Here is a 71,471-nt window from a genome sequence, read left to right as displayed (position 1 = left end):
AGTCCCTACTGTTTGTATAACGTAAGGAAGGGAGGAAGTGTGTGAATCTGGTTTCAGGGACTTCCAGAGAGTTCTCTGTTGTTTAATTCCTAGTCTCTTCACTCACCACCCATCTCGACCCCCAAGACAAGGTTTCTCTGGGTAGCCCTGGCTGTTCTGGGACTCACTCTGAAGACCAGGCTGGCTCAAACTCAAGAGATCTGCCTGCCTCTACCTCTTCAGTGCTGGGGATTAAAGGCATGCACCACCACACCGGCTACTTCCTGGTCTTAAGAGCCTCCCTTCAGAACAGTGGTTCTCAGCCTTCCTAATGCTACAACCTTTTAATACAGTTCCCCATGTTGTGGTGACTCTCAACCATAAAATTATTTTCATTGCTACTTCATAACTGTGATTTTGCTACTGTTTGAATCTTAATATAAATACCTGATATGCAATCCCTGCGAAAGGGTCATCTGATCCCCAAAGGGGTCGTAAGAACCATTGCTTTAGAACTCTCTGAGTCTTAATGAGCTTCCCTCCAGGATGCAATGTTTCATTCAGTTCAGAAGGACACAGCAACTCCTCTCGTACAAATCGAGCTTCCCACGTCGCCGCTGTCTCTGCGCAGATAAGCAAGCCTGTGTGTCCTTGTGGTCTCCCTCCTACTTGTGCTTGCGAGCCAAGGTCACCACCTCCCATACCCAGGCCCAAGACAACCTTGAATTATAACTTTACTTTTTATCTAGTGCCTTCCTGCTTTGTGACTCCTTGTGACCCCTCCAGCCCCAGAAACTGGTCAGAAGAAGAAATGCCTTTTGTTCTCAGGACCTGAAGGCTCTTTCCCTTCAGAACCCCAATATAGCTCTTCTTTTTTTTTTTTTTTTTTTTTTTTTTTTTTTTTTTTTTTTTTTTTTGGTTTTTCGAGACAGGGTTTCTCTGTGTAGCTTTGCGCCTTTGCTGGAATTCACTTTGGAGACCAGGCTGGCCTCGAACTCACAGAGATCCACCTGGCTCTGCCTCCCGAGTGCTGGGATTAAAGGCGTGCGCCACCACCGCCCGGCCCAACACAGCTCTTCTTTGGAATTGAAGAGAGATACAGGCTCTGTCTCTCCCTTGGGGAGGGGGGCCCTCATGGCGGTCACTCTTCTAATAAGGCTCACCTTAAAAGTCCTTATCTCAGCTTCGTTCCTACAACTCTGCTGTCCTTTACTTCCCACCCTTCTCAGGCAAGGATGGCAGGTGGCTTTCTGCGCCAATGGACACCCCATACCAATTTCAAAGTCCTACTTCTTCCCAACCGACGCTTTATTAGAATAAAAGGGACTCTCTGAAGTTGTAAGTTCACGTTGTCTTATAATTCAATCATCCACAGAATTGGCTCCTGGGTTTGTTTTTCAGAAACCTGAGCCTAGTCACTGTATGAAGTGGGGCTTTCTTAATAAAGGATGGTCAGAGGCAAGGTATAATTATGAATGTCCCTAAAATACTCTGGCTTGGGGGTAAAGTCACCCAAACATTGAGAGGTGTGTGTGGTGATAGGGCGTTGGCTGATGGCCAAAGCCTTGCATAAGCTAAGCAAGCACTGTGCCTCTGAGCTGTATCCCAGCCCTTGCTCTGGGGACAGGGTCTTTCTCTATAGCCCAGACTGGCCTTGAACTCTCGATTTTTGTGCCTCCTCAGCCTCCTGGGTGCTGGCCTTCAGGCCTAACTTTCTTCAAATTAGAGAGCTCTCAGCACCAGTGTAAAGTCCTGTGTAAAGAGAACAAGTGGCAGATGGCCAAAGGTGCTGCCACCTCAGACTGCAGTGACAGCCTGGCCCCAGGCCACCCCGTCCCCACAGGAGCCTTTCTGGAAAGTTGTCCCTTTGGAGTCCTGTTCATGCTTGTGGATGTTGTCACATAGTGTCACACATCAGATGAAGCCACTGTGTGTGGCATTCCCCTCCTTTGCTCTGGGGTCCTCTCGGCTCAGGGCCACTTCTGAGATTCCATTTGGCACTGCAGCAGTTCTGAGCTGCCCCTGAGGAGGGACGCTGTTCACACAAGGTCACTGATTCTGCCACTCGGGAGCATGGCTGCTCCACCTAGATCCCCAGTCTGGCCCTCGGGCTGCTTCTCATGTTTGTGCCGTTCTGTATGGCCCTTCTACGGGGGCAGAGATGGCACAGTGGTGTCCCCTCCCCCAACACTGACTGCTCCCGCTGGTCCTCTTTTTTGCCCAGCTGTCAGCCTGGGCTGGCACTTCTGCTGAGGTCACACTATCCTCTGCGCCCAGTCGGTCCCCTTCGCTGTTGCCACCCTCTGGCCCCCTTTCTTTTCTAAAATGGGCGGTATACATTGTCTTCTTCCTATCCTCCTATGGGGATAGGGGTGGCCTGGGGCCAGGGTGTCACTACAGTCTGAGGTGGCAGCACCGTTGGCCATCTGCCACTTGTTCTTTTTACACAGGTCCAGGATGGCCATTCGGGTGGCCTCAGAGGCTCTGGGGGTGGGGGAGGTTGGTTCTAAGGCATCACACTGCATCTCAAACTCTTCCAGAAATCTCATTACTAAATTGATTTGCCTGGCAGTTTTCGGCCGTTGAGATCATGTTGGGCTTCTCCCAGGAGCTGCGGCGTCCACTCATCCTTTACGCAGGCTTCGCTGGGCTACATTCCTGTCATGGACAGAGCTTGTCTTAGATGTCTTAACTGTGGCTCAGTCCCCGAGTACAGAGACGCAGCTGTCGGTGCAGGCCTGACTCCACTCTGGACCTTTGCTCCACTGCAGGGTCCTTAAAAATTGCATTGGATATTCTCAGTAGGAAATGACTGTGGTGTTTGTGTGTGTATACATCCACATACATACGTGTTAGCATGCACACATGCACACATACATAACACCAACAGCTAGGGGGCAGAAACAAAACCAAGCAGGCACTCTAGTTTACACGTAAAGGGCAGAATGAACATGGAGAAGAAGACTATGACTAAGGACATGAAATGCCATTGACTGGGAAAGATGAGGACTGGGAACTGACCACTGGCATGATCGACAGGGAACTCACTCTGACAGGGACAGTGTGGTGGGATGGAGTAGACAAAACTCTGTTGGTGTAGGGTTGGAGCAGAGAGAGGAAAAATGGAGATCACTTATAGATGGTTATTAGGAAGTTTTAGCTGTAAAGGAACTGGGCGGCAAGCAGAGGGGGGAAGCAGGAAAAAACCAGCATTCCGTGTATTAGTTAAGGATGTGCTGAACCAAGGGCCCACCCTGCAGTCCCGCACTTAAGAAGATTACAGTGCTTCAGGGGGCTCAGGAACCCAAAGTGAGTCAGTCTCAGCTACATAGTGAGTTCCAGGCAAACCGACGCTACATGACATCCTGCCTCAGACAATAAAACTAAAGAATGAATGTGATAAAAACAATATCCTTGGACTGGGGATGGACGGAGCTCAAGTGGCAGAGTGCTTGCCTGCCATGCATGGAGTCCTGAGCTTCATCCCCAGCACCACGTGAGCCAGAGTGGGGCGAAGCATATCTGTAATTCCACACTCGGGAAGTGGAGGAAGTGGGGGGGCAGTCCAAGCTTGCTCTCAGCTATACAGGGTCAGAGTCAGCGTGGGCTACATGAGAATCTATCTCGGGAGCCACAGCAACAGTAATGATAATAGCATCATTGCTGGCTGAAAGACCTGGCTTAGCAGAAGGTGAAAGCCTGATCGTGTGAGCCAGGCAGCAGGAACGAATGACGTCCTTTATTGAGAGTGGGGCGGGAGGGTGGGACCCAGGACTCTTCATCTGTGACAGCAAGCCATCTGGGGAGAACTTTGTTTTATTAAGAAACCTGTTGGGGTTGGGGATTTAGCTCAGTGGTACAGCGCTTGTCTAGGAAGCGCAAGGCCCTGGGTTCAGTCCTCAGCTCTGGAAAAAAAAAAAAAAAAGGAAAAAAAAAAAGAAACCTGTCTTTTTAGGCTAAGCATGGTGGCTCATACTTGTAATTCCAACACTTAGGGGGCTGAAGCAGGAGGGTTGCTACATATTCTAGGCCAAACTAAACTAAATAATGAGTTCTGGGCCAACTTGAACAACAGAGTGAGACTATGTCTCCAAATAACAAAGAGACAGAGACAGAGACAGACAGACAGACAAACAGAGAGTAAACAAGCAGAGCCAAGCTGGGGTTTTCAGGATCTCCTGTATTCCGGGGTTGGCCTCCAATTCACTATGTAGCTGAAGAAGACCAGGAACTTCTAACGCCCCTCCCCTGTCTCCCAAGGCTGGGATTACAGGTTTGTGCCACCATGCCCAGTTTATTACGCGGTGCTGGAGCCTGAAACAAGGGCTTCAGGCATTCCAGGCAAGTGCGTGCCATTTTGGCTGGCCTGGCTGCCCATTGAGCCCCTGGGATCTACCCGTGTCTGTCCCCTTCTCCCCAGCACTGGGGCTACAGACAAAGGTAGCCACCCCCCACCCCTTAGCATTTTCGTGGGTGCTGGGAATTGAAATTCAGATCCTCGCACTTGTTCAGCAAGCGCTTTACCAACTGAGTCATCTCCTCAGCCCTGAAATCACATGTTGAAATCTGATTTATAATATCGATCGTGAAAAAGCAAGTGCATTGTCAGAGCCACGGAAAATCAGCTTCAGAGATCCCAGCTGTGCCCCCAGGTCTTCCCGGGGAAGCACGGCTGTCTCAGGAGAGGCAGTGGAGGCACAGGATTAAACAATGCCCCAGGGATACCTCAGGGTAGCCAGAGAAGGGGACTTTCTGAAGGTCACTGGTGGTCCAGATTACATTAGAATGTCAGGTGGGAAGAGAGACGAGAAAGAAGCAATTATGTTTCAGAGTTCACTGAGTTCCGTTTGGAACTGGAAAGGATGGCGAACGAGGCGGCAGAAAACAGTCTTCTATTTTAAGTAAATGGATGGAGCGAAGATGAGCAGGTTAAATTAGCTAAGGAGCAGTGCTGGGAAGGAGGAGAGAAAAGAACCTATTTTAAGAAAGTGGATGAGGTGCTGATGATTTCATTACATTAGCTCAGAAACCAGTCGACGTTCATTATGGCTTTCAGGGCAGAGAGCCAGGGACTCTAAGCAGAGCAGTTGGAGACACGGGCAGCAAGGAGCAGTCAGAAGCAAAGATGGGTAAAGAAACATAAGTCCTTTAGTAGGGGCGCAGATCAGTCAGTGCTCATCTGACGGCCCACAGACATCAAGCAAGCAAGCGCGCGCGCACACACACACACACACACACACACACAAAAGATCTCTCTTTAAAATGTTTTTAATTAATTATGTTTGGGGTGTAACGTACACAGAGTGCAAATGCCTTCAGAGGCCAGAAGAGAGCACTGGATCCCCGGCAGCTGGAGTTAAAGGTGATTGTGAACTAGCCAGAGTGGTGCTGGGGACTGGATCCTCTTCCAGAGCTGTACATGCTCTTCACCACGGAGCCGTCTCTCCAGCTCCAGCGGTTCAAATGCATTCACTAACGTTGGAGGAAGCACCATTCTCCGTTTACTGGTGCAGAGGGGTGGTTGGGTGCCTTGCAGAAACCTCCAGGCAGCCTGGCAGCCTGCCTTCATCACCTGGACTTCTAGACAGCCAAGAACCCGCCGGTTTGTAAATATGGTGAATTGTATCTTTACATGATGAGAGTCCGTCTCCAATTACTGAGATTGTCATCTCAACACAGAGACCTTACAGTAGAAAAATCAAACGACGACATTGCTATTGTTTGGAGGAAGACTCCTGTTGTGCACCCAGGCAGGCCTTGAGCTTGGGATCCTCCTGCCTCAGACTCCCACGTGCTGGGATGACAGGTGTGCATCATCATGCCCACATTACACACTTTCCCTGATGAATGAAAACAATTTCTGTGTGAGCTGAGTTAGAGCTGTAGGATGGCTTGGGAAGTGAGAGTGTCTTCATGTTGACTGTCTCAGGTGGCCGAGACAATCACCACACACGAGTACAGCGAATACTCCTCATCTAGTGTCTTTACACCGTGTATGGATCTGTGTGTGTGAGTCAACAGAAAAAGAGCTTGTCACGTTCCCTTCAGTACCACCATTTAGCAACAGACAGCTACAGATATGAAGTTTATCTAAGGAAGGAAAGGGGTGGGTGAGCAATGGAGAGAGGAAGAGAGATGTGACTGGGGACAGCGGTACACACCTGAGAGGTGGAGGCAGGAGGATTACAAGTCCTGAGCTAGCACGAATTACATAGGAAGATGGTCTCTATAAAAACGAATGAGTAAATAAATTAAGAATGGTTTCATCTCTGTGTTTATTTTTTTATTTTGGCGTGTGTGTGTGTGTGTGTGTGTGTGTGTGTGTGTGTATGTGTGTGTGTGTGTATGTGTGTGTGTGTGTGTGTATGTGTGTGTGTGTGTGTGTGTGTGTGTGTGTGTGTGTGTGTATGACATCGAAGCCAAGAGGAAGACCCTGAGTGTCTTCTGTCACCGTCTGCCTTACTCCTTTCGTTTATTTTACTTTGAGACCAGGTCTCACTATGTGGGCCTGTCTGGCCTAGAATTCACAGAGATCTTCCCACTTCTGCCTCTCAGGTATGGGAAGAAAGAGGTGTGCCACCACACCTGGTTTTTGCCTTATTCTTTTAGGGCAGGCTCTCTTTTTTTTTTTTGGTTTTTCGAGACAGGGTTTCTCTGTGTAGCTTTGCGCCTTTTCCTGGAACTCACTTGGTAGCCCAGGCTGGCCTCGAACTCACAGAGATCCGCCTGGCTCTGCCTCCCTAGTGCTGGGATTAAAGGCGTGCGCCACCACCGCCCGGCTAGGGAAGGCTCTCTTAATGAGCCTGAAGTCCCTGTTTCTGCTAGGCTGGCGGGCCAGTAGGTCTGTGGAACCCCTGACGCTGGGGTCATGGGAACCTGGCTCTTCACTCAAGTCGTCAGGCCTTTACAGCAAGAGCTCCCTACCCACTGGGCCATCTCCTCAGGCCCTCCTCCCTGCCTTTGAGCTGGGGCTATCTATTCTAAGCAAATAAAAGCTACTGTTTCACATCGTAGTATCTGTGAAAATATTTTCTTGTACCAGAGTTGTTATTATACAGCCTTCATTTGGGCTGGTTTCATCCTTTTGCTCTATGAAATAGCTTCACAGTGCATATGCTACCACCAGAACATGTGTACATATTTAAAGCTCATTGGACAGGGCCAGAGAGATGGCTCAGTGGTTAAGGGCACATCCACTTCTTCAGAGGACCTGAGTTTGTTCCCAGTACACGTCAGGTGGCTCACAACTGCCTGTAACTCCAACTCCAGAGGATCCAAGGCCCTCCTTGGGGGTCTGTGGGTACCCCACACATGCGGTACACAGACATACATGCAGGCAAAACACTTGTACACATATAAAAATAAAAATAAAATGTAAAAACACAGCAGCTTCGTGTGTGGTGGGGAGTAGAAGCTTTTATGCTAAGTGGGAAGCACCGCCCTCTGTCTGTAACTGAAATTGTGAATGAAGTGCCATCCTTTGGAGGAGGTGAGTGGCTATTTGGGGCTTGTCCCTCACCCTTTAATTATATGCCTCCATGGTGAAGTCTGTGGGTGGACTCGAACCTCCTATTTGTTCTGTACCTTGCACAGTATCCACGGCTGCACTCTGGGCACAGGCAGGTGCTCTGGATGGACTTGGCTAGGAGGCAGAGCGGATGGAGGAACCTGCAGAGGCTCCAGTGAGTCCCTGAAGACCTTCCTGCCTTGCAGACACAGCCAGTGTGCACAGCGTGCAAACCGTTGTCAAATCGACACAGGCAATAGGGGCAGGAGGAGGTGGAGAAATGACCTCATTTCTCACAGTTCCCGAAAGAAACACCATGTGGCGGATGCCTCATTCCGAGCAAAATTCCAGTAATAGTTGTGCCCCAATTCGCTCCCAGAGCTTAAATTATGCATTTCTGCTGTCCTTCTCTCTCATCCCCCCCCCCCCCCCCCCCCCATCTATCACAGTGCCGGAGTCACACCAGCTGAATGTCCTCACAGTTGGAAATATGTGTGATTTGCCACTTGCTCAGAAATATTTTCTGAGAAGAGGGTCAAAAAATCTTCTGAAGCAGGGTCATTCTTGAGTGGCATGATTAAATGCAAGCACGTGACCAGGGCATTGTGAACTGGCAACTTCCATTTATAGAAGTTCAATACTTCTAAGAAATGCCTGTAGCAAGCATTATTCAGCCAAGCTGATTATAAATTATAGAAGAATTAAATGAGCCCACAAAGATATAGTCAAGCACATTACCACTACTGTGGCAACCCACAACTAGTCCCTCTACAGTGTGGGATCAAAGCCACAGTATCTTGTCTTTGTGACATTACTGCAGCCCAGATTCTGAGTACATCATGAGATCTCACCGAGTTGGGTTTTTCAGGTCACTGGCTCACTGTCATGGGGAAGTAATAAAGAGCAGTTCCTGGCCGGGCGGTGGTGGCGCACGCCTTTAATCCCAGCACTCGGGAGGCAGAGCCAGGAGGATCTCTGTGAGTTCGAGGCCAGCCTGGTCTCCAAAGCGAGTACCAGGAAAGGCGCAAAGCTACACAGAGAAACCCTGTCTCGAAAAAACAAAAAAAAAAAAAAAAAAAAAAAAAAGAGCAGTTCCTGGAAAAAGAGTCAGACATTTTTAGTTTATCCATAAAGGACGCTGAGGTATGTTCCAAATAAGCAATAAAGACAGGCAATAAAGACCAGGGAGCGACCTATGCCAGGACTGTGTTAAATGGTGGTGGTGGTGATGGTGGTGGTTGTGATGACGATGACGATGATGATGATGATGATGATGATGATAGTGGTGATGGTGGTGAAGGTGATTCCTTCAGGGCTGGAGATGGAACTAAGGCCTTGTATATACCAGGAAAGCACTCTACCTCTGAGCTACATTCCCAGCCCCATAGTGATAAATTTTAAGTCTTGGAATACAGCCGGGAGTGGTAGGCCATACTTTTAATCCCAGCACTCAAGAGGTAGAGGGATCCCTGGAACTCACAGTGTAGAATGAGAGAACCGACCCCTGCATATTGTCCTCCGACCTCCCACACATACTGTGCATATGTCCACATACAGACATGTAATCATTCCTTCATTCATTAAGAAAGCCTAGCTGGGCGGTGGTGGCGCACGCCTTTAATCCCAGCACTCGGGAGGCAGAGCCAGGCGGATCTCTGTGAGTTCGAGGCCAGCCTGGGCTACCGAGTGAGTCCCAGGAAAGGCGCAAAGCTACACAGAGAAACCCTGTCTCGGAAAAAAAAAAAAAAAAAGAAAGAAAGCCTAAATTCTCTGGGTGGTGGTGGTGCTCACCTTTAATCCTAGCACTGGGGAGGTTAATCACTAACCTAACACAGAGGCAGGTTAATCACTGTCAGTTTGAGGCCATTGTGGTCTACAGAGTGAATTCCAGGACAGTCAGGGCTATCCAGAGAAACCTTGTCTCAAAAAAAAAAAAAGAAAGCCTAAATTATGTTATATTATCAGACCCCTGGCTGTCCTGAAACTTGCTTTGTAGCCCAGGCTGGCCTCAAACTCACAGAGATCCACCTGCCCTGCCTCCTAAGTGCTGGGATTAAAAGCATGTGCCACCACTGCCTGGTTCTATGCTTTCTTTTCCTTTTCTCTCTCTCTTTCTTTTTATTTTATGTGCACATGTGTCTGTGTGAGGGTGTTGAATCCCATGGAAATAGAGTCACAGACAACTGTGAGCTGTCATGTGGATGCTAGGAGTTGAACCCGGGTCCTCTGGAAGAGCAGCCACTGCTCTTAACCAATGAGCCATCTCTCCAGCCCTAGGTTTTCTTTTTAAATAAGCGTTTGGGAGAGCTGGGGATATGGCTCAGTGGGTACAATGGTTTCCTAGTACATATAAGTGCTTAGTTTTGATCCCCCACGGTGACTCGTGACTATAATCCCAGTACTTGGGAAAGGGTGGCAGGAAGATCAGAAATTCAAGGCCATCCTCTGCTATGTAATAAGCTGGGGCCAGCCTGGGACATATGAGACCCTGTCTTGAAAATACACAAGGGCTGGAGAGATGGCTCAGAGGTTAAGAGCACTGACTGCTCTTCCAGAGGTCCTGAGTTCAATTCCCAGCAACCACATGGTGGCTCACAACCATCTGTAATGAGATCTGGTGCCCTCTTCTGACCTGTAATAAATAAATAAATCTTTAAAAAAAAAGAAAGAAAGAAAAGAAAATATACACAAAAATTCACAATCACAGCTGCACAAGCTCAATAAAATTTCCTAGAACAAACAACTGCTTAACCTTCAGAGGCGTCATATGCCAACGATTCTTCAAAAGGACTGCACAGATGACAGTGATCTGCTAAGATGACTGAGCTGAAAAACCCCTGCTGCCTGCAATAGCACAATTATTACAATGTTACATTACAGCACAATGCATTTTGTGCAACTCTGTTGTCATATAGCTAGTCCCCCAGAATCGCTTTTAAAAATTTTTGCAGGTTTTTTAAAAATTTATTTATTTATTTTTATTTTATGTGCATTGGTATTTAGCCATGGGTCTCGGGTCCCCTGGAACTGGAATTACAGACAGTTGTGAGCTGCCATGTGGGTGCTGAGAATTGAACCCAGGTCCTCTGGAAGAGCAGTCAGTGCTCCAAACCACTGAGTTATCTCTCCAGCCCCTAAACAATTTTTTTTAACATTCCTTTGCTACATGTGTGTGCACAGACATCAGAGAATAACTTGAGGAACTCAGCTCTCTCCTTCCACCATATGGGTTCTAGGACTAGAACTCAGGTCCCAGGTTTCGTGGCAAGTGCCTTTACCTGCTGAGCCATCTTGTCAGCCCCATTTCCTGTGAATTGAGATAGTCCCTACTGGGCTGACGAGAGAGGTTCCAAAGACTCAGGAAGCTAAAGATGAGCCCTTAGGGTGGGCTGTGATCTTCAGAAGGTGGGAGAGATCCCAACAGATCTGAATGGGTTAGACTGATGTATAAAGTGGGTTAAGAAGGTTCTGAAGCATCCAGAGGAGGATGAAATGGGGAAAAGAAGATGGTGGGACCTTGCTGGGTCACTTGAAAGAAAATATGGCAAGGGCTGCATGGAGTCAGAATTTTTAGAGGAAAAAAATGGAAGCTCAATCCAGTACCTGTGAGCCTCTGGGAGGCTTTGAAGTCTGAGCAACAGTTCATCAAAGGGACAAAAGAAGGAGTGGATGACAGCGTGAGACAGGCCAGAAGGAGTTAGCCTGTCCTGGGGCTGGGAAATGAGTCCATCCAGACAGTATACTGTGTTCATTTTCCCCACACGAGAGTTGAGCCGGGCGGTGATGATGCATGCCTTTCATCCCAGCACTCGGGAGGCAGAGGCAGGGGGATCTCTGAGTTCCAGGACAGCCAGGGCTACACAGAGAAACCCTATCTTAAAAAAAAAAAACAAGAAAATGGAGGGAAAAAAGGTATATTGGGGACTGGAGATTGTTTGCTTGGCCTGGGGCCCTTGCAGTAGCCTGGTGCGGTGGACAAAGAGACTATGACTTCGTCTCCATCCCAGAAGCTGCCAGGTTTGGGGACCCAGCGCCAGTGGCAGGCATGGCAGACAAGAGGAGCAGAACCTCGAGTCTGAGCTAGGACAAGCAGTGCAAGCCAGCTCTGCGAAGCCAGTCAGCGATGAAGAGATGTGCAGTCACCCTGCAGCAGCACCCCAGGACGACAACGACGACGACGAAAGTGGGGTGACTCATGGAGAACGAGCGTGGATTAGGAGAGCTGCTAAACAAGGTAGTGTTCCTCTGCAGCCAGCATTTCTCTTGATGAAGTAATTCGAGTAGTGAGCTCCTTTCCTGCTGTATTGGACCTCGCTGAGTCCCGAGACCAATTGGCACTTGGTAGTAAGCCTTTGGAGATCTCTCTCCATTCAATTTTTTTTTCCCATTATACAGTGCTAACCCTAGAGTTAGGTAAAGCATCTAGAGGGACAGTTAAAAAAATAGCACTTAAAGTATTTAAAGGAATACTCATCTGGCAGGGGAGATACTGTGACCAGGCAGGTGGTTTTCCAGGGCAAGGCTCATCCATTACATTTCATATGTGCTGATCCCTGCAATTTCTCCAAATTCAAGAATTTTGGATGCATTGTGGCAGTAAGGACTGTATTCACACTTTCAAAAAAAAAAAAAAAAGGTTAAAGAAGGTATCCTGCATACAGAGAAACAGGCACTCCCAGAAGGCATAGTGTCCTTGGGTGAAAATCCCAGTGCCATAGGTGGGCTACCTCCCTATGCACTGCTGGCCAGGGAGCCTCCTAGGGTCCATGTAAAGCTAGTTTAACATATACTCCATGGGGCTCAGTTGGTAAAATGCTTGCCACACAAGCATGAAGATCTGAATTCAAGACCCTAGTCCCCACATAAAAATGGTGTAGCAGTGTGTATCTAATCAAGTATTGAGGAACAGGGCGATGACACAAATGGATCCCTTAAGCTCATTGACCATTCAGCTAGCCAAATTGATGAATTCCAGCTTTAGTGACACACTGTCTCAAACATATATATGTGTGGTGTGTATATATATATATATATACACATACACACCACACATATATGTAGAAGCCAGGCATAGTGGCACACACATTTAATCCTAGCACTCAGGAGGCAGAGGTAGGAGGATCTCTATGAGTCTGTGGTCAACCTGGTTTACACAGTGAGTTCCAGGACAGCCAGGGCTACACAGTAAGATCCTGACTCATAATAATGATAATAATAACATGGAGAGAAACTGAAGAAAACACTTGACATTGACCTCTGCTTCCATAAACTTGCACATCTGCATACACATATGCACACACAAACACATAGGTTGTACCATGCATATGCACACACACAATCCACTCCACAGGGAATAGTTTGTGTTTGGAACTGTAGGCTGGGGCAGAGACCTGTGGCTGAGGAGGTCATGGGCTCCAACAAAGAGGTCACGGCTGCTGTGGATATGTCAAACTGCCTCCTGAATGTTCATATTTATACCCATAGATTACTAAGTTAGCCTCAGTCGGGAGAGAGACGTTTTTCTGCAGTGGGTGGTGGTTACTGCAGAGACTCAAACAATCAACATACCGTGAATAAAAGGCTATTATTGTGGCATAAAGGCCAGTGCTCAGCCATAAATGGAAGAAAATCACACTGCAGAAGAGGGAGCAGAAAGAATGTAAGAGCCGGTGGAAGGGGTGAAGTGTTATACGTAGCCATTAGTTGCAAGACTTACAAGACACACACACAAACACACACACACACACACACACACACACACACACACACACACACACACACACACACTCCACCACCTAGTTACATAAACAGTAAGCAGTTGCTAGGAGAGACTCTTCAGTGGAACTGCCTGGGAGCTGCAAGGACTCAACTTTTTTGTTGGTTGGTTGGTTTGGTTTAGTTTTTCCAGACAGGGTTTCTCTGTGTAGCCCTGGCTGTCCTGGAACCAGACTGACCTCAAACACAGAGATCCAGGCATGCACCACCGTGCTCGGCAGGACTCAGCTTTTATGAGCTGTCACTCATGCTGGGGTGGGCTTTTGTCAATGCACTGCCTTTGAGTAGCCCTTGCTCTGCGGAGCAGCTCCTCCCCCACACTCCTGCAATGGCCTCAGAGAGCCCCTGACTCTCCCGAGCTAGACTTGGGTGCAACTGCTTCTTTGTTCTGCTGTCCGTGTCTAAGGAGTGGAAGACATCACATCCCTCCAGGAAAAGTCACGTGACAGCAGTGTTTGTGCACTCTATGAAGTGATGTACAGTGCACAGCAGTCACTGATGATGACATGACTGTGTTATTGGCTCATATTGTTACTATGCTGTGCTATTTTATGCTGTGTTATGTCGGAGTGCATCTTCTATTTATTCAAAAACCTGTTTACTGATTGGGGTGATGGCACATGGCTTTAATCCCAGCACTTGGGAGGCAGAGGCAGATGGATCTCCAAGTTCTAGGCCAGCCTGGTCTACAGAGTGAGTTCTAAGACGGCCAGGGCTATACAAAAAAAAAACTTTGGCCGGGCGGTGGTGGCGCACGCCTTTAATCCCAGCACTCGGGAGGCAGAGCCAGGCGGATCTCTGTGAGTTCGAGGCCAGCCTGGTCTGCAGCGCGAGATCCAGGAAAGGCGCAAAACTACACAGAGAAACCCTGTCTCGAAAAACTAAAAAAAAAAAAAAAAAAACTTTGTCAAAACAAAAACAAAAAAACCTCTTTAATGGACAAGGGTTGCGGCTCAATGGTTGAATGTGAATCTAGCACATACAAAGCCCTCTTTTACTCCTGGTATTGCAAAAAATTAACTAAATAAAAAAGTTCATTGTACAACACGCCAGCTCTAGCGTCATACATCTCATGCTTTCCACGTCTCTTGCTCACATTAGGCCATGTAGGGCTAAGCGACACCACCTAGAGTTGTGTAAGTACACACTTCGCTGTTCTCATTCTGATGAAATTGCCTCAGGATGGATTTCCCAGAATACATCCCTGCCACAAAGTGACTCAGGATAGTAGAGGTTATTGCAAACATTCTGATAGTTCATTGCTACTTTTTTCATTTTTAAAAAATGTTATGTGTATGGGCATTTTGCTCACATGTATATCTGTACACTGCTTGTGTATCTGATGCCTACAGAGGCCAAGGACAGCATTTTGGATCCCCTAGAACTAAAATTACAGATGGTTGTGAGTTGCCATGTGTGTGCTAGGAATCAAACCTGGGTCCTCCAGGAAAGTACTCTTAACTACTGAGATGTCTCTCCGGCCCTCCATCAGTTACTTTTTAAACCATTATTTTCCTGTTCTCAAAAGTTAGCCACTGACGACTTCTATAAGTCTATGACTTCTAGATTTAAAATGATTTAATTAACACATAACAAACACCCCAAAATGTAAGTGGTAATATACAACCAATATACATTCCTTTGTTTCATGTTTTGAGACCGGGTCTCATGTAGCACAGGCTGACCTTGGACTCACTATGTAGCTGGGGATGACCTTGAACTCCTGATCCTCCTGCTTCCCCCTCCTATGTGCTGGGATTACAGGCATGTGCTTTTTATGCCCTTCTCTGATGTTTGTGTGTCTGGTGAATCCGCTGCCTCTGCCGTCTTCACCAGGTGACTTTCGTAGAGAGTTCAAGGCTCTCTCCCAGCGATGTGTGCCTTGGCTTCACAGGCCTTTGTTGACTCTGACTCCAGGAAAAAGCTTTAGTGTGTCGTGGGTGTTGCAGTTCTGCTTTAATTGCTTCAAGTACTGCAGGTCTCTGTTGTGGTACTTCACAGCCAGCTGGAACGCTGCCACTTACTGGGAGATGGCTCACTAACAGCTCTGGGTGCGGTGCGCTGACTGCAGGTATTGGGGTGCCTGTAGTTCCTGTGGGCACGTGAGGGTGGGGCTGTCCTGGTGGGCCACAGTGAGCTTGCTTGCTAGTGACACACTGATGCTGTTAGTGTCTTTTCAGAGGCCCTTGGCCCTGGTCTACTAGAGGAAGGCTGTTCCGCTGCTTCCTGGAGCTGAGGGTTGGTGGTTGGTGTTTCTCAGACTTCAGCATCAGGCTGAGGTGAGAACAGGCTGTTCAACTGCTTCTTGAGACTGAAGGCAGATTCGTAATGCGGCCTGCCTGTTTTCCAGGGCCTTGGTGAGCCAAGCCAGTTCCAGAAGGTCACTTGGCTGTTTCCTGGGACTGTGGGTGGGTGAGGGGGCCACCCATCTGCTTTCTAGGACCTCAGTTGCTCAAGCTGCTTAGGGTACACTGCCAGGCTGTTTCCTAGGACAGTGGGTGGGTAGCTGAGGCCACCTGGCTGTTTGGCAGGGCTGGGTTGATCCTTCACAACACCGCTTAGGGGCTCCAAAGTAGCCGCACAAAGCAGGAGCCTACCCGTGGGAAGGCAAACATAGACCACACTCTTTCAGGACAATGCGGAAGCTGGGAATCCGGGAACTCAGAGCTTGTAAGTACTGCAGATCTGAGCAACAAATGCTACCCCTTGGATGGGTGGGAATTGCTGGGTCTCCTGCTTGTCTACCCATCTCTCACACCCCAGGCAGGGTCTCTGGCCCAGGCCAGTCTTGAGCTCCTTGTGTAGCTGAGAATGAATGTGAACTCCTGAGGCTCCTGTTCCCGTTTCTTCTTGCTGGGGTTACAGGTGTGCATGCAACACTATGCCTGTTCCATGAGGTGCTGGGAACCAAACCCAGGGCCTTGTGCATGCTAGGCAAGAATTCTATCAGCTCATCTACAGCCCCAGCCCCTTCTTACCTTTGCTATAGGGAGTGAAATCCCTCTTACTCCAGGTCTGATCTTGAAAGACTGTAGAAAGTGCTGTATGCTTAGCTCCCTTCTCTACAAGTTCAGCGCGCACCTCCACACCGCGCAAAGCACAGCTTCAGCCTCAAGTCTTCTAGCTGAGGGACATAGTCTACACACCGCTAGTAGGCATCGTGCTCTCATCCTCCAGTAGGGGGCGCCATCTGGATTTGTCTCTTTCTTGGGTTGTTTTATAGGCGTCTTGATACCTGGGGGTAGAGTAGGGAAAGAAACAGGGACATGAGATTATGAAAATGTGCACCAAGGACTAGAAACGTCACAAACTACAGTGACACCTGCTCTTTGTCAATGAGTTTATGCTCTTCATAGGTGCTTATCAAACACTGCTCTAAGCCATAATAAACCAATGAGAAACCAGGAAAAGCATGTCTTCCCCGTTAGCTTAAACTCTCACCATTTTTTCAGGCGTTGGTGGCGCACGCCTTTAACCCCAGCACTCTGCGGGCAGAGGCAGGCGGATCTCTTAAAGTTTGAGGCCAGCCTGGTCTACAGAGTGAGTTCCAGGATAGCCAGGGCTACACAGAGAACCCCTGTCTGGAGAAACAAACAACAACAAAAATCCTCACCATTGCCCCTCTGGAAATGCTGAGCGAGGCCTGCCTGACGGGTTATTTCCAGGAGACTAGTGAGTGTCACTGCAATAAGGAGAAAGGTGAGGCTGAGGGCAGCTTTCTAATCAGTTTTTCTCTGACTTCTCTAATGCATGGCCAAATTTCTGCTGGCATTGTTAAATTTTACCCACATTATTTCTAAAAAGCTATAAATAATCTACTTATTTCTTGCAACAGGGTTTCACATAATCTCAGCCCAGCTTTGAACTCTTGAACCTCTGGTCTCCTGGTTTGTGCAGTGCTGGAGAGGGAACTTGGGGCTTCCTGCATGCTAGGCAAACACCTATCAAGTGAGCTGCATCCTCCAGCCCATTGTCCTCAGTTTTTTTTACAGAGCTAGTGCAGTGGGTTTCTAGTAAAATCATTCCAACCAGGGCCGGTGATAGGGCTCAGTGGGTAAAGGTGTTTGCTGCCAAGTCTGCGTTCAATGCTTGGGACCCACATGATGGGAGAACCAACTCCTGAAAGTGGTCCTCCGACCTTCACACCTGCAGTGTGGCATGATTACCACCCCCAAATAATAATTATGTTTAAACATTTAAAATAACTCTAACTAGCATAGCATCTAGTCCAGATTTTTTTTTTTAATGCTGGGGGTAGGACTCAGGCCCTCATGCCATACTAGGCAATATAACCAGAAGACACATCCACGATTTCCTCAGACACATCATTTTCAGTGACATAACCATGACTAGAGTCCAATGTCCTGTTCGCCCTTTCGTGAACATTTTCCCACGTAACTGAAAATAGACAAATATTGGATGAGTGGATGACTGCATGGCGTGTTAATTCGCTTGGCCCTCAGCTCGTACACAGCTCCGCGTCTAATGGACTCAATGCCCTGCAGAGAAACGCTCAGCCGCCTCTTGCAGTCTCAGGCCATGACGGCAAGGGCAGTCTGTGTCGCTTGTGTGTGACCCTGCTGCCTTCAGGAGTCTTCTCTCCTCCCGCCTCTCCCCTGCTAGGCCAGGCCTCAGTGCCAGGACACCGAGTCCCAGCCCTCTTGCCTTGGTGTGACCAGATTCTGAAGGCCATTTCGGCCCCAGGCCCCGCCACATCTTGTCTCCTTCACTTCCCAGAGCTCTCTAATTTAAACTTCCCACGGGCAACCCTGTCTCAGAGCTTTTTTTTTTGCCCCCCCTGGGAACTGAGCCTTTCCACTTTTCTGTTGCAAAAAATAAAAGATTAAAGTAGGAAAAGAGCTACATCAAGCCGTGTGGCTGGAAGCCTAAGATCTCCCAGAGTATGCCTCTATCACGGGCAGGAGTTGATTTTCTCTTAAAGCAGACACAGGCGTGCATGCTGCTAATCTCCAGGGTGGGGAGGTGAAGGCAGGGTGATCAAAAGTTTTAGGTCTGCCTTGGTATACAGTGAGCTTGAGGCTAATCTGAGATATATGAGACCCTGTCTCAAAATTATTTTTACATCCCAATTTATATTCTTAAAAATAGTGCCAGGTCTAGAGTTATTTTATACTGACTTTTATCTTTAACTGTGTGTGTGTGTGCGCTCACACATGTGAGTACAGGTGCCCAGAGGGTGGAGAAGAGGGTGTCATGTCCCCCGGAACCAGTCATTGTCGTTTGGGGAACTGAACTTGGGCTCTGCAATGTGCAAGAGCAGCACGTGGTTTTAATCACTGAGTCGCCTCTCCAGTCCCACTTAAAATTTTGTTTTGTTTGAGACAGGGTTTCTCTCCATAGCCCTGGTTGTCCTGGAACTCACTATGTAGATCACGCTGGCCTTGAACTCACATAGATCCTCCTACCTCTGCCTCCAGAGCGCTGGAAAATAAAAATGTGAACCACCATGTCTAGCCCCACATAACATTTCTTTAAGATAGTAAAGCCAGAGGCTGGAGAGATGGCTCAGCAGTGGAGAACACTGTTGCCTCCTTCAGAGGCTCTGACTTCAGCTCCCGGCATCCAATTCAGTCTCGTTATGATCTCCAGGAGCTCTAACACCTCTGGCCTCCACAGGCACCTACACTCACATGCACATATCCACATGCAAGCATAAACATAGCCACACATAAAAATGAACCTAAAAAAGACAGTAAAGGGCTGGAGAGATGGCTCAGAGGTTAAGAGCACTGACTGTTCTTCCAGAGGTCCCGAGTTCAATTCCCAGCAACCACATGGTGGCTCACAACCATCTGTAATGAGGTCTGGTGCCCTCTTCTGGCCTCTAGTCATACATGCTGTATACATAATAAATAAAAAGACAGTAAAACCACATCATATTGTGTATTTATTGTATCTCACAGATCATGTTCTAATGATTTCATTATTACGGAGGCAGGGTCCCACACATCACAGGCTATCCTCAAACCTGCTATGAAGTTGAGGTTGACCTTGAACTTCTGATCTTCATGCCTCCACCCCCCCCCCCCCCCAAGCGCTGGGAACCACTATACTTGGGTTATGTGGTACTGGGGACAGAACTTGGAGCTTCAGAACACACACTAAGCAAGCATTCTGCTAACTGAATCATACTCCTATGCCCAGAATTAGTTTTTAGATTAGTAGAGCAGTATGGGACTCTCCAGGTATCCTTGGGTTGCCTGACAAGGACAGGCACAAAATCTTGGTAGGAACGTTCTAGCCCATACCTCCACAGACCCCTCATAGAATTGCCAGTGTGCACTCTATTTCATCTGTTCTTTTTCTTGCAGTACTGGAGATTGGATCCAGACCGTGTGCATACTGGACAAGTGCTGTACCACTGAACTACAGCCCCAGCCCTTCACAAGTCCAGCTCAAGATAGACATATGTGGGTCAGTGAGACGGCTCAGTAGAAACAAGGTGCTTGCTGCCAAACCTGAGGACCTGAGCTGTTTCCAGAGAACCAACTCCCAAAGTTATTCTCTAATTTCCACATGTGTGGCATAGCATGTACAAGTATGCAATCGCAGGTGCATACACACACACACACACACACACACACACACACACACACACACACACATTACAGCTTGACTCTGAAACGTCCCCCACAGGTTCGTGTTTTAAGTGTTTTGTCCCTAGCTTGTAGAGCTATTTTGAAGTGTGTGGAACTTTTAGGAGGTGTCACCCGATTGGCACAGTAAGTACTAGAAACAGTCGTTTTAATGCTAGGCTCGCCCACCCACTCCCCGCCTGTCTGCTGCCACGTTCTCCTGAGGCGTCACCCCCACCGTCGACTAAGTCATGAGGCAACACAAGCCCTTCCGTGAGTTGCTCTTCGGCTGCCCTATCACAGCCGTGCAAAAGCAACCGTCACAATAAAACCTGAATCTGTCCTGAGCCAAGAGGAGGATGGATGATCTAGGGATTTGATAACACAGGGCAAAAAGCAAATATGTGTTCCAGACTAGCCAGGGCTACCTAGAGAGACCGTCTCAGAAAACAAAACTAAAACAACCAAAAGCCCTGTGCCTGTCAACACTTGGTATTTGTCAGCCATCCTGATTTGGGCCATCTAATAGAGACATCACAGGGTGTCACTCATTTTAATTCCCAGTGTCTGACAATGCTCAGCAGTTTTCACGCTGTATCTGTCATTTACATATCTTTAAAAATCCTGATTGTAGCCGGGTACAGGTGGCGCACGCCTTTAATCCCAGCACTCGGGAGGCAGAGGCAGGTGGATCTCTGTGAGTTCAAGGCCAGCCTGGTCTACAGAGCAAGATCCAGGGCAGGCACCAAAACTACACAGAGAAATCTTGTCTTGAAAAAAACAAACAAAAAAAAAAGAAGATGATTGTGTGTGCTTTATGTAATGATACAGCATAAGTGTTTAGTTGTCAGAGGCCAACTCGCAGGATTGGGTTGTCTCATTCCACCATGTGGGTTCCAAGAGGAAACTCAGGCTGCCAGGTTCATACAGCAAGTTAACACCACCCACTGCACGATCTTCACAGCTCCTGTGCATCCATTCAAATACTTACTTTTACCATTGGGTTGAGGGGCTGGAGAGATGGCTCAGTGGTTAAGAGCACTGGCTGCTCTTCCAGAGGTCCGAGGCTTAATTCCCAGAACCGACATGACAGCTCACAACCACCTCTAACTCCAGTTCTATGGGATCTGACCTTTTTTGGTCTCTGTGGGCACCAGACACGCAAGTGGTGAACAGACATACATGTAGGTAAAATACCCATACACATAAAATAATTTTTCAGTTGGTTGCTTGCTTCAAGACTCCTTTATTTTTATTATGTATATGTGTGCATCATTTGTTGGTTTGAGTTTGTGCGTGTGAATGCAGCACCCTGGGAGGCCAGTAGAGGGCATTGGATCCCCAGGAGATGGAGTGACAGCTGTGAGCTACCTGACATGGGTGCTGGGAACTGAAGTCAGGTCCTAGGGAAGAGCAGCAAGAGTTCATCTCTGAGCCATCTCAGGCCCTGATTGGTTTCTTTTTTTTTTTTTTTTTTTAAGATTTGATTTAATTTTATTTTGTGTGCATTGGTGTTTTGTCCAAATTCATGTCTGTGGAATCCCCAAGAACTGGAATTAGGCAGTTGTGAGCTGCCATGTGGGTGCTGGGAATTGAACCTGGGTCCTCTGGAAGAGCAGCCAGTGCTCTTAAGCGATGAGCCATCTCTCCAGCCCCTGCTTGGTTTCTTATTCTCAGTTCTTTATATAGTCTGATAAATCTTTTTACAAACCTGCTAACATATATATATATATTTTTTGAGATGGGTTTTTTTGTGTAATCTTGGCTGTCTTGGAACTAGCTCTTTAGATCACGCTAGGCTCAAACTCAGAGATCCTCCTCCTGCTGCCCCTGTTGCCCTAGTGCTGGGATTAAAGGTGTATGCCACCACCACCCTGCTAACATATATTCTTTATGCAATAAGAATTATTAAATTATATGACACATATTATCTCAACTGATTTTTCACTAATTTTTTTGTTCTTTTTTTTTTTTTTTTTTTTTTTGGTTTTTCGAGACAGGGTTTCTCTGTGTAGCTTTGCGCCTTTCCTGGAACTCACTCGGTAGTCCAGGCTGGCCTCGAACTCACAGAGATCCGCCTGGCTCTGCCTCCCGAGTGCTGGGATTAAAGGCGTGCGCCACCACCGCCCGGCTCTGTTTTGTTTTTTGAGACAGAGTTTCTCTGTGTAGTCCTGTCCTGGAACTTGCACTGCAGACCAGGCTGGCCTTGAACTCACAGAGATCCACCTGCCTCTGCCTCCTGAGTGCTGGGATTAAAGGCATGTGCCACCACTGACCAGTGAAAATGTTTTTTAGCTTTGATAAACTCCTGTTATCATCACTATCATGTATCTGGCAACACTCAGGGTCAAATCTTGTAAAGCACTGGGGAGGCAGAGGCAGGTGGGTCTCTGAGTTCAAGGCCAGGGCTGCAGTGAGAGCATATCTCAAAAAAAAGAGAGTGTAGCCATCTACAGCATTCCACAATCATGTCCAATTGTAATCCAAATACAGCTAATTCTACAAAGACCACGTAGTCTGAGAGAGGGCCATCACTTCCTAAAAATGTTGGATGTCTTTATTTTGTAGTGATCCAAAGTGATTTTGATATTTCACCAATCTATCTTCAGAAGACTGCTTAAAATGTCTTTATGGGGGCTGGAGAGATGGCTCAGTGGTTAAGAGCACTTGCTGCTCTTCTAGAGAACTCAAGTTCAATTCCCAGCACCCACGTGGCAGCTCACAACTGTCTACAACTCCAGTCCCAGGGGATCCAATACCCTCTCCTGACCTCTGCAGACACGCATGCTCACGGTGCTTAGACATTTACACAGGCAAGGGGAAAATTGTCTTTATAAGAACACAGAGAAATAAGCCACATAATTATTTGTTATCTGCAGAAATAACCACAGGACTCTGGGAAACAATGGTTACTCTCAGTAGAGCTGGCAGAAAAATGTTAATTTTTTACCAACTTAATATTTTGAGAATTAAACATCAGTTTAATGGGGCATTTTATATTTAGCAGTTGTGTTTCCCGTGGGGTGAAAAGTCACCAACCTGGTAAAATGCTTCATTGGCAAATAGCTTTGGTAAGACCAAAACACCAGCCAAAGGGAAAAAGAAGAGGGCCCCACCTCCCCAGGCACTCAGTGGCCGGGTACGGGCTGCCTGACAGTGAGAAGGGGCAGCATGTCTATGTCCTCAGAACACCGAAGTGCCCTGCAGCCCTCAGCCTGTTGCTCATGTGCGACCCGCTGCTGCTTCAGAGAGAAACATCTGCGTGCCCAGGACTTTTGACAGGTATGTATTTAAAGTCAGAAGGAGCAGAGGCGGGCTGGGTCCTGGAGACTTTACTGCTTCTGAGTTGGTGCATCACAGTACGGCACGTTTTCTGTTAGAAGATCTTTCCTGGGAACAAGTTCTACGAGGAACACAGAGAGACCAGTGGTTAGATGATTAGAACTCCAGTCTGATTATCCTCAAATCAGACCCAAGTGCCAGCACACTCACTTCCCCCACAAGTTCCAACTGTAAACTGTCTCGTTTAGGAACCATACACATAACTCTTCTAGAGATATTTTATTTCAGTTGATGTCTGAGGTGAGAGCTTTGACTCTAAATGGAGGCATTTAATAAGATCCTCATTCATGTTACATAAAAACATACAACCGAGTCCATCATTTTACTAAACATGACTAATTAATCAACTAAACACAACTAAGCTAAAAACACATTATAATTGGCCATCTGTCAATTGCTAATTAAAAATGTCACCTAGAAATGTTTTTTGAGAGAGGGCTTCATATAGCTCAGGCTAGTCTTGAACTCCCTATGTAGCTGAGGCTAACCTTGAACTCCTGATCCTCCAGCCTCCACCTCCCCATGATGGGATTATAGGTGTAGCACACCTTGCCTGGCTACTTGGAAATTTTTAAAGAAAGCAAGACATCACTCTCGTAACTTAGGAAGTCCTCATCTACAGTGAGGAACTGTGGTGACGGACAGTGTCCCCACGAAACACACTGCTCAACAACAAACAACTGTTGACTCCTAGGCAAGACAACTTGATAATGTCAGGATAAATTGTTAAAATAGAAAATTTGGGGGCCTTAGAGATTACTCAGTGGTTAATGTGCTTGCTATGATAATGTGAGGACCAGAGAGTTCAGATTGCCTAGCGAGACTAGCCATATCAGAGAAATCCTGCTTCAACAAATAAAAAGAGCGATGGAGACAATTCCCAACGTTAAGTTCAGGGGTCCACATGCACGTGCAGCCACACATATGTAAAAACACACTTGTGTGTATGTTCAACACACACACACACACACACACACACACACACACACACACACACATACACACGAAAAATGGAAAAAGGAAAAAAGAGAAAACTGCCCAGATATGCTGGTACACGCCTATAATCCCAGTGATCATAGGCAAAGGCAGTAAGATCTGCATTCAAGGCCAGCTGGCAGGCCAAAGCATGACCACGTTGATCTGAGCTACGTGAGACCCTGTCTCAAAGGCCCTGGGTCCAATACTCAGCACTGAGAAACAACAAAACAAAATTGAGGAGATCTATCACTTCCCTTTGAGAAGACAGAACCCAGGTATATTGTCCTTGTACTGCCCTGTGTGGTGGCTCACACTTTCACCTTGCTGGGAGGCTAAGACAGGAGGATCACCATGAGTTCGAGGACAGTTTGAGCTACAGAATGAGTTTCAGACCTGTGTAGCTAAAGTCTAAAATCTGTCTCAACAAAAGCAGAGCTGGGAATGTGGCTTGGTTAGCAGAGTGCCTGCCTATATGCATGAGGCCTTGAGTTGTACCTGGGAGCGGTACACACTTACAATCCTGGCCTCAGGAGGCAGAGGAAGGAGAATCACGGTCATCCTCAGCCATGTAGGAAGTTTGAGGCCAGCCTGGGGCAGATGAGATTCTGTGTCAAACAAAAGAGAGCAAATGCTCCCCTAATAACCACTCTCAGAACTACCCACACTAGATACTGTGTGGAACCTCAGTGGCATTCTGGACCACAGGGGGAAAAGGGTCCCTTCTGCTAGAAAAGGCCTTGATAGGACAAAAGAAAAAAATGTCGGGCTGGAGAGATGGCTTAGAGGTTAAGACCACTGACTGCTTTTCCAGAGGTCCTGAGTTCAATTCCCAGCAACCACATGGTGGCTCACAACTATCTGTAATGAGATCTGGTGCCCTCTTCTGGCCTGCAGTCATACATGCTGTATACATAATAAATAAATAAATCTTTAAAGAAAATGTCAACGAGAGTATTGCATTAATGTCAATACCCTAGTTTTGATGATTAAACTGTGGTTAAGCAATGTCCTTTATATTCAAGAAATGCACATTGAGGGGACTGGGCTCACATCTTTATTCCCAACACTCAGGAGACAGAAGTAGTTGGATCTCTCTGAATTCAAGGCCAGCTTGGTCTACATAGCAAGTTCCTGGACAGCCAGAGATAAACAGTGAGACCTTGTCTCAAGAAATAAAAGAACAACAAAAAGAAATGCATATTGAAGCATTTTTGAAGATTTTTATTTATGTGTATGAACGTGTGTCTATGTGTATGTGTGAATGTGTATGTGTATGTGTGTGTGCCCCAGAAGGCCAGAGGAGTATGTCAGGTTCCCCCAGAGCTAAAGTTACAAGTGACTGAACTACCCAGTGTGGGTGCTAGGAAAAAGAACTTCAGTTCTCTGGAAGATCAGTATGGGCTCTGAACTGCTGAGCCATCTCTCCAGTCACACACTGAAATATTTTGAAGAAATTGTCAGGGTTGGAGAGATGGCTCAGCAGTTAAGAGCACTGGCTGTTCTTCCAGAGGTCCTGAGTTCAATTCCCAGCAACCACATGGTGGCTCACAACCATCTGTAATGAGATCTGCTGCCCTCTCCTGGCGGGAAGGTGTACATGCAGGAAGAGTACTCATACCAAAGAAAAGAAGGAAGAAGTTGTTGGTGTGATGGTACAATCCTATAATCTCAGCACTTGAGAAGTGAGGCAGGGGAATCAGGAGTTGAGTTCAGCCTGCACTACACGAGACCCTGTCCAAAAAATTAAAAAAAAAAAGATAACAACAAAACTCCACCTACAAAACTATCTAGAAGTTATCTGAAATTTGCACTTGAGTTGACAAGATGTCTCAGAGAATAAGGTTACTTGCCACCAAGCCTGACAGTCTGAATTGGATCCCTGACACCCACATTATGGAAGGAAAGCTGTCATCTGATCTCCACGTGCAAACCATGACACAGGCAATAAACACCCACCACACACATAAATTAATGAATAAAATAATGTGTCCATATGATAAATCCGGCTTATGAAGTGAGGAAGCCTCTGCTTATCTCTGACTTGTAATTATTTTTAACCAGTTATTTGGTGCTTTCATCCAACTAAGCCATAGTGTTAGTTTTAAGTTAATGACAGTAGTAATAACTTATTTCACTTACCAAACATACGTGCCTGTTTTATGCTAGGTATTACATCAAAAACTGAGATGAAGGGAACCATGAAAATTTATTTGGCAAGCCAGGCAGTGGTGGCGCACACCTTTAACACCCCAGCACTTGGGAGGCAGAGGCAGGGGGACCTCTATGAGTTTGAGGCCAGCCTGGTCTACAGGCAAATCCAGGACAACCAGGGCTACATAACAGAGAGCTCCTGTCTCAAAAAAAAAAATTTCTTTGGCTTCAAGGGGTTCATAATCCATTGGAAAGGATAAACAACAAATCACACTGTAATATAATGCTTCACAAATGTCTTTTAGAGTGAAAATGCAAGCATTTGAGACTATGGCATTGAAGAATAAATTACTAAACCCATCCATCTTACTTTAGATTATGCTCAGCTTTGAATAACCAGAAGCCACTGTGGTGTAATAAGAGATTTCACTTTCTTCCATCATGACGCGCAGCAGGCTTGAGCTAGGCAAGGCCTTGGTGCTGCTGGGAAGCCAGGGTCCTCCCTGTCCTGTCCGTTCGACCGTTCACAGCCCTTCTGAACAGCAGTCTGCCTTGCTTCTGCTTTCCCCACATCTGCACCGCAGGCAGGCAGGAAGAACAAAGGGCAGGAGGGGAACCCCACCCAGCTCATTCTTGTTCAACAAAACAATGGCTTCCGTGGAAACAACACTCAGTAGATGGACACTTAGAAAAGATGCCAGATAGTCTGGGAAGTCACATTGCATCCTTCCTTTCCACCCTCTCTGGATATGCAACATGGACATAAGCAATTCACAGAACATTCCAGTTTACTACCTGTCCCCAAAGCCTCATCCAGTTCATACTGAAGGCCTCTGGTTAATGTGTTGGTCCCCTCAGCCCACTGGGTCCATCTGTGGCCCACATCATAGACACCTACCCCACTTTAGTTGGAAATAAATGATGGGATGAAAAATAAAAACATGAGATTGGGAATCTATGGTAGTGCCCAGGCCACAGAAAATCCTAAATCCTAGGGATAGCAAAAGACAAACTTCTTAACTTGGTAACACTCAGTCTGCCAATTTGGCAGTACCAAATTCTATTTTCAAGAGACTCAAAGCCCTGCTCTGATGCACTCTACTACACAGATGCCAGATCTGGCCTCTGGGCCACTTCCTGTTTCGGGGAGATGGAGATCCTGGGGAAGATAGCCTCTTTGGGGAGCTTCAAAGGCTTTCACAGTCTACTTCCTGTCAATCTGAGTTCAGGAAACCAGGGACAGCTTTAAGAGCTGAAGTAAACTACACAAGCCTGGGTTTCTTAGCAATACAATCCACTCAAAAACTATAAACTTCAAGTCTGTTTCCAGTTGTTCCCACAAACAAGGAGGCACAGGCAAGTATCTTACCCAGTTTGAAGCAATGCAGACGACAGGCATCCTTCTTTCAATCGGCTGCACTCACTAGCTCAAACTGAGACCACTTCTTAAAGCAAGGGAAAGCAACAGCCAAGAGCTCCCGTGAGTAAGGAGGAAAGAGGCCTGCGGGCAAACTGAAAACTTCAGCAGTCTCTTTACATCTGTCTTGCGTGGGACAGTGGGACCAGTGACTGTCTGCAGTTCAAGGCTCTCCTCAGAATACAGGCGGCAGACCAAGAGAGCCCCTTAGCAAAGTGACACTCCTTCCATCTCTGCTTTGGGAGTGGACCAATCTGCAAACATTCTTTCTCAGCATCTTGCTCAAGGCAGAAAAAGCCCAACAGCACGCACTGACATTTGGGCTGTCTCTTTTATTGCTGTAGCCCCAGGTCCGTATGCACCCCAATCATCACTGACGTTATGATTTACCACTATAAAGGTCACCAGATAAGCTGGGTGGTGGTGGCACACGCCTTTAATCCTAGCATTTGAGAGGCAGAGGCAGGCGGATCTCTGTGAGTTCGAGGCCAGCCTGGTCTACAGAGTGAGTTTACTCAAGAGACTGAAGTAGAAGAGTTACAGCAAGTTTGAGGCCAGCCTGGGCTACAGAGTGAGATCCTGTATCCAAAAAAAATTTTTAATTTAAATTTAAATTATATACACACACACACACACACACACACACACACACACACACACATATATATACACATATATACATACACACACGTGCATAATGGATAACCTAGTTTACAATAGTGTGGCAGAGACATTGGACATTAATAATGTATAGGACATTAAGATTATTTTAAAGTTATAACAATGTTGCTAAATATATCAGGCACATAAACAGCAATAAGCTGAAATGGGGAGCTTACACTTTGGTCATGTTTTTTCTTAGAACCTGTCCTTGCCTGTGTTTGGGCTTGGAGCTCCTCTGACATACAGAAAGTGCTGTGGGGGAACCCTTAACTATCAATCTTTTACAAAGAGCACTCAGTTTCATAAGGATAAGACCAAGATTTGTCCTGCCCATTGTTCCAGAAATCCCAGTGCCTACCACAATGAGGTTTCAATAAATATGGGCTGAGTCACTTTAAACTTAGAAAAAACATCAGATAGCATTTGACAATGACAAATGTACAGTATCAAAAGGCAGAAGTTTAGGTCTGGGGAGATGAGTTGAGTTGATAAAATGCTTCCTGTGCAAGCACAGGACCTGAGTTTGGATCCCCAGCACCCACACAGAAGCACACACCTATGACCTCAGAGCTAGAGAGGTGGTCACAGGTAGAGCTCTGGGTCTGGCAAGCTAGCCAGTTTAGCCAAAGCAGTGAGTTCCAGGCTCAGTGAGAGACCCTGTCTTTAACAATTAGGTGGATAGCAATCTAGGACACCTGACATCAACTTCTGGCCTACATATACACATGTGCACACACACAAATATGCACACAGACACATACACACATACAAAAAGGCAGAAGTTTAAAAAAAAGATCTGAGATCTGAGCTAGGCATAGTGATACACACCTTTAATCCCAGTACTTGGGAGGCAGAGGCAGGCGATCTCTATGGGTTTGAGGCCAGCCTGACCTACATAATTGAGTTCCAGGATAGCCTGAGCTACATACATAGTGAGACTCTGTCTCAAAAAAAGACATTTGAAAAAGTTTTTCTCATTATATTTTCTTAATGTTACCACATATACTTAGAAATACAACCCAATTTTGTCTGTCTTACATATGTGCTAGAGAAGAAGAAACATATTGGGCAGAGAAGGCTCAGCAGTTAAGGGCACTGGCTGTTCTTCCAGAGAACCGGGTTCAATTCCCAGCACACACAGAGTGTCTTCACAACTGTCTGTAATTCTAGTTCCAGGGGATCTGATGCTCTCTTCTGACTTCAGAGTGTACCTTTTGGGGTAAAGGCTGTGTTTTGGCACTGACAGTAGAGTGCTTACCTAGCATACACAGGTCCTGAGTATAATGCGCATATATCAAGCATGGTGTTACATGTTGGTAATCAAAACACTCAGAAGATAGAGGCAGGAAGATCAGAAGTTTAAGGCCATCAGCTACTTAATGAATTAGAGGGTATCCTGGAGACCATGTCTCAAAAAATTATATGAATAAACAAAAAAACCTAGGGGATAGAGAGAGATCTCAGTGGTTAAGAGCACTTGCTGCTCTTCTAGAGAACCTGAGTTCAGTTCCCAGTACTCATATCAGATAACTCTAGTCCCAGAAGATCTGACTTCCTCCAGGTACGGCATGCACGTGGTACACACACACACACACTCAGGTATATACACATACACATAAAATAAACATCTTTTAATTAAACAATAAAATCTTTAAAAAAAAAAATAAGGTGGAGGCTCTACAACCCTGGCCCTCCTGCCTGGGCATCAACCATCAAGATGGCACATGCTGCAGGGCGGTGGTGGCGCACACCTTTAATCCCAGCACTCGGGAGGCAGAGCCAGGCGGATCTCTGTGAGTTCGAGGCCAGCCTGGACTACAGAGTGAGTTCCAGGAAAGGCGCAAAACTACACAGAGAAACCCTGTCTCGAAAAACCAAAAAAAAAAAAAAAAAAAAAAAAAAAAAAAAAAAAAGATGGTACATGCTGAAGCCTCTTCTCACCTACTGAGTTGAAGGTGAACCAAGAGTTCACTCTCCATTCATGTATTTTACTATCAAAGGATGGTAGCTGCAACTGTTCCAGGCAGAAAGCAGCTCAAAAGCAGAGAAACTAACAAAGCAAGTTAGTGTGGAGAATGTGAGGTTTCAGAGCATGAACTGGCACTGTTGGGCAACAGGCCCCAGACCTTAGCACACTGACACCATGATAGACGTACCATTCAGGCCTTGGAACCCAGCTCCTAGTCAGCAACATCTGCCAAAATGAGAACCAAGACCTAATCCATCAAAGCTCATAGTTCTGGAAAAGTCCCTAAATGAGGTGTGTCAACACAGGATGTGATTTTTGTGCTTAAAATCCCACCCTGAGAATGGCTAGGGACTGCACTTGGGTCCTGAACACACAGTGTAGTCACCAGTCAGCTAATAAAGACTTTTTACTGCCTTGAATCTGTGTCTGAGTGGTATTCTCTGGTGGACACCTCACAAGAGCTCCTCACCCAGCGACCCTCTTAATGAACATGTTACTTGGGAGTCACGGCAGGCTTAGATGACACCATTACAGAGCTGACAGACATCTCCCCTATCAGAAAGCACTGGTTTGAGAAGTCCAGACCTCTGCACCCTCCAAAATATATTCCTGTCTCCAAGCCTCGGGGCTATGGGAAAACACTTATCACCATGGCTACAGAAAAAGCAGCAGTCTGTCTGTCCTCTCAATCTTCAGTCTTCAACACTGGTGAGTGGTATGAAGACTCTCCAAAACTGGCTGCTGTTGTTTCTGTCTTGACACAAAGCCAGAGCCTTCTAACATCTTATAAAGACTCCTTTCTACAAAGCTTTCAAGTTCTGACCACGAAGCTACAGCTGTGAGGAAAGCTCAGTTTATGAGTCCCTGGGATTGAACTAGATACTGATCACAGCTGCTAAGTCCCAGTGATGGCCCCCTCACTAGACTAGAATGAGAAGAATGCCTGGAAGATTTCCCTTCAAGCAGGCTGCTCTAAAACAAAGAGACACAATCTCGAATCTCATCTTAAACAATGAAGATGTGGTGAGGTGTGTAGACCTGCTAGTAGTTGCCCTGGAAACTGTTGGGTTTCCAGGAAGTGACCTAAAAAAAAAAAAAAAAAAAAAAATGCTAGGCCTGGCCTGGTGGTACATATCTTTAATCCCAACACTCAGGAAGACAGAGGTAGGCAGATTCTTTGGATTCAAGTCCAGTCTGGTCTACATAGCAAATTCCAGAATAGCCAGGACTACATAGAGAGACCCTGTCTCAAAAATAAATCAAATAAAACTCTAACAACAGAAAAAGAAATGTGAGATGCTACCTCCTCTGTGTGTGTGTGTGTGTGTGTGTGATGCTAATTCTATACCATGAGAAATTCAAGAAGATGAAATAAAAATCTAGCCTGTGCAACAGTGGTTTTGCGCCCCACAACTGCAAGGTGAAGGATTCAGAAAGTTTTAACTCGTGTTTAGAGGAAGAGTAAAGATCCTTTACGTGGTTCAGTGATCTAGTTTGCTGGGGAAGCTTTTCTGTCAGTGGGAGGGGAGTAGACCAAGTGTTCTTAAAACACACAAAGCCATTCAAGGCCAGCCTGGCCTATAGAGTGAGTTCCAGGACAGCCAGAAGTACAGAGAGAAGCCTTGTCTTGAAAAACAACACAATGGCTGGAGAGATGGTTTAGAGGTTGAAGTTAAGAGCATTGGCTGCTCTTCCGGAGGACCTGGGTTCAACTCCCAGCACCTACATAGCAGCTCACAACTGTCTGTAGCTCCAGTTTCAAAGGACCCGAAACTTCCCAGGGCAAAACACTAATGAACATAATTTTTTTTTAAAAATTAGGGAAAAAAACCCAAAAAACAAAAGCTATCTGTATATTATTTCTCCTACAGTTGTACATAAAATGTTTTTACATTAAAAAAAGGACAAATACTATAGAATTGTATTACATGGAATGTATAGAATATACAAATTCATAGAGACAGAAAGATTAAACGTTATCTCAAGATGGAGAAGAAAGGAATATAGAGCAATGATTTCCTAAGTAAAGAATCTCTGTTTTGTGTGATGGAAAAGCCCCACAAATGGACAGTAGTATCAGGACATAATATCATGTATGTAATAAATCAATACAATTAATGTAATTAATGAATATCATAAATACAGTTATTGAATGAAAAAAAAGAGGCTGGAGAGATGGCTCAGTGTTTACGAGCACTTCCTACTCTTAAAGAGGACACCAGTGTTGGGGTCCCAGCACCCACTTTGTGGGGTGGGGGATGTTTCACAATGGTCTGTAACTCCACAAAGGTCTGAAGCCTTTTGAAGGAACAAGGCATGTGCTCACAGAGTTGTATAAAATGAAAATAAATCTACATTGGGCATGGTTGCCTATGCCTTTAATCCAGCCCAGACACAGAGCTCAGTGAGTTCCTGGCAAGCCTGGATGGTAAGAAAGAGAGAAAGCCAGGAGTGGTAACCCATGCCTATAATCCTGTCACTGCAGAGGAAGAGACAGCTGGATCTCTGTGAGTTTCATGCCACTCCAGTCTACAAAGAGAAGTCCATCGTTATCTCAAGATGGAAAAGAAAGCAATGATTTCCTAAGTACAGAGTTTCTGTTTTGTGTGACAGAAAAGCCCCACAAACAGACAGTAGTATCAGGACATAATATCATGAATGTAATAAATCAATACAATTAATGTAATTAATGAATATCATAAATATAGTTATTGAATAAATACTGTGAATGTAATTAATGAATACCACAAATGTAATTAATATCATGAGTGTAATTAATGAATATCATGAGTGTAATTAATATCTTGAATGTAATTCATGCCACTGAATTATGAACTTAAAAATGGTTACATTGGGAGGTGGAAGGAGGGAGGACAGGGGAATCCGTGGCTGATATGTGAAATTAAGTTAATTATAAAATAAAAATACTATTAAAAAAACTATACAGAGGGGAAAAAAATGGTTACAAAAAATTCAAAGTCAACAAAGCACCACACAGGATCTCTGTGTATTTCCCATCTTTATGTGGCTTATTTTTTTATATTACTTTACTCTTTCTTTAAAGACTTTACTTATTTTTAAACTATTTTTTCCTATGACTGTCTATAACCATTTTCTTAAGCACCTATTCACACTGTAACCTGTTTAAAAGTTTTTTTTTTAATTTTTTGAATGATGATGATGGAACAGCAGCTGCTGAAAGACATGAGATTGTAAAAGGAACTGCTGAATTAAACCAGCCTGGATACTTTAGGGATGTCTTACCTATAAAATGGAATTCAGAAAATGTATTGAGTTGAGCGAGAGGTTATGTTTTTGTTTCTACAGAAAATGAAAGGCTGTGGATTCCTTCAGAATTAATAGAGACCAGATTTGATTGGGGAAGACACCTTGAAAATCTTGGCTACAGATAATAAACCTAGAAAAACTACAAGACAGTTGGCGAGGTGAAAAGTGGCAGTGGCTTGTTCCTTAGTCTCTCTGATCTTTCAGCATTTACCTCAATATCTGGCCCCAGGATTTTGTTAAAAGACCAATTTTGATCCTGAAAGGGGGATGTCTTTTGCCTCTCCCCTTGCTAGTATATAAAAAGCCCATTAGGAATAAACTCAAGGCAACTGGGTATTGACCCAGGGCCCTCCCAAAGCTATCCTGCGTCTCTTTTTCTTCATCTGTATCTATATTTTTTCCTATCTAGCATTTCTCAATTCTTCACTACCCGCTCCAAGGATGTTTGATAGGTCAGAGATGGACCCTGACATCAAACCCACATGATGAGAGGTAGCCTCTGACCTCCATTAGCATATATGTGTGTTCATTTGTAAGTGTCCTAGCACACACACACACATACACACACAAATGTTAAAAAAAAAAGCAAGTTGTAATCTGCAGTGAGATTTCACTAACACTCCAGCAGGAGTCCTGAGATGTAACAGATTCTTAAGTACATTTCCATTTCCTATAATCCCAATTTTTCTGGACTGAAATAACTAATTATAGAATAAAAGGTAAAAAAAAATACTTAGTCTAGGTAGATAATAAATGATGCCAGAAAAATTAATATATATGGCTACATAAAAATGGTTGTAGCTGGTGCAGTGGTACACCCCTTTAATCTGAGCACTTGGGGGCAGAAGCAGGCAGATCTCTGTGAGTTCAAAGCCAGCCTGGTCTGCATAATGAGTTCTAGGACAGCCAGGACTACATAGTGAGTCCCTGTCTCAAAAAAGCAAAAAAACAAAAAACAAAAAAAAAACACCAAAAAAAGGATGTGTTAATAACTACAATTTTGCAATATAACCAGGAAGTAAGATTTGTGGGGAGGAGCTCTGGAGAGATGACTCAGCAGTTAAGAGTATTAGCTGCTCTTGTAGTGGACCTGGTTTCAGTTCTCATCATTCCAGAATGGCTAACAACCATCCATAATTTTAACTCTAGGGGATCCAACATCCTCTTGTGACTTCCACTGATACAAGGCATGCATGGGTGCACATGCAAGCAAAACATGCATACACGTTTAAAAAAAACTAAAACTAAACTTAAAAGTGAAAAGAAAAAAGGGAGAAGGGGAGATGGCTCAGTTGAGGACTTGAGTTCAATCCCTGTGTCAGTGTGAAAGAATACCAGTGTGGTGGGTGTGGTCACGCCTTTAATCCCAGGGGGGCACCCTGATTTACACAGTCCGTTCAAAGACAGCCAGGGCTACACAGTGAAACCTTGTCTCAGGAAAAAAAATCAATAATAATAAATAAAATAATGGCATACAAAGGTGCAGTAATTGTTACCGTTTTGAAACATCACAGTCAGCAACCACATCCCCCCACCACACACACACCTCCACGTTACTTACTCAGTGTGTTGTGGTCGGTGTGAACACCTTGAATAACAGATGTTCTAAGTAACAGTTCAACATCGGAACCTAGTTTCATCATCTGTGAAGAAAATCAGAGTAACCCCTTGAGTAATGTGTAGCACTGGCTTTGAAAAGCACAGTTTTACAGGTCACTTTCAGATAATGAGGCTTTTAGCTTTGTGAAACTGTATGTAGTACAGAAGTTGCAAACATTTCAGATGCCCTTCATTTTTATTATAATCCCATATTTTGTTCAAACAGATTTAAAATTTTTGTTATAATATGCATTTTAAAATGTGTTGAGGGCTGGGCATGGTAGAGCATGCCTTTAATCGGAGCACTTTGGAGGCAGAGGCTGGCCTAGTCTACATAGTGAGTTCTAGAACAATAAAGCTAAATAGTGAGACCCTGTCTCGAAAAAAATAAAACAAATAAAAAAGTATTTTTACCTAATTTTTTATTCATTTGTATAATTGCTATTAAATATGGGAGACATTTTCTTATTTGTATTTTCTCGTTTGCTAATCAATTCTTTATACTCTAGGTATCCCCACAAAGAACTGTCTTACTTTTTTAAGGCAGCACCTCAGTATGTAGCCCAGGCTGGCACTGGACTCGGGATCTTCCGCTTCAGCCTCTTGAGCACTAGAGTGGCAGGGCCCAGCCCACCATGCCCAGCTCTGCTCTGTACTGCTTTCCTTCCTACGGGGCGTCCCCACCTACAGCTCCCTCTGAAGTGCGGGCGTCACGAGACCGCTTGTTCCTCAGCTTCAGTCACTTGACTCAAGTGAAGAAAGACTGCTATGGCTTCTGCCATGGTTCAGCTGCCCTGGTCTTGACCCAGGGCCTTGTTATCTTTGGGGACAGGAGATAATCCTGAGGAGAGCCACGGTAAACAAGTGCAGGTTGTCTACAGCTGTGGAGGCTCTCCCTCCCTCCTTCCCACAGCCCTCCACTCCCACCGTCCATCCTCTCTTTCCCACAGACATTCACACCAGCTTTATGTAATCGCCACCTCTCACTGCACCTCTGCTATTTTCTCCGGAGAGGCCTCACTTTTATTTTTTTTGAATTCTTCGTTTATCTTTACTCTGGCTGCTAGAGAGAGAGAGAAAAAAACACATGTAATTAATACTTAGGATTCTTACATGTTATTCAGCATTACTCATTATGAATTTCTACTTCTCACATAAAACTGAGCATGAGAAATGTGTTCTGTGCCAAGCATGGTATTACACACCGTAACAGCAGCACTTAGGAGGATGAGGCAGGAGGATTTTGAGTTTGAGGCCAGCTTGGGCTATGTGGTGAGGCTTTTTTTTTTTTTTAAACACAGGGTATCTCTACATAACTCTGGCTGTCCTGGAATCTCAGGGTCTCTCTACATAGCTCTGGCTGTCCTGGAATTCATTATATAGACGAGGCTGGCCTGGAACCCACAGAGATCCTCCAGCCTTTAAGGCCACCATGCCTGGCTTCTTTTCCACTTCATGTGTGTATCTCTAGAACTATTGGATTCTAATAGGTCCAAATCCAAGTATGTTTTTTCTCTATATCTAAACATTTAAAGTAATGCCTTGTTTTATTTTGTTTTGAGATAGGGTCTCAATGGAAAGCCCAGGCTATTCTTGAACCTGTGAGTCCTCTGCCTCAGCCTCCAGAGTGCTGCGGTTACATGCATGTGCCACCACACTCATCTGAAATGCTTTATGAAGATGGTAAGAACCAGTGCAAACAACATGTAACCTATACCCGCACAGAGATGCTTCAGCAGAGGATCTGATCCTGAGCACCTTCGCGCATGTAAAAGTGAATGATGAAAGTAAAGTTGCTAGGTGTGGTAGCGCATGCCTTTAACTAAGAACTGGGGGGCGGGGCAGAGGCAAGAGGTGCTCTGTGAGTTTGAGGCCAGCCGGCTCTCTCTATACGGCAAGTTCTAGGACAGGTAGGACTATAAAGTGGACTGTGTCTCAAACAACAACAACAACAATCAAAAAACGTTTAGGCTCACATATACCATTTACATTACAGCAGCTTAATCTATTCTAATTGGCCTTGCTGTGTTATGAGCATTTAATGGAACAATCTGTATGAAGTCCTTAGAAAATATCAACAAATGCTGACGAAAGCAACCAAATATACCATGCTGACAGAACAAAGTAGCCATGGAAGCCTCCTTCAGCGCTCATCTTCCTCAGTGTGTAAGGTGGTTAAGAGTCTGGCCCGAGTGGAGGCTGGAGAGGTGGCTCAGTGGTAGCTCCAGGGAATCCATCACCCTCTTCCGGCTTCCCAGGACACCAAACACCCAAGTGGTGCACAGATATACATGGAGGCAAAATACCCATCCTCATAAAGTAATAAAAATAAACTTTTTTTTTTAAAAAAAAAAAAAGTCTGGCTTTTGGAATCAGGTTGCTTAAGATATTCCTCAGTTCTACTGTTGGCTAATGACATGCAGGAAATCTTTTTCATATTTTGTCAGTTTTCTCATCTGCAAAAATTTGAGTTATAGTGTAATTACCTCACAGAGCTGAGAACTGTTAGAAATTTGTGTAAAGCACATAAAACGATGTATTTCTAAAACTAGGGGCTGGAGAGATAGCTCAGCAGTTAAGAGCATGTCCTACTCACCTGAATGTGGTCCCCAGCACCCACATCAGGTGACTCACAACTGCCTGTGCCTCCAGCGTCCAGGGGTCCTATACAGCTGGCTTCTGTGGGCACCTGCACTTACGTGCATAGCACACACACACAATTGAAAATAATAAAAGTCGATATTAAAAAGAAATGACCAAATTTGATTTCCTGGGAATGCTTTTTGCCTAGTGCACTCTTTTTTTTTTTTTTTTTTTTTTTTTTTTTGGTTTTTCGAGACAGGGTTTCTCTGTGTAGCTTTGCGCCTTTCCTGGATCTCGCGCTGTAGACCAGGCTGGCCTCGAACTCACAGAGATCCGCCTGCCTCTGCCTCCCGAGTGCTGGGATTAAAGGCGTGCGCCACCACCGCCCGGCGCCTAGTGCACTCTTAGGGAGGTTTGGAAATGGATGGTGAGTAGAAATCAGACCGATACAGAGCCTGAGGTCTCGAGCTGTGACTTCCAAGTCAGTCTGAAAACATTTCAGAGATGCTCAGTCTGGACTCATGTGGCCAGATTCGATCTCACAGCTGCAGAGACTGCTACACTTACTCAGGTGTTAACAACACGGTAGCACCTGGTTATAGTGTGAGAAAATTGAGTTATGCCTAGGGAAATGGGATTAAGAGAGAACCTTGAATCTCACCTGCCCCTTCCTTTTAGATGATTCTATATGAAAACTGGGTCTTTATAAGAATTAGGTATTCTTCCACAGGTATAATGTGGACAGGTCTTTATAGAACATCAGGGAGAGATGGTAAAGGTCATTCCACACAGTCAGAAGAGAAGGGCAGCCAGCTAAAGAATGGATGTGCACCAGGAGTGGCGGCACACACCTCAGGCAGGAAGATCAGGAGTTCAAGGTCACCCTCCAAGTACCTTCAAAGCCAACCTGGGATATTTAACATCCTGGCTCAGGTCAGCAACCTAGCTCAAAGGCAGAGTGCTTTGCCTCAATGTGTGGGGCTCCAAATTCAATTCCTAGCACCTAGGAGAAAAAAAAAGCATGGATTTGTGCTAAAGGAGTGAAAGATGTATTTACCTTCTAATGCTCTCTTATCATTTTTAAAAACTTGCTGTCTGGTCCTGTGCAGTGTTCTAAAGAGCTGTAAAACCTATGGAGGAAAAGCAGAATTCAGGACTGAGAAGATGGCTCAGTGGATAAAGCACGTGCTACAGGGTCCTGAGGAACTGAGTTCAAATCCTTGGAATCCACATAAAAACAAACATGATAGCACACATCTGTAATCCCTGGATGCCTGTGGAAAGATGACAGCAGAGAGACAGGAGAATCCCAGAAGCTCAAGGGATTCTTGGACTACCTTGACATATGCAAAGAGTCCCTGCCTCAAACAAGGTAGAAGGCAAGGACCAACATCTGAGGTTTTCCTCTGACCACGCACACGCTACTCATACATATATCACACACAAAAATAAATAAATAAAATATAAAAACAGTAAGATTTTATGCTTAAGAAAAAAATCACACCCAGGTGGCAGTGGTGAATGTCTTTAATCCTAACACTCAGAGGCAGAGGCAGGCAGATCTCTGAGTTGGAGGCCAGCCTGGTCTACAGAGTGAGTTCCAGGATAGTCAGGACTACACAGAGAAACTCTGTCTCAAAAAAAAAAGGGGGGGGGGGGAGCTGGAGAGATGGCTCAGAGGTTAAGAGCACTGAATGCTCTTCCAGAGGTCCTGAGTTCAATTTCCAGCAACCACAGGGTGGCTCACAACCATCTGTAATGAGATCTGGTGCCCTCTTCTGGCCTGCAGGCAGACATGCTGTATACATAATAGATAAATAAATCTTTAAAAAAAAAAAAAAGGAAAAGAAAAAAATCACATTTTACATAACATTTAGAATTATTGTATTAGAAGGATTAAACAGTATTTGTTTTCTATTTGTTTCTAAAAGTTACTTTTCAGAATAGCTGGTAAAAGCAAGAACTTGCAAAGTAACTTCTTAGTTGCTATTTCTCTTTAAGTCCAAGAACAAAACAAGGTTGGGCTGTTAAACAGAGAAACCTTGCTCAAAAAACCAACACCCACCGCACCCCCGCGCCCCCACAAAAAGCCAAAACCAAACCAAACAAACAAAAACAACGGGGAACTGGGGAGATGGCTCCGTGGTTAGGAGGATATACTGTACTTCCAGAGGACCTCGGTTTGCTTCCCAGCGCCCACATCACGTGGCTCACAACCACCTGTAAGTCCTCCGGCCTCTGCAAGCATCTGCACTTGTACACACATACCCCCCCCCACACACACACACACACACGCACACAGACACATAATTTAAAAAGAAGTAACAGTTGGGGGTACAACTCAGTGGTAGAGTGTGCAACTTAGCACAGATAAGGCCCTAGGCTCTTGGGCTCCATCTAGCACCAAAACATTAAAAAAACTGTATTTACAAAATTTCTGAGTTCTATGAAACAAACAGTAGTGGGGGGGGAAGAAAAATAAAAAATAAAACAAACAAGAAACTAATCTTCTAAGCCAAGGGTGGTGGCTCATATCTGTAAACTGGCACTTGGGCAGGGAAGGCAGGAGAATCAGCTCAATGTCAGATTCTGCTATGTGGTGAGTTCAAGGCCAACATGAGCCTGTTTCAACAACTCCCTCAAAACAAAACAAAAGCCTTAATAATGATCCTGACAAAAAGCTAGTGTACTAAGGTAATAAATTCTGCCAGTTTGCAGCTTTCTTTTTTTTTTTTTTTTTTTTTTTTTTTTGGTTTTTCGAGACAGGGTTTCTCTGTGTAGCTTTGCGCCTTTCCTGGAACTCACTTGGTAGTCCAGGCTGGCCTCGAACTCACAGAGATCTGCCTGGCTCTGCCTCCCGAGTGCTGGGATTAAAGGCGTGCGCCACCACCGCCCAGCGTTTGTAGCTTTCTTAACCTACACCTTTCATCTACTCTTGAATCATGCTATCATACTCATCTATCCTATGAGCCCAGGAAGGTGTTGCAGATAACTTAGGGAAGGCTAACTGCAATTTCTGAAGTGAAAAGTGGAAGGAACGCTGAGACTTCTCAACACCCCGAGTCTGTGGGGACCAGTAGGTGAGTGAATTCGAGCCTGGCCTTTGGGTAATATATGAAATTGGAAAGGAACAGTGGTGGGCATAGGTGAGAAAGAGGAGGGAATGGGGATGAACTTAAGACACATACGCGTGTATGAAGTCTCAAAAACAAAAAAGGGGGCTGGAGATGGCACAGAGGTTAAGAGCACTGGCGGCTCCTCCAGAGGACCCGGGTTCAATCCCCAGCCCCCACCCACATGGAAGCTCACAATTCCAGGTGATCTGACATCCTCACACAGACATACATGCAGGCAAAACACCCATGTGCATTAAGTAAAAAAATTAAAAACAAAATAATAAAATGGAAAACCAAGCTTAGATTTAGGGCTGGGGAGATGGCTCAGTGATTAAAATGCTGATTCTGCAAGGGTGAAGACCAGAGTTTGGACCCCCAGAACCCACCAAAATGCAAGGTAGACGTGTATTTCCAGCCTCGGGAGGCAGAGAGAGGATGCCCAGAGCAACTGGCTAGCAAGACTACATACTCATATTGGGGAGGTCTGGGTAGAAGAGCGATAGAAGTATTCATACAAGCATGCATGTACTCACCAGTACACATATGAAAATGGAAAAAAAAATTAGGATTTACTGATGAGCATTTCAGATTTAGGGGTTTTTTTTGTTTTTGTTTTTGTTTTATGCTTGGCCTGTACTTTAAGACAATCACAGGAAATGAATGAACTTGTTATGGAGGAATGGGGAACAATAAACAACCTAAAAATGTGGGGCTTGGAATTGAGTAATGTGTACAGAAAGGATTTTTCTGAAGTGCTTGACAATAAAAGCTGATTGCCTGACAGAGGTTATTAATAGGAATATGGATTTTAAAGGCACCACAGTGGGCTGTGTTTAGCATGTAGTGGGCCCTGGGCTAACTTCTCAGCACTAGAAAATAAAATATAAATTAAGTAAAAAGTAAAGAGAGGCCGGGCAGTGGTGGCACACACCTTTAATCCCAGCACTCGGAAGGCAGAGCCAGGCAGATCTCTGGGAGTTCGAGGCCAGCCTGGTCTACAGAGGGAGTTCCAGGACAAGTACCAAAACTACACAGAGAAACCCTGTCTCGAAAAACCAAAAAAAAAAAAAAAAAAAAAAAGTAAAGAGAGACAGACACACACAAACAAGACTAGGTGTCTAGGTATATACCTGTAGTCCCAGGATCTTGGGAAGTAAAGAAGAGAGATTGTTGGATCCCAAAGTTTAAGACCATAGTCTCAAACCAAACAGTAATCTCAGTAATTTTATGTAGTACTTAAGGGATGGGGGAGTGTCCATCAATACAAAAACAACACCATTAGTTTGAAACCATTATCCTAATAAAAATAAAATGGGCGCTGGAGAAATGGCTCTGGGGTTAAAAGCACTAGCTGCTCTTACAGAGGACCCAGCCAGGTTCTTCACCCACATGGAAGCTGACAACCACCTGTTACTTCAGTTCCAGGGAATCTGAAGACCTCTTCTGGCCTCTGTGGGTACCAGACATACACATGGTACACAGACACACGTGCAGGAAAAACATCCATGCAAATAAAATAATTTTAAAAATTCTTTAAAAAGAAAATGCCATCTTTATTATCACAAAGCTATTGGGACCAATATCACATTGGAACTCATAATTTTATTATTTATGTATGTTTTTATGTTATGCATTTATTATGTTAGGCATCGAACCCAGGGCCGTGACCACGCTAAGCAAGGGTTCTACTACTGAGCTAAATTCAACCACATCCCTACTAAAAAAAAAAAAAAAAAAAAAAAAAAACTTTTCAAATGCAGAAAGTAGCTGGGTGTAGTGGCTCACACCTGTAATCCCAGCATTTGGCATGAAGACTGCTGAGTTGGAAGCCAGCCTGGGCTACACAGTAAGTCTGAGGCCAGCCCCTCCTAATTCCCAATTAAATCTCAGGTCTCTGCCTATGGTTCCTTGTGATTTCATTTCCTTCCTTTTTAAATGTTGAGACAAGAACGATGTTGCCTGGGGTAGCCATGAACAAGTAGGTTCAGCAATGCTGCCTCTTCCTCTCTAGAGATTTCTGAATTCCTCTAGGTAAGTTACATCCTAGTTACAGGTTCACAAAAACGCCGTGCTTTTAGTTTGAAGTACTTGCGATTTTATTGTTTATAATCTGCCCGATATGAAGGCTAGGACGGTCAGTTTATGGTCATCACAGTTTATTCCTCCATTCACGGTTGTCACTCCCCTCACTCCCTGTCCCTCACGGCTGTCACTCTCCTGCACCCACCGCCCATCGGGGTTGTCACCCTCCCTCCCCTCCCACTGCCCTAAGGGTTTGTCATCCTCTTCCACTGACCCCTCCTCTTTCTTGGTCAGTCTCCCTCCCCACTCGCCACCCCTCAAGGCTGTCACCCTCCTCCACTCTCCACCCCTCGGGGTCGCCTCCCCTCCCCTGCCAAGGGTCCTGAGCTTCAGCCTCCCCGCACCCACCTCCCCGGCCCTGTCACCTTGGCAGTCTGACCCATGGCTCCCCACGCCGCTGCCTCCGCCTCTGGAGCCGCCCCTTCTCGGTAACCAATCAGGGCCGGGGCGTAGCCGGCAACGCTCCCGCATAGTAACCAATCAGAACGTAGCACCTCCTCCCTAGCCCGCCTCCTCCGCAGAACGAAGGCCGGGCGTTCGCTAAGTAGATTCAACTCTAAAACCGCGAGAAGCCTCGGAGCCAAATTACGGAAAGGAGAACGGAAGTAGCCGGAAGCCATGTTTGTTAGGGGTAGAGTCCCTTCCGCCTTGCAGAGCGTGGCGCGCGCACGCCGGGCTATTCGTGAATGGGTGATCTCGGCACCTGCTCTTCCCTCCTGTTTAAGGGCGTGGGTCGTCTGCTATAGTTCCTATAGTTTAACGTTTCCCAGCTGTGACTGTCTCCTTGGAAACGTGGGCAAACAAAAGCCAAGCCCTAACAAACATAGCCGGTCCGTATCAGAACGCTGACTCCTGAAAGTTCTGTTCATACATTTGCTTAATTATTCCCCTAGAAGGTGCGGCTCTGTTGCCTGCTCGTTCGCAAGCTTGATCCCAGACACTCCTCACCCTCTGCATTATCATTAGCCTACTTATCTTGCCCTGCTCTTCGGTTTTGCTGAGGTAGGAAATCGTCTATTAAAAACTTCATAGTCAACCATAAAACATTATATACATTTTAAGTTAGGACTTGCAGGCATGAATAAAATTTTCCACCTTGCTTCTATTTTCACAATCGTTTGCCTTGAACACTCCCGTAACGTTTCAGGTTACTTTTAGATAAAATTGACTGTTTATTAAGAATCAAAGATTTGAGCCGGACAGTGGTGGCGCACGCCTTTAATCTCAGCACTCACGAGACAGAGCAAGGCGGATCTCTGTGAGTTCGAGGCCAGCCTGGTCTACAGAGCGAGATTCAGGAAAGGCACCAAAGCTACAGAGAAACCCTGTCTCGAAACCTCCCCCCCCCCCAAAAAAAAATGAATCAAAGTTGTGGGTGTGAGTGTGGTGGTACATGCCTGTAAGCCCAACATACCTTTAATCCCAGCACTTGGGAGGCAAACCCAGGCGGATCTCTGAGTTTGAGGCCAGCCTGGTCTACAGAGTGAGTTCCAGGACAGCCAGAAACAAAAACAAAAAAGCATGGGCGGGTTTTGGTTGGTTTTGAGGCAGAGTCTCACTATAGCCCTGCCTGGTTTGGAGCTTGCTATATAAATCAGGCTGGTCTCAAACTCACAGAGATCTGCCTGCCTCTGCCTCCAGAGCGCTGGGATTAAAGTCATACACCACCACACCTGTAATCTTCCTCAGAAATGCCTTCTACATTGTTTGAGACCTAGAATTGACCTAGAACTCACCACTTAGGCTAGACTGGCTGGCCTGGCCTCAGAGATCTTCCTGTCTCTGCCTACCCCGTGCTAGGATTACAAATGTGTAACAGCATACCTAGCAAGTCATCATGAGAACAGCAAGATAACTGTCAACTTTTAAAATTGTTATTGATGGCTGAAGAGCTGGCACAGAAGTTAAGAGTGCTGGCTGAGGGGGCTGGAGAGATGGGTCAACGGTTATGAGCACTGGCTGCTCTTCCAGAGGACCCAGGTTCAATTCCCAGCACCCACATGGATACTCACAACTGTTGGTAACTCCTGTTCCAGAGGATCCAACATGACACCTTCACACAGACATACATTCGGGCAAAGCACTAATGTACATAAAATAGTTAAAATTAAAAAAAAAAAGTGCTGACTGCTCTTTCAGAAGACCTGGGGTCAGTTCCCAGCACCCATATGGCAGCTAACAATGGTCTGTAACTCCAGTCTCAGAGGATTCCACCCCCTCTGCAGGCCTCTAAGGACACTGCATGCAAATGGTGTAGACATACATTCAGGCAAACACCTATACACATAAAAATAAAAATCTCAAAAAAATTGTTATGGGGGTTCTAGATTTGCAGAGGAACATTTAATATAACCAATTAAATCAAGAATGCAGTGGCTATTGTCTTTTATCCAAAAAACAATAAATTAGGTGATCGGTGACATTCAATTACAGTGCCTTCTGGAGTAATCTTAAAAAAATTACACTTCAGTACTGTCTTAGTTAGGGTTTCTATTGCTGAGATGAAACACCATGACCAAACAGCAAGTTAGGGAGGAAAGGGTTTATTCGGCTTACACTTCCTCATCGCTGTTCATCACTGAAGGAACTCAGGACAGGAACTCAAACAAGATAGGATCCTGGAAGGCAGGAGCCCATGCAGAGGCCATGGAGGGAAGGTGCTTACTGTCTTGTTCCCCATGGCTTGCTTAGCCCACCTTCTTATAGAACCCAGGACCACCAGCCTAGGGATGGCACTCCCCACCATGGACTGGGCCCTCCCCCATTGATTACTAAATGAGAAAATGCCTTACAGCTGGATCTCAAGGAGGCATTTCCTCAGCTGAGGCTCCTTCCTCTAGCTTGTGCCAAGTTGACACACAAAACCACCCAGGACAAGTACTATAGCACAATTCCCTTAAAAAATATAGTTTGTAGTAATAATTTCTGGCTAGAAAGTTAGTCAAAAAACCCTTCTATGTTATTTGAAAATACAGTTCCTGTGGCTGGAGAGAAGGCTCAGTGCTGAATAGCACTTACTGATCATGCAGAGTACGTGGGTTGAGTTCCCAGCATCTACACAGCGGCACACAACCATCTGTAACTCCAGTTCTGAGAGATTCAGTGACCTCTTCTGGCCTCCTACATACATGTGGTACCCATAAAGTCATGCAAGCATACACACATAGATATAAATAGATAAAAATTTAAAAGAAAATATAGTTCTACAAGTGCCCAAATCAGATCAGTGAGTCTTAAGCAAACATGTTACAGTTTCGTCAGCTGTTCCACAGAAGAAGTGAAATGAGATGGCTCAGCACTCTTTACTGATCTGGTTATTCTGGGGACATGTCCTGGTTTGCATCTGAACATGCAAACTGAAGAAATCCAGAATGTAAGTTCACAGAACTATGTGGCTGGCAGGATAATGCCACCACCACGCCCCCACAAAAAGATGTATGCACTCAGATGCCCAGAATTTCTCATTGGCTTACCTTGCAGGAATAAGGGTTTTTGGTAGGTGGATTAAAATAATATTCTAAGATGGGAATATTTTCGTGTATTGTCTGGTGGGCCTAATGAGTCACATTGAAAGTGGAAGAAGGAAACAGGGAAAGTTTGAAGATACTTGTCTGCTGCCTTTGGAAATGAAGAAAGAGGCCACAAAGCAAGGGAAGCATGTGGTCTCTGGAAACTGGAAAAGACAGGGAGTGGACTGCCCTCTAGAGCCTCCAGGAAGAATGCAGCTCGGCTGACAGTGGGTTTTGCTCAGTGGAAACAAATTTGACTGAGGACATCCAGAACGCCACCCGTCCATCATCTAAGCCAGTATCTCTTACCCTTGCTTGGTCATCACTCCTCGCTTTCAAGGGCCCAGTGGTTACACTGGCTTCACCCAAATAATCCAGGAGCCTATCTGTTGTTCGAATCTTAGATGGTCTTTTAATAAAAAACCCAGAGCCAGATATCAGGGTGAACAGATCAGAGAAACAGAATAGCCAGCCACTAGTTCTTACCTCTACAAAAGCCTCAGCCTAAAGAGAGTTGAGTTCCTGTTTCCTCACGCTTTATATACCTTTCTCTGCCCTGCGGTATTACTCCCTGGGATTAAAGGCTTGTGTGCTTCCCAAGCAAACGCATGAGATCTCAAGTGCTGGGATTAAAGGTGTGTGCCACCACTGCCCTATGTCTAATCTAGTGGCTGGCTCTGTCCTCTGATCTCCAGGCAAGTTTATTAGGGTACCCAATATATCACCACACCTATCTATTTCAGGGTCCTTAATTTAATCACAGCTGCAAAATACCCTTTACCTACTGACATGTTCATGGTATTCCCCTGGCTCCCTGCTGGGACGTGGGCATATTCTGCTTACTGCATCCACTCAAGAAGCTTGAAATGGAAGTAAATGGAGGATAAACAGTCAGGACATAATCACATAAGTTCCTAGTAGTCAAGATAAGGAGTTTGGATCTCATTCTGGGATAGAATGTTCTGGAATTGTATCAGTAGGAGAGTGACATCATGGTTTACATTTCACAAACATCATTTTGGCTGGGTGTGGAGGCAGGAAAGTCAAGAGTTCAAACTCATCCTCAGCTAAACAGCAACTTCAAGTTCTGCCTGGGCTGCATGAGATCCTGTCTCAACAAAACTACAACGTAACTGAGGAGACGACTCGGCTGGGAAAGTGTCTGCTACACAGGCATGAGGACTGAGCCCCGGCAGCATGGAAACAAACCCACTTACCTACACAGCCGCCTTCCCCGGCTCTGAACTGCTCAAGTATAAAGTGCGCTAACTGAATAATCAGTTAATCATCTGTCAGGGACAGATGGTTGCGTGTAAATTAAGTCATAGTAACTTGATTTGCAAAGAGCTGGATAGTAGGTATTTCAGCTCTGTGAACCCTGTGGTCTCTGTCACTACTGTTGAACTGTACTGCCATGGTTTAGTAGCAGCCACAGAAGACAGATAATGAATACACATGTATTTGTCCTAATAATGCTGGTGTGGGCAGGGACATTGAATTTAAGTAGCATTTACCAATTATCACGTAAGGTTTTATTAGAGTCCTATAGCAAAGTCTGGTGAATGTAGTTTACAATAACCTATCTTCTGTCTAATGAATGACTACAAGAAAACAGTTCATAACTTCCAAAACAATGTAAAGATAAAAGAATGCTGACTAATCTTTTTAAACCAGTATATACTATATACACAATTTGAAATATCAATTATTTTATAAATATGTACAGCTTGTATGTGTTAATTGAATTTTATTTTTATTATTTATTTTTTTTTTCAAGACAGGGTTTCTCTGTGAAATAGTCCTGGTTGTAACTTACCAGGCTGGCCTCAAACTCACAGAGATCCGCCTGCCTTTGCCTCCCAAGTGCTGGAATTAAAGGCATGTGCCACCACTGCCAGGCTGTTAATTGAATTTTTTTTTTTTTTTCCGAGACAGGGTTTCTCTGTGTAGCTTTGCGCCTCTCCTGGAACTCACTTGGTAGCCCAGACTGGCCTCGAACTCACAGAGATCCGCCTGGCTCTGCCTCCCGAGTGCTGGGATTAAAGGCGTGCGCCACCACCGCCCGGCTGAATTTTTAAAAAGGTTTATTTTATGTGTATTGGTGTTTTACCTGCTTGTACATCTGTGTACCATATGCAGGAGGAGGTCAGACAAGGGCATAAGATCCTCTGGAACTGGAGTTACAGATGGTTGTGAGCCACCTTGTGGGTGCTGGAACTGAACTGGGTCCTCTTGAAGAGCAGCCAGTGTTCTTAACCACTGAGCTATCTCTCCGGTCCTAATTAATTTTATATTTAGGAAGCCAGTCTGAGGCTGACACATATTTTGTCACTGTCCACTGTACATGAATCGACACTATATTTAATAGATATGTAACATTAATAATTCAGGGGCTGGAGAGATGGCTCGGTGGTTATTAGCATGAACTGCACTTCTAAAGGACCTGAGTTCTGCTCCCAGCACCCACACTGGGTGGCAGCAAATGTACAGGTGTCTGACGCCTTTGGCCTCTACAGGCACCAGCACTCAACTACACACTCTCCCTCTCTCTCATAATTCAAAATAATAAAAAATATGTTGGGTCTAGTGGTGCACACCTTTTTTTTTTTTGGTTTTTCGAGACAGGGTTTCTCTGTGTAGCTTTGCACCTTTCCTGGAACTCACTTGGTAGCCCAGGCTGGCCTCGAACTCACAGAGATCCGCCTGGCTCTGCCTCCCGAGTGCTGGGATTAAAGGCGTGCGCCAGGAGGATCTCTTGAGTTTGAGGCCAGCCTGGGCTACAGAGTGAGTTCCAAAAAAGCCAGGACTACACAGAGAAACCCTGTCTTGAAAAAAAAAATAATAATGTTTTCAAAAGAGAAAGCTGCAGACATAATACTCCTTTACCTGTAAATACATAAAAAAAATTTTTTCTATAACAGCATTACATCACTGGTCACCAAGGCACAGTGCCAGGGCCAAAAGCAGTAGCATCATCTGGTACATACTAGAAACCTAACTCAGAGGACCCCAAGACCAGGCCAACTGATACTGGTAACCTTTTGGTAATTATGGAAAGAAATGACCATGACTTCAAAACTAGTGTCTTACACATAGATATTATTTCCCAGTGCTTGTAAAGTACCAGTAATGCCTTTGATAACAAAGAGTGGGACACTGTGAGATTGCCAGGAACCACTACTAATAATTTTGTCAAGCTAGGCATGCACTGCAGGCCTGCAGTCCCAGCACTCTGAGGTGGATGTAGAAGGCTCAGGAGTTTAAGGACATCTTTGGCTACACAGCAAGTTGGAGGCCAGCCTAGGCTACACAAGACCCTGTCTCAATAACGGTAATAATAATTTTGTCAAGACAAAGTGGTCAAATATCATCATATAGGGCAATTCAGGGGGAGTAGTTACATTTTCCTTTGTAAAGATTATTTTTAATTATGTATGCATGTATATCTGTGTGTGCATATGGGCACATGTGATTGAAGGTATCCTGCTAGGCCAGAGCCTTCAGATTTCCCTGGAGCTGAAGTTACAGGCAGTGCTGACGTCTGTGCTAGCCTCTGCAAGAACAGTATGTGTTCTTAACCGCTGAGCCATCTCTCTAAGCCCCTGAGGATTCTTAATATGGCCACTTGGAGATGGTCAGATAAGAGAGCCAAGAACACAGCCCAGTGAAGTGTGCAAATGGAGACTCATTGTGCAGAAGAAAATACCATCATCCAGAGGGGCAGTGGAGGGAAGATGTTCAAAGAAGATAATGGGAGCAACAACAGCAACCCATGCTAAGGGATCTATAAGACAACTGGTATTGTCTACGAAATGTTGTGAATGGAGGTCCCGACAGGAAGGAATGGACTCAAAGAACCAAGATGACAAAGTGGACACAATATGTAGGATACCTAAGAGGACCAAAGGGAAAGGGGGGGTGGGGTGGAGGCGGGGCCAAGGAAGGTTTTGTTCCTTCCAGGTGAAGCATCTTACCTGAAGTTGATTACTGCTGGGAAGACAGCCCTAGAGGTTTACAAACAACTGCCACCTCGGTAGGTCTCATCTCTATAGATTTGGACTTAATTATCTGGAGTGTGGCCAGAGATGTTGAAAGGGCCCCCAAGGGATTTTTAGTATGTAGTTAAGATTGAGAACCACAGCCATATACAGCAAAAAGCAAAACAAAACAAAACACCTGATGCAAGACTTCACAGCTCTAGCCAAGCCCTCAAACATCAGAGGGTCTAAATGTTCAGGGTTAAGGGCATTTGCTACTGCTGTAGAGAACCAGGTTTCAGTTCCCTCCACCCACATGGTTCACAACCACCTTAACTCCAGTTCCAAGAAATCCCAGGCACTGGACGTGGTGCATTCATATACATACTGACAAAATACTCATATACATACAAAAAAAAATAAATCTTAAAAAAGAAAAGAAAGAAAAAGAAACGCTAAGGTATCTCAGGCAGCAAATGTGACCAGCACCACTTTAGTTAGGAAGCAACTGCTCTGAGACAGGGTGGCCTCAAACTCACTATGTTGCGGAGGATGAACTGACCTAACATTCTGCTGCCTCCATCTCTCTCTCAAAACTCGAGGATTACAGGCGTGCAGCACCTGGCCCGGTTCGTTAGGCACTGGGATATCAAACCTAGAACAACTCCGTGCGTGCTTGGCAAACACTCTACCAAACCGAGCCGCCTCCCGGAGCTGGCAAATCAGATTTCCCTGCAGAGGTGCCCAGGCAAAGGGAGGGCGCTCCTCCGCCCCTTCCTCTCCCGGGCTCGCCGCAGCCGCGGCGCCGGGGCCAGTGCGCATGCGCCAGCCGACCGGGCGCGAGCCGGCGGTTCCCCCCCCCCCCCGCGCGCGCTCCCGCGGTTCCTCTCCCTCACCGTGGCCGCGGGCGCGGGAAGGACGGCGAGCGGCGGCGGCGGCGGCGGAGGCGACGATGGCTGACGAGATTGCCAAGGCTCAGGTGGCCCAGCCCGGCGGCGACACGATCTTCGGCAAGATCATCCGCAAAGAAATCCCCGCCAAGATCATCTTCGAGGACGACCGGGTAGGCTTGCGGGCGGCCGGGCGGCCGGCACACGCCGGCGTTCCCTGAGGAGCTGCGGGCCGCAGACGAGGCGCGGCCCGGCTGGCCCTGGCCCTGCGCCCGCGTGGCCCTGCGGCGCGTGCCTGCGCTCGGGTTACGCGTTATCGGCCGCCCGGCCGGCCGCGTGTCGCGGCCCGGGTGAGCACGGTGCGGGCGGTGGCCCCGGGAGGTGACGGCCCGTGGTGGTGGTGGTGGTGGGGGGGGGTGACGCCCACCGGGGCCGGCGGCCGCCACCCACCTCGCTGGTGTCAATCTGGCCTGCGAGAAACCCGATCGTGCCCCCGGCGCAATCTCCGCCACCTCCCGCGCCCGCGCGGCGGTCCCCGCACTGCGAGGTGACCGGGGGATTCGCCGTCCTTCCGCTCCCCGTTCCCGCGGCAGACGTTGCCCCCCTGGAGACTGGAATCGGCCCCTCGACCTTTCAGAAATATTGCTTTAGGTTTTGGGGTTTTTTTAAAAAATAGATGCGGCTTCAAGTACCCCAGGGTGACCCTGAACTCGCTGAGTAACTTAACTGGGGCTGACTTTGAACCCTTGATCTCCGGCCTCCACCTCCCAGATGCTGGGATTGCAGGCGGCCCACCACGCCTTCCTGAACGGGAAAACATGTATGGTGCGGCTCAAAGTCGCAGTGGACCCGGAAGACCAGTTTTGTAAATCATTTCCTAAGCAGTTCTGTGTATGGCCTTCGTCTCACACACAGCAGGGTAGGAGCTTGGCCCATTGACTAGAAAGTTTGTAAGTGGTTTGTTAAATTATCTAAGACATATGAAATGTGAGGAAGCATTCATGCTACTGGTGATGTTCACATAGACTGGAAACATGACCCCTAATTTAATTGGGTTCCTCGAGGTGAGTTTTATTTAAATTGCATTTGTTGTAGACTGTCCTGTAATCCCATCGTCTAGAAGGCTGAGCCAGAAGTTACAGGCCAGCCTGTATTTCTGGGTAAGACCATGCCTCAAAAAACAAAGCAAAACACTTGAAAAGAAAGAAGGAAAAAGATGTAAACAAAAACCATCACCCTGTGATTATTCCATTTGGGGAGGTAGAGGCAAGAGTATCAGTTCAAGCTCCAACCTGGGCTACACGGGGACTCCATCTTTAAAAAAAAACTAAACCGGACAGAACCATAAATTGCAGTTGTTTTGATAAATGATCTTTGAAATAATGACTGAACTTAAGTATAACTGACAGAAGCATTCTAAATGATGCCGCATTTTATAGAGTATATCAAGTACAATTAGTCCCTAGCCATATAAGTATGGCTGGGTTCTGTGAGGAAGGGAGCAAAAGATTAAAAAAAAAAAAACCCAGTACCTGCAAAGTGAAAAAACAAAACAGGAAATTGCACAATCATGACTCTGGAAAAGGTGGGAGGGGGAAGGGAATCAGGTTTGTTTCCCAAAGAATAAAGATGGAGGTGTAGGAGATGGTTCAGTGGGTAAATGATTACTCTGAAAGTATGAGGACTGAGTTCAAATCCCCAGCACCCAAGTAAAAAGCTGGGCATAGCTGCATGTGCCTGTGACTCTGCAGTTTGGAGGCAGAGACTGGCAAAGTCCTGGAGCTGCCTGGTGGCTGGCCAGCCAGCCTAGTCACATTACCAAAACATTAAGTTTAGTAAGAGACCCTGTCTCTAGGCGGTAGGTGGAAAGCAATACAGGAGGGTTGTGTGCATAGGTTACACACCTACATATTCATGTCTGTGTACATGCACATACACACACACACACAAATGAAATTAACATGCTAGGGAGGGAGGGATTTGTAGCTTTCCAAGTTGAATGTATAGCATTTTAAAATTAGACGAAAGTTGGTGTTAAGAGAGGGGCTGGAGAGATGACTCGATGGTTAAGACCTGTTTGATTCCCAGTACCCACATCAGGTGGCTCACAACTGTCCTAATCCAGTTCCAGAAGATTCAACATCCTCTTCTGACATCCATGGGCAAGGCATGAACATGGTCCACAGCCATACACACAGACAGAAATCTTCATCTACATAAATATAATTTTGGTTTTTGTTTTTTGAGACAGGGTTTCTCTGTGTAACAGCCCTGGCTGTCCTGGAACTTTATAGACTTAGCTGGCCTCGAAATCTTTTGTTTATCTATTTATTTATGTTTTATATGCATTGGTATTTTGGCATGGGTGTTGGTTCCCCTGGAACTAGAATTACAGACAGTTGAGAACTGCCATGTGGGTGCTGGGAATTGAACCTGGGTCCTCTGGAAGGGCAGTCAGTGCTCTTAACTGCTGAGCCATCTCTCCAGCCCTCAAAATCTTTTTAAAAAGGAAAGTACAAAGAGGATTTTTGTAGGGGAACTAGCAGGCCCTGAAGATAGAGAGAGAACTGTGGACAGTGCGACTTGAGCCAGAAGACTTGAATGAGATCAGCCTGGCAAGGTTGAGAGGACTAAATTTTGCTCATCCATTGTCCTAATAACTGTTGCTGTGAAGAGACACCACAACCAAGGCAGCTCTTATAAAAGAAAACATTTAATTGGGAGCTTGCTTACAGTTTCAGAGGTTTAGTCCGTTATCCTGGTGGGAAGCATGGAGAGAGAGAGAGAGACCCGTGATCACTCCCAGATGACTAAGCATTCAAATATATGAGCCTGTGGGGGCCATTCTTCTTCAAACTATCACATACATTAAATCACAGATTCAGTGTCACTGTCTCAGAATGATTATCCTTGATCTCAGTCTAAATCCTATTTTTTTGTGGTCATCATCCTCTCCACCCTTTACATGTTACTTTCATAATTCATAATGTGTCTGACCTTTAATAACTACATCTCTGCTTAGAGTCCATCTTCTCTTAAAACTCTAAAATGTTATGAAAAGGATTGGGGTTGGGAATTTAGCTCAGTGGTAGAGCGCTTGCCTAGCAAGCCCAAGGCCCTGGGTTCAGTCCTCATCTCCAGGGGGAAAAAAAAGATTGTGAGGCCATGTGCATTATGTACACGTCTGTTTTCCTAGCATCTAATTCGTGCCTCCCATTGGGTTAGTGCTTAATACTTGTCAGAGCCAGGCGGTGGTGGCATACACCTTTAATCCCAGCACTCGGGAGGCAGAGCCAGGTGGATCTTTGTGAGTTTGAGGCCAGCCTGGGCTACAGAGCAAGCTCCAGGAGAGGCACAAAACTACACAGAGAAACTGTCTCAAAAAACAAAACAAAAACAAAAACTACACTCTCAAAAAACAAAACAAAACAAAAAAACAACAACAACAAAATACTTGTCAGAGAATATGTTTTAGTCTAGTGAGTGGTATCCTAAAGCTTCTGTTTCTCTCCCCAGTGTCTTGCTTTTCATGACATTTCCCCTCAAGCGCCAACACATTTCCTGGTGATACCCAAGAAGCATATATCCCAGATTTCTGTAGCAGAAGATGATGACGAAAGTGTAAGTACATTTCTGACACATTCTATTTCACTGATTCACTGATTTTCTTGTTGTTTTTGTTTTTGGTGGGGTTTTTTGTTGTTGTTTGGTGTATTTTTTTGTTTGTTTTTTTGTTTTTTGACACCAGCTTGACTGTTGTTTAATGGACAGAAGTGTACATTTCCTGTATTTAAGAAACTCTTTGTTCTTTTCTAGCTTCTAGGACATTTAATGATTGTTGGCAAGAAGTGTGCTGCGGATCTGGGCCTGAACCGGGGTTATCGGATGGTGGTGAATGAAGGTGCAGATGGGGGACAGTCTGTCTACCATATTCATCTCCATGTTCTCGGAGGTCGGCAGATGAATTGGCCTCCTGGCTAAGCAGGTTGGGGATAATTTTCCCTTCTCTAGGTAGTGATTCAGTTGTCAAGCTTCAGTATGTTAAATGGCACACATAGGTTTGCCTGTGTATGGAGAAATTGAAGAGATCATTTAAAATCCTGTGCCTAATAAAAGACATTGTTGCATGTCTCAGAGTGTGTTTGTTATTCTGGAACTGTGTGTGATGAATGAAGAGGGTAGGTTCATGGATAGAGGTTTTTCATGTGTATGTTGCTGGAGATCAGACTCAGGGCCTCAACAAGCCAGGCAAGAGATTACCACGAAAGCCCACAGCTTTAATCCCAGCACTCAGGAGACAGAGGCAGGTTGATCTCTGGGAGTTCCAGGCCAGTTTGGTCTACATAGTGAGGCCCTGTCTCAAAAATAAAAAAAAGGAAGTCCACAACCCAAGTTTCTTGGCATTTTCTTCCCAAAGAGGCCCTGGCATTTGAACATTGTGGTAGAGTAAGTGTAACTGGTCTTTGATAAATTACAAATATCCTGTTAAGCTAAATTATTAAATCAGGAGATTATTTTATCACACACCCCTTTTCTATCTGTCTCTTTTCTTCCCTCTCTCTCTCTTTTCGAGACAGGTCTACGTAGCCCTGACTAGCCTGAAACTCACTATGTAGATAAGGCTGGCCTCAAACACATAGGCGATCCTCCTGCCTTCAGTTTTCCTGGGACAGACACCCATGCTTCATGTAGCAGTCAGTCTCCAGGATAGCCCACGAGAATCCCTCTCTGGTCTGGCCTATGAGACTAGCAGTATGGCAGAAGGAAGGTGTAAGAACTGAGGTTAGGTCTTAAAGGGTGGTCTGGCTTACACCATGTTCTCTGGAATGGCTTTCTGCCCTAGATGAACATTTATGTCCCAACAATTTCCTTACCTCTGCTATGATGTTGTAGGGAAGAGGGGCCTTTGTTAGGTGATTGAGAGAAATGACTAGATTCTGCCCTCATGAAAGGCTTAACATAGCTCCTTTGCCATGTGAGGACAATTGAGAAGACAGCATCAGGGCTGGAGAGATGGTCCAGCAGTTAACAACACTAACTACTCTTCCAGAGGACCTGGGTTCAGTTCCCAGCACCCACATGGCTGCTCACAACTCTCTGTAACTCCAGTTCCAGGGGATCTGACACCCTCACACAGACATACACACAGGCACAACACCAATATACATAAAATAAAAATGTATTGAAAAGAAAAAAACAAAACAAAACAGTATCTATGAACCAAGGAGTGGGCCCTTACCAGGTACTGAACTATGAGAAAGAAGTTGCTGTTAAGAGCCACCCAGTTCATGGTACCAGACAGTTGTGAACAGATTATGCCACTAGCTTTATGGGGAAGCCAGTGTCTATGGCTGAGGAACTTCAAGCAGCCTACTAGAGTGGCCTGTGCTGCGAACAGACCTGCCAACAGCTAGTGGTAACGTCCCTGTGAGCAAATCACACTGGCATTGGATCCCTCTAGAGCTGGAGTTACAAGTGGTTGTGAGCTGCCACATGGGTGCTGGGAACCCAGCTCTTGTCCTCTGCAGGAGCAGCAAGCATTCTTTCCCACTATTGCAATAATAGGAAAGAAACTAACAGTTGTGCTACAAAAACAAGCTTGTACCTGTTACATCATGAAGCTTCTGCCTAGAGCAGCATAAATGTAAGGGGCACTTGCAGGTTCTGAACACCCCTCCTATTTGAGAGTCATTGCCCCCAAAAAAGCTGAACTGAAGAGACCAGTGAGAACCATTGCTGCTCTGCCAGCTGGGATACAAGCCCTTGACTCAGGCTGCCAATCAGATGCACTTATCTGGGATTTTAAATCTGAAACTAATGACAGAGGAACAAGGACAGTGGACACTTCATTCTGGTGTCCGTGGCAGCGGCTTCAAGTTGGCAGGCACAATGGTGTCTGTGTTGCCAACCCTTGGATCCAGCGTTGAACGCCAGGGAAGACAACAGCGCAGGCCGGTCCCTGTGTCCAGTGGCAGCAGGGTGTCCTGCCCACTGGCTCCCTGGCTCTGCTCTGCTGGTGGTTTTTCTGTATAACTTGCCTTTATTCCTGCTTATTCCCTGAGTTAACCTGTGGGTCATCCATTAAGGATTATTTCAGGAAGGTAACTGACAGAAAACTTAGTGGAATTCTGTTCTGATCCTCACTGAAAGGTGAGATGGACTGGTAAAGCGTGGAGACTGGCTAATTGGACTGGTTTGGGATGGAGGCAAGGAGAACCCAGTGAACATTAAGGGAGTGGAGTTTTCAGAGCCTGTGAAAGACAGCAAAAGAGAGGACTAACTCAGTAATCATGAACTCATGTGCCAGTTAAAGGCATGGCTTGGGGCGTCCAAATGCAATTACTATAGGAACATATGAGGGGTACACCAAGATAAAGAGCTGGGGAAGTCTTCTGACTGCTATTAACCTTTTTTTTAAGACAGCATCTCACTATGTGGCCTATGTAGCAAGCTTTGTTGTCGGCCACCAGCTCACAAATAACACAAAACTTACTAATTATGAAAGCTCAGCCTTAGCTTAGACTTGTTCCAGTAGCTCTTATAACTTAAAATAACCCATTTATATTAATCTATGTTTTGCCTCGTGACTTTTTCACCTTCCGTTCTGTATGTCCGACTCCCTCCATTTTCTTGTTGGCATCTCCCAAATGCCTAGATTCATCTACTTCCTTTCTGTCTGGAAGTCCCAACTATACCACCTGGTTAGCTATTGGCTGTTCAGCTCTTTATTAAACTAATTACAGTAATACATTTTCACATAGTGTACAAATATCCCACAACAAGCCTAGGCTGCCCTGTGTAGACCAGGCTGGCCTCAAACTCAGAGATAATGACCATCGCTGCCTCCTGAGTGCTGCGATTAAAGGCATAGACAGCCACACCTGGCCTGGCTGCTTTTTTGTTACTCAGGTTGTGTGTGAGTATGTAGTTTATGTGCATGGGTGTGGGGGGGGGGGCGGTGCAGGCACCTGTGAACATGCATGGAGGCCTGAGAAAGACATCAGGTATTACTTTGCCTTAATTCCTTGAGACAGAATCTCCCTACCTAGAGCTAGCCCCAGAGATCCTCTCATCTCTACCGTTTACTCTGGTTACAAGCATGAGGCCACAGCTGGTCTCGCGTGAGCGCTGGGGATTTAAACACAGGTCGTTATGCTTATGCAACATGTGCTGTAATACACGGAGCCATCTTTCCAGCCCCCTTATGTTGCTTTCCCACCATGTGACCCAGGCTAGCCTTGAACTGCTTCTGATTCCAGAGTGTTGAGATTACAGGCACGCACCACCATACTCAGCTTTTATTATTGCTCCCAGTATTGCTGAAATTGTGTTTTGTGACAGGGTCTCATGTAGTCCAGGCTGGCTACAAGCTTGTTATGTAGTTAAGAATGACCTTGAACTTCCGATCCTTCTGCCTCCACTTCCTAAGTGCAGGGGTTAGAAGCATGCACCATCACACCTAGCTTTTTTTTTGTTTTTTGAGAGAAGATCTCAGGTGGAGTTGGCTTTCAACTCCTTAGCTGAGGATCACCTAAAACCGCTGGTCCTGCTGCCTTCACTTAAGTGCTGGGATTAAGGTATGTGCCACCAAATCAATTTCATATTACTGAAGTCTTCACAGTGACAAGATCAGAATTGTAAATAATTAGCTCAACTTATCAATTTAAAACCCAGGTGTTGTAGAATATTACTTTAAGATGTGGTGTGTTACTTTTGTTTATGTTGCATTTGTTTAACTCTGAAGCTGTGTTACTTTGCCTGTCTAAAACACCGGATAGTCTAATAAAGAGCTGAACAGCCAGTAGCACGGCAGAAGAGAGAGATAGGCATGGCTGGTGGGCAGAGAGGAGAAATAGAAGGAGAAATCTGGGAGGAGGAGAAGAAAGAGAACAAGGAGAGGGGGATGCTAGGGGCCAGTCACCCACCCAGCCAGCCATGGAGTAAGAGTGAAAGTAAGATATAAAGAAGTAAGAAAAGGAAAAAGCAAAGAGGTAAAAGGTAGATGGGATAATTTAAAGTTAAGAAAAGCTGGCAAGAAACAAGCCAAGCTAAGGCTAGGCATTTATAATTAAGAATTAGCCTCTGTGAGTGATTTATTTGGGAGCTGGGTGGCGGGCCCTCCAAAAGAGAAAAAAAAATATTTTGGCATACAAATATGGTGTTCAAATGTCCATAGGGTCTGAGACAGCTTGAAGAAAAAAGAGGATACAGCTCCTTTAAGAGTTTCTGCCTGCTGGGCGGTGGTGGTGCACACCTGTAATCCCAGCACTCGGGAGGCAGAGCCAGGCGGATCTCTGTGAGTTCGAGGCCAGCCTGGTCTACAAAGTGAGTTCCAGGAAAGGTGCAAAGCTACACAGAGAAACCCTGTCTCGAAAACAAACAAACAAACAAACAAACAAAAAAACAAAGTTTCTGCCTGGCTGGGTGGTGGTCATGCATGTCTTTAATCCCAGCACTTGGGAGGCAGAGCCAGGTGGATCTCTGTGAGTTCGAGGCCAGCCTGGTCTACAGAATGAGCTCCAGGACAGGTACCAAAACACAGAGAAACACTGTCTCAAAAAACAAAAAACAAAAAAAAAAGAGAGAGAGAGAGAGTTTCTGCCTGCTGGTGAGCCCTTGAGCAGCCAGTACATTAAGTAGGAACAAAAGATGAAATAAAAATGCCTGCTACAGTGTAAACTTCAGCATTCTAGAGCTCTAGGAAGGTTTGAACACAGTTTTTGGTCCTATACACCTCTGACTGGGCTGTGAGCTTTCATGACCCAGTAAGCGGGCAGAGCCAGCCAAGAGAACGGCTTGGAGGATCCAGGTGCAGCTTTGCAGTCTAAAGTTTGCTTGTGTGGTCCAAAAAGACTAGCGATATGCAGTAAAAGAGATCCAGATGGAAAAACCTCTAAATAGGTTCCAGTATGTTTTACTGGTGTATAGGCTTAAGAAAGAAAAGAAAATGAGTATAGATAGTCATAGAAAGAAATAGATTAAAAATAATAAAGTCTTTAAAGAGACAGTAAAAGTAGTATAAAAGAAAAAAGCCACATGAGATAGGAAATACACAGGGAGTATGGATCCTATATAGTGTTGTGTGATTTTGAATTTTGAATGTTGATAAGCAAACAACAGCTGCTAAGAGACATGGGATTGTGAACTGGACTGCTGAAATATTCCAGCCTAGATATTTTAAGAATGTCTTAACTTTAAAACAGAAGTCAAAAACTGTATTTTTCAAATGGAAATAAAAAATGCTTTAGAGTTTTGTTCACACGGGAGACAAGAGGCTGTGGATTCTTTCAGGAATAATATGGATCAGGCTTGGTCAAAGGAGACCTGAAACTTGACAGGTGATATCTATCAGCAAAGGTTACTGCTGGTCTTCCCAGGACTTGGCCAATATCTCAAAATTATCTCAGGGACCCTTAAAGATACTTTGTCCACAGAGTATCTGCAGGAAGCAGTTTGGAGAACACAATGTGCACATTCCTGAGAGGGGTGTGGGAGGCTGTGGGTTAATTGGTGGGTTATGGATGTTTGTTATCATTTAGGGGAATATAGGATAAAAAGACAATTATTAATCTCAGATATTGGGGGCTGGAGAGATGGCTCAGCGGTTAAGAGCGCTGGCTGCTCTTCCAGGGGTCCTGAGTTCAATTCCAGCACCCACATGGTGGCTCACAACCATCCGTAATGAGATCTGGTGCCCTCTTCTGGCCTGCAAGCATACATGTAGGCAGAACATTGTATACATAATAAATAAATAAATCTTAAAAAAAAAAATCAGGGTTGGGGATTTAGCTCAGTGGTAGATCGATTACTAGGCCCTGGGTTCAGTCCTCAGCTGGGGTGGGGGGGGAAGAAGTAAAAAAAAAAAATCTCATATTTTGCATTGGCATGGATTTTGGTATATTGATACAAATTTAAAGTTATTTTTGTTACACTATATGTATGTTTCTACTCATTTAGGTTATTGTGCTTATGTAGTTCATTTAAAAATGCAATGTAGCCGGGCGGTGGTGGCGCACGCCTTTAATCCCAGCACTTGGGAGGCAGAGCCAGGCGGATCTCTGTGAGTTCGAGGCCAGCCTGGGCTACCAAGTGAGTTCCAGGAAAGGCGCAAAGCTACACAGAGAAACCCGGTCTCGAAAAACCAAAAAAAAAAAAAAAAAAAAAAAAAAAAATGCAATGTATAAGCTGGGCATGGTCGATCATGCCTTTAATCCCAGCACTTGGGAGGCAGAGGCAAGCGGATCTCTGTGAGTTCCAGGACAGCCAGGGCTGTTATACAGAGAAACCCTGTCTTGAAAAATAAAAAAAAACAAACTAACAAACAAAAATGCAATGTATAAATAAGCAATGAGGTTAGTAGTAAATCTGTAATAATCAAACTTGTAGTCACATTAGATATGTTTTCTAGGTTAAATAGGTGTATCTTGGATAGATAAATGGTCTTCAAAGACCTACAGAATATGACATTTAAAGTATTTTGTTGACCATGTTTTTTCTTGACAATGAGACACATCTGCTCCTGGCAGCGCCAATTTACTTCAGAGATGGTGAGCACTGAAGAATTGCTTTCATTGTGGCAAGGTTAGCTACTGGGCAAAGAAAGTGCTCTTACCTTTGACTGCTGACAATGTGCTATGCAGACTGGACATGCAGGACACACAGGAAAAAGAATGTTGAACTTTGCCAAAACAAGGCAGAACAGTCCTACAAAATTCCTGCTTCACAGAAGAGTCTGCCAGATATTTTGCAGGACATAGATGAAAACAACTGATGAACTCTGCCAATACAAGGCAGGACAGTCCTTCAAATTTCTTGCTTCACTGAAGTTTGCCAGAAATTCTGGGTCTTCCCTGTGTCTGTCTTCCTCTGTTTCCAGGCCATGCCTGAGGGTAGTAGGGGTTGGACCATAACTCTGGATTTATACCAAACACAAGTCTCAGGAGCAGGTTGAAGGGCAGATAGTGGAAGGGCCTGGGATCCAATGAAACCTTAATTTCAATGGGTCCACAATCCAGGGACAGTTCACTTGGCAGCAATTGTGGCTTCTGCTTTCCTGATCTGGGTGTGGTGGTTCCATGGTGTAATGTCAGCTACCTTCACACCCATAGGAGTGGAGAGAATCACCATGCAGAGTCCTTTCCAAGTTGGTTTTAGTGCCCCTTTGGTTACCTGCCTGACCCAGACAGTGTCACTGGACTGGAACAAGGTGAAGCTGGTGGTGGACCTGGAAGTCAGCAGGTCTCTCAGATAGCACAATGAACAGCATTTGCGGAGGACTGGAGTGCCTGTTGTGATGAGGAAGTAGTGATTAGAGAGTTATGTCAACTGCTGTTCTCTCAGCCTGGGAAGCAGTGGGGGAGGTCTTCCAAATATAATTTCATAGGGGGATAAATCCCTCCCTATATGGGGTACAGTGGCCCAAAATAAAGCAAAGGAGGAAGGCCTATCCATTCTTTGTTAAAAGTTTTTTTTTCAAGCCGGGCGTTGGTGGCGCACGCCTTTAATCCCAGCACTCGGGAGGCAGAGGCAGGCGGATCTCTGTGAGTTCGAGGCCAGCCTGGTCTACAGAGTGAGTTCCAGGAAAGGCGCAAAGCTGCACAGAGAAACCCTGTCTCGAAAAACAAAAACAAACAAACAAACAAAAAAGTTTTTTTTTCTTTTTTTGGTTTTTCGAGACAGTTTCTCTGTGTAGTTTTGGATCCTGTCCTGGATCTCGTTCTATAGGCCAGGCTGGCCTCAAACTCACAGAGATCCGCCTGGCTCTGCCTCCCGAGTGCTGGGAATAAAGGCGTGCGCCACCACCGCCCCGCAAGTTGTTTTTTTTTTTTTTTTTTTTTTTTTAATGTCTTGTTTATTCTTTTTACCTGGCCAGAACTCTGAGGTCTATATGCACAATGAAGTTTTTAATCTATGTCTAAAGTTTTAACTATCAATTGTGAGGTTTTGGCTATGAAAGCCAGACAATTGTTGGAGCCCATTGCTAGGGGGGAGCTAAATTAGGGGACCAGTTCCTGGAGGAACGTTTTAGCTACTATTTGAGTAGTCTTAATCCAGGTGGGGAACACTTCTACCCACCTGGAAAGGGTATCTTTAAAAACTAGCAAGTACATTTATCCTCTCCCAGCAGGCCAGATCTTGGTGGAGCCAGTTTTTCCAGAGTTGGTGGGGGTGTTGGTCTCTCATTTGGACCCCTTACTGGGTAAGGGCTCTCTGTTTTGGATTCACTTGATCAAAAACCTGGCATCTAGCTGAGACATCCCACACATCTCAAAACACAAAAACCCAGAAAGCTTAAACAGAATACTCACATAAGAGATCAAATAGCCATAGCAACAGGACCACCCTGAACCATATACTTAAGAGGAGTGAGGGAGTTATTATAACTTGAATGTGAAAGGCCCTTCACAGACTCATAATCTGGGGGCTTGGTTGCAGGTGATGGATCTTTGGGAAGTAACTGGAGGCTAGTGGTCCTGATCTATTAGATGGGCTTATGATGGCACCATTGGAAAGTGCTGAAAAGCAGGAGGCATAGTTGGAGGAAGTGTCGATGGAGGCTCCTTCCTTGGTCTCCACTCCCTGGCTGCCATTAGGTGTCCTCTGCCACACTCTCCTCATGCCCTGATTCTCTATCTCACCCACCTTAAGCCCAAAGCAATAGCTCATGCTGACCTTGCATCGACATCCTGAGACGGCAAGCAAAACCAATCTTTCTTCCTTGAACTTGCTTTTATGAAGTATTTCTCACATAGCAAAAATCTAACTATCACACACATGTCCCACCAAAACCTCCTGTCCCGGAGTGTCCAGAGCAAAATTGCCCAGAATAGCCAAGTGCACGAATAACTCACAAGTGTATTAAAACATTTTAAAAGATTGATTCTATTTGTGTGTCTGCCTGTCTGTCTGTGTATACTCACATGTGTATGGGAGTCTGCAGAAGCCAGAATAGGTCATTGGATGTCCTGGAGCTGGAGTTACAAATGGTTGTGAGCTGCCAGACGTGGGTAATAAGAACTGAGCTCAGAAAAAAAAAAAAAAAAAAATGCCGGGCGGTGGTGGCGCACGCCTTTAATCCCAGCACTCAGGAGGCAGAGCCAGGTGGATCTCTGTGAGTTCGAGGCCAGCCTGGACTACCAAGTGAGTTCCAGGAAAGGCGCAAAGCTACACAAAGAAACCCTGTCTCGAAAAACAAAAAAATCGAAAACAAAAACAAAAACAAAAACAAAAACAAAAAGAACTGAGCTCAGGTCCTCTGGAAGAGCAGCAAGTGCTCTTAACCACTTAGCCATCTCTCCAGCCCCTCACAACCTTACAAATGATCAATAAACAAAAGATGGTATACCCCAACCATGGAATATTATTTAGCAATAAAAAGAACAAAGTTGCTATGACATTTGGATGTGAAATAGAGGAAGCCAGTCATAAAAGATTGCATACATGCTGTTACATTACCTTAAATGTAAACATGCATTTACGTGAACTGTCCAGAACATAAAGATATCCATACAGATAGAAAATAGATTTGTGGGTTCTGAGGGTTGAGTTTTGGGGAGCAGGGAACGACACTAATGGCTTACATTTCACCTTACCCTAAATACGGTAGCGTGGGCCCCCCTAAGAGAAGGGCATTCTGTAAGCCCACAACACTCTTCTCTTTTTTAGAGTCATTTCCATCTTTACATATTCTTTAAACCTTTAAAACATTTTTAGACTTGTTTAGTTTATGTGGATGATGTTTGTCTATGTATGTTAATGTACCATGTGTGTGCCTGGTGCCCACAGAGGCAGAAGAGGCATCAGATCCCCTGGGACTAGAGTTGCAGATGGTTGTGAGCTGCTGTGTGAGTGCTGGAAACCAAACCTGGGTCCTCTGCAGTAGCAAATGTTCTTTAGAACCAAGCTCTCTCTCCAACCCTACATTTTTACACACTTTAAAAAGATATCTTATTACATTTATTTATTTATTATATGTGTGCTTTGTATACATGCTATACTCTACAAACTACATGGAGTCAGTTCTCTACCATGTGTGTCCTGAGAATTGAACTCAGGTCATCAGACTTAGTGGCATGTACCTTTCTCCACTAAGCCATCTCGATGCCCCCACAGCACAGTTTTCTACACACACAGACACACACACACAGACACACACACACACAATTTAGACTAGTTTAATAGTTCAATTATATCACCTAATATACAATTTATATCTAAAGTCACTGCTTGTGATGGCTATTCTTGGTTGTTAACCTGACTATATCTGGAATTAATTTAAACCCAAGCAGCTGGGTAGCCCTGTGAGGGATTTCTTAATTAAATCATTTGAAGTGGGAAGACCTATTTTTAATCCAGATCTTTTGAGGTGGGAAAAAATCCACCTTTAATCTGGGCCACACCTTCTTCTGGCAGTCTATATAAAGGACATGGAAGAAGGAAGCTTGCTCTGTTTGGCTGCTTGCTCTCTCTCTCTCACTGGCAAGTCCTTTCCTTCACTAGCATTAGAGCCTATTTCTTTGGGATTCTGGTATACACCGAACACCAACTGAGACATCCAGCCTCATGGACTGAACAACTACTGGATTCTTGGACCTTCCATTGGTAGACAGCCATTGCTGGACTAGCTGGACCACAGCCTGTAAACCATATTACATTATACATTATACATATACACACATATATATAGTACATATATACATAGCATGTATATACAATGTATATATTCTGTAAGTTCTGTTCCTCTAGAGAATTGTACACACACACACACACACACACACACACACACACACATTCTGTAAGTTCTCCTCTAGAGAACCCTGACTAATACACCAAGCTAGATAGCTATAAAAAGGGATATTTTAAAAAAGGGATTAATGCAGAAATGCTGCAAGCTTAAGACCAGCCTGGGCTACATAGCAAGTTGAAGGTCAGCCAGGGTAAGACCCTTTCTCAAAAATAAAAACAACAACAATAAGAAACTAGAGAGAAGCAAAAAGTGAAAATCAACTGAATTTCATCAACCACCACCACCATTTAGTCCACTGACCTCTCGTTTTTATAAAATGTGGTGCCGTTTGTAAGTAGGTTTCTTCTCGGCATTATGCTGTAGACATCTATTTCACAGTAGTCGATCTGTTTGGCCAAATTCTCCTTTGAGGCCTGGTTCATTTTCAGTGCTGGGCTCTATGACAGCTGGGTCATCACACAGATTTCATAAAGATTTGAACTTTATCCACAAGGAGGCAGCAAGCAACCATGCTAAGATTTTTTTAAAAGTTAAGGGAAGTCCATGCACATACACAGCTTTACCCTAACCTTGTGGATGGATAGAACCATTTCTCCTGGGTGTGATGATCGCATGCTTTTAACACGGGCAGTTGGGAGGCAAGGGCAGGCAGATTTCTGTGAGTTTGAGGCCAGCCTGGTCTGCACAGTGAGATCCTGCCAGCCAGAGCTACACTGTGAGATGATGGCTTATTATTTTTTTTAATTAGCATTATCTCTTTTATTTTTTTATTTTTTATTTGATTTTTTTTTGGTTTTTCGAGACAGGGTTTCTCTGAGTAGCTTTGCGCCTTTCCTGGAACTCACTTGGTAGCCCAGGCTGGCCTCGAACTCACAGAGATCCGCCTGGCTCTGCTTCCCGAGTGCTGGGATTAAAGGCGTGCGCCACCACCGCCCGGCTATCTCTTTTATATGGGTAAGAAAACTGGAGGAGGCCAGAGTAAATATTGTGTGTGGATTCCAGGAGTGGATGTAATGCTGTCTTTCTTCTGACATCTCAATGGTCAGGTGCTCAGCATTCTGCCCACATGTAATTCAGTCCTAGGCACAGGACCAGGGATGCTATGGAGCATACAGGAATACATAAGAGGAATCCTGTTCCCCAGCAGTCGTTATCAGGTGTGAGGACAGATTTATCCATAAACAGATGAGTGGTCACACACCAGAATAAACAGAAGGGCCCGAGAAGGCAGGAAACTCACTGATAGTGATGCTGGGCGTGGCTTTATTGGAGAGGTCAGAGAGCAAGCGTGAAGGGCTGCTGAGAGACCGAGTCTTGGTGCCTTTCCTGAAAACTCCCGCATAGAAGGATTACACTCTGTTTTACAGGGAAGAAGCTGGTAGTCAGTATGGTTAAGAAACTGTACCAAGGCTGGGGAGTGAGTGGTTAAACTGCTTCCTACTCTCCCAGAGTTCCTGAGTTCAATTCCCAGCACCCATATCCAGTGGTTCACAGCCTCCTATAATTGCAGCTCTAGGGGATTCAACACCCTCTTTTGCAGGCACCCATAGATATCAGACAGACAGACAGACAGACACATATATGAGTAAATAAAAATTAAAAGAAAGAGCCTTATATTGCCAGGCCTATAACCCCAGCTACCAGGGCAAGAGGACTGCAAATTCAAAGCCTGCTTAGGCAGAAAACGATGATATTGTTGGGTGGTAGAGGGCTTGCCTAGCATTCATGAGGCCTGGAGGAACAGAAAGAGGGAGGGAGGGAGCTACAGAGGGAAAGGAGAGGGAAGGAAGGACAGAGGGGAGGAGGAAAAGGGGGAAAGAGACAAAAAGAGGGGGCTGACTAGGTACTTGTGGCAGAATACTAGAACCGTTTTTTGTTTGTTTGTTTGTTTGTTTTTTCTTGAGATAGGATCTCATGTAGCCCAGGCTGGCTTTGACCTCATTATATAACCAAAGATGACCTTGAACTTCCAATCCTCCTGCCTCCACTTCCCAAGTAGGATTGCAGGTGTGTGCTACCTCACTTGGCTCGTGTGTTGGGCTTCAACTTGGTACATGCTGGGCAAGCACGGAACTGACTGATCTCAACACTGTCCAGAACTCACATTTTAATATGGATTTCCCAGGCCCATAAGGAGCATGGCTGTGGACAGACAGAGCAAGGAGAAACTTCTAAAACATGGGCAGAAAGCCTGGTAGGCACAGGTGTACTAGGGTGTGGTAAGGGGGTCTGTGTGCCTAGACAGGAAAGGAATCTGAAGAAACTGAGTACTGCCAAGCCTGGTGGCACAGGCTGAGACCGGCAGGAGAAGAGCCAGACCAGCAAGAGAATTCTGATGTATTTTGTTTGCAACTAAAGTGAATGACATCATGGATGCTGTAAAAGATTAATTTGATGCATTGTGTAATGGAACAAGGACACTAGTTAGGGAGTTGTTAAAAATAACCCTAGCTTGGCCGGGCGGTGGTGGCACACGCCTTTAATCCCAGCACTCGGGAGGCAGAGCCAGGCGAATCTCTGTGAGTTCGAGGCCAGCCTGGGCTACCAAGTGAGTTCCAGGACAGGCGCAAAGCTACACAGAGAAACCCTGTCTCAAAAAACCAAAAAAAAAAAAAAAAAAAAAAGAAAAGAAAAAAAAGAAAAGAAAAAAAAATAACCCTAGCCAAAGATGACTGTAAAAGGAATGAAATCCAAAAGACATTACTGAGATAAAATTCCCCAGGGTCCCTAATTTCATTAGATGTCAGGGGACCCAGGAGAGATGCCTGTGACTAAGTCTCCCTGATAGGCAGCCAGGAGGATGTGAGTGAGATTCAGGGGCAGTGAAGAGCTGTGTGGTTACAGCTGCACAGTGGCAAGATGGACAGAAGCAGCTGGTAGTTTAGGCATGGTACCTGAACCACAGAAGAAATGACCCAGGGAGCTGACCATGTAAAATCGTAAGATTCAGCAGGGAAGCTGGGCAATGGTGATGCACACCTTTAATCCCAGCACTCAGGAGGCAGAGACAGGCAGATCTTTGTGAGTTCAAGGCCAGCCTGGTCTACAAAGAGAGTTCCAGGACAGCCAGGACTGTTACACAGAGAAACCCTGTGTCAAAAAAAACAAAATAAATGAATAAATAAGATTCAGCAGGGATTACCAGGCACATACCTGTAATCCCAGCTCTTTAGACACAGAGGCAGGAAGATCAAGAATTCAAGGTCATCCTCACCAACACTGTGAGGTCAAGGCTAGCCTGGGCTACAAGAGATGCTGTTTCATTTAGGTGGTGTACACCTTTGATCCCAGGACTCAGTAGGTAGAAGCAGGTAGACTTCTGTGAGTTCAAGACCAGCCTGGTCTACTGAGTTCCAGGTTAGCTAGGGCTATATGATGAGATCCTGTCTTAAAAACAAAACAAAATAAAAGCAAAGCAAAACCACAAACAAACAAATAGGTTCAGCAAAGAAAACCAGGCATGGTGGTACAGGCTTGTAATCCCAGCACTTGGGAAGCAGAGGCAGGAGGATGGTAAATAAACAGCCACCCTGTGCTTTATAGATCTCCTTTCAAAACAAAACAAACAAATAAAAACTAATGAAACCAAAACCAGAAAAATGAATAAGGTTATGTGCAGTCCCTTGGGCTCTTTGCCACTGGGTTTCTATCTTCAAGATACAAAATCAATGGACAGGCCAGATGGATGGATCACTAGGAGGCCTGAGGACCCGAGTTCAGTGTGCAACACCTACTTGGTGAAAGGTAAGAACTGACTTCCACAAGTGGTTCTATACACACACACACACACACACACACACACACACACACACACACACACCCCAAAAGGTAGTTTACTAAAAAAAATAAGAAAATAAAAATAAAAAAAAAAGAAAAAGAATGGAAGAAACAGAGGCATACTCCAAGATAGGCCAGTGTAAATGTATCACCAGAAGTTTCTGGAATGTGGGGGGTGGGGTGGGGGAAACCGCAGCACTTAGCACTCCTGAAGAGATACTGGCCAGTAGGACAGTCCTGGGAGAGGCTGGTTTTCAGCACCTTTCAATTATGGCCCAACGCCTGTGTCCTTGTGAGGTCAAGTCTCACAGTCGCCCTGGAACTGGAGATGCTGTTTGTTCTGTTCTTTGCTGCAGCGGTAAATATCCCGATTTTCCATCCAATTCTTGTGTTTGGACACGCCCTCCCTTTCCCAGAAACTCACTCCACAGAGTTTTCCTCTGTGGTTTCCCACTTCCTCCCGTTCCTCCATTCCAGCTCCGGGGAATCTGGCTGCCACTCATCCCTGTTCAAAACAACTCCGATCCCAGATCCCCTCCTTTTTCTTTTCTTCTTTGAAACAGGGTCTTACTATGCAGCTCAAGTGGGCCTTGAATTTACTATTATTATCCCACCTCAGCCTGATGAGACTCAGAGTACAGACCTGAGCCACCATGCCTGGCTCCAATCACTTTTTAAAATCAACAAATTAATTTTAAAAAGACTTCTGTGGGTTTTTGTTGTTGTTGGTGGTGGTGGTATGTTTGTTTGTTTGAGATGGGGTCTCATTATACAACCCTGACTAGCCCTGAACTCACTTTGTAGACCAGGCTGGCCTTGAACTCAAGAGATCCGCCCATCTCTTCCTCCCAAGTGCTTGGACTGAAAGGGGTGTATCAGCACACCTAGCTTGTTTTGATTTTTTTTTTTTTAAAGATTGGTTTATTTCTATACTCCTGCTTCCTTTTCCCCAGTGCTAAGATTACAAGCATGAACACCCTGCTGGGGTTACACGGTGCTGGCCACTGAACCCAGACTTTGTACCTGTTAGGCAAGCACCCTACCCACTGAGCGACATCCCCAGCCCCTGGGTTTGTTTGTTTGAGACAGAGTAAGGTAGCCGGGAAATCACTATGTAGGCAGACTGGACTTCGACTCACGACCATCTTCCTGCCTCAGCCTTCTGAGATTACAGGTTGTAGCAACCATGCCCAGCCCAAGACACTTTTTAACCATTTTGAGGCAGAGTCTCATGTAGTCCAGGCTGGCCTCAAATTTACTACACAGCAGAGGGTGACCTTGAACTCTTAATCCTTCTCTCTACTTCCCACATGCAGGAGTGTATACTGGATCAATTTACCAGGTTCTGGGGATCAAATCCATGCCAAGCAAGCAATCTCTTAATTGAGCCACATCCCAGCCACAAGCATTTGGGGAGCTTAGAAAATAATATTTTACAATACTCGAAAAGGAAGGCCTCAGAAGGCACATTTCTTCTTAACTTTATCCTTTCCTCCTGTTGGGGCTCTTCTTTCTCCTCCTTAAACC

At 45.4% G+C, this 71,471-nt stretch overlaps 2 protein-coding genes across 5 annotated transcripts; one reads left to right on the top strand and one right to left on the bottom strand.

Moving 5' to 3' along the window:
- Positions 1–21,989: 21,989 nt before the first annotated feature.
- Lyrm7 (LYR motif containing 7) lies at positions 21,990–43,531 on the bottom strand. 4 transcript variants are annotated; one of them, XM_052757705.1, is made up of 5 exons: positions 43,394–43,531; positions 38,905–38,977; positions 36,257–36,327; positions 35,227–35,308; positions 21,990–23,260 (listed from the first exon to the last, which is right to left on the bottom strand). In XM_052757705.1, exons 1-5 carry the CDS (start codon positions 43,514–43,516, stop codon positions 23,190–23,192), a joined length of 420 nt encoding a protein of 139 aa, XP_052613665.1. In that variant the 5' UTR covers positions 43,517–43,531; the 3' UTR covers positions 21,990–23,189. The 4 variants fall into 4 exon arrangements, with proteins under 4 accessions (XP_052613665.1, XP_052613666.1, XP_052613664.1 ...); XM_052757706.1 differs by having other exon boundaries at positions 36,257–36,324; XM_052757704.1 differs by having other exon boundaries at positions 36,257–36,324; positions 43,411–43,522.
- Positions 43,532–51,408: 7,877 nt separating this feature from the next.
- Positions 51,409–55,555, top strand: Hint1 (histidine triad nucleotide binding protein 1). Its single transcript, XM_052757707.1, has 3 exons — positions 51,409–51,594; positions 54,938–55,042; positions 55,238–55,555. The coding sequence occupies exons 1-3, from the start codon at positions 51,484–51,486 to the stop codon at positions 55,400–55,402; spliced, it is 381 nt and encodes a 126-aa protein (XP_052613667.1). The 5' UTR covers positions 51,409–51,483; the 3' UTR covers positions 55,403–55,555.
- Positions 55,556–71,471: the final 15,916 nt, after the last annotated feature.

The sequence above is a fragment of the Peromyscus californicus genome, unplaced genomic scaffold, assembly GCF_007827085.1.
Source record: "Peromyscus californicus insignis strain IS unplaced genomic scaffold, ASM782708v3 Scaffold_3__1_contigs__length_106647218, whole genome shotgun sequence".
Taxonomy (NCBI): Eukaryota; Metazoa; Chordata; class Mammalia; order Rodentia; family Cricetidae; genus Peromyscus; species Peromyscus californicus.
Note: the sequence above shows the minus strand (reverse complement) of the source record. Positions and strands in the feature narration are given on the sequence as shown.

Bases quoted from the DNA above. Each gene is read 5' to 3' on its own strand.
- Lyrm7 (XM_052757705.1), bottom strand. From the start codon at position 43,516: ATGCGGGAGCGTTGCCGGCTACGCCCCGGCCCTGATTGGTTACCGAGA. The intron at 38,978-43,393 runs GTGGGTGCGGGG...TTTCCTCCATAG, and splicing joins AAGGTGACAGGGCCGGGGAG to GTTTTACAGCTCTTTAGAAC. The intron at 36,328-38,904 runs GTAAATACATCT...CTCTCTCTCTAG, and splicing joins TGATAAGAGAGCATTAGAAG to CAGCCAGAGTAAAGATAAAC.
- Hint1 (XM_052757707.1), top strand. From the start codon at position 51,484: ATGGCTGACGAGATTGCCAAGGCTCAGGTGGCCCAGCCCGGCGGCGAC. The intron at 51,595-54,937 runs GTAGGCTTGCGG...TTCTCTCCCCAG, and splicing joins TCATCTTCGAGGACGACCGG to TGTCTTGCTTTTCATGACAT. The intron at 55,043-55,237 runs GTAAGTACATTT...GTTCTTTTCTAG, and splicing joins CAGAAGATGATGACGAAAGT to CTTCTAGGACATTTAATGAT.